The sequence below is a fragment of the Anas platyrhynchos genome, chromosome 1, assembly GCF_047663525.1.
Source record: "Anas platyrhynchos isolate ZD024472 breed Pekin duck chromosome 1, IASCAAS_PekinDuck_T2T, whole genome shotgun sequence".
NCBI classification, from domain to species: domain Eukaryota; kingdom Metazoa; phylum Chordata; class Aves; order Anseriformes; family Anatidae; genus Anas; species Anas platyrhynchos.
Genome location: NC_092587.1, coordinates 147531134 through 147603222, shown reverse-complemented (window position 1 = coordinate 147603222; position 72089 = coordinate 147531134). Strand labels below are relative to the sequence as shown.

Sequence of the window (72089 nt, the reverse complement as noted above, 5' to 3'; positions counted from 1 at the left end):
GATCTACTCTATGCCTTTGCCCACTTCACATACCCAGAGTGGATCCATAATTGCTGGGCAGAGAACTGTGTGATCCTTTTAAGAAGTAGATCAAATACTTCACTTTTTTCCTCAATCCTAGGCTCAGAAGAACAGGGCTTCTTTGTATAAAACAATAAGCATGTCCCAAAGCATGCCTGTCTTTTGCTGAAGGTAGAGCCAGGTGCTGATAACAAGGTGCATCAACAGCCCGTAAAATGGTAAGTGATGAACCAGGTCCAGGGTCCATCTAGGTAGGACCATTTGGAACAAAAGGAGACCAGGCCAGAAAATGGACTGAAGACAACAAGGTGAGAATCTGCCAGGGAGACTGGCCATGCCACCACATGAACCAAGGGGCCCATCCCGCCCAAGAGGGCAGCAGACTACCTGCAGCATATATCTGAGGTCACTCCGGGAGGTAGAACCAGAGCCTGGCACACCTATGACACAGCTCAAGCAGGGACTTAAGGTCCAAGTCTGAGCTGAAATTGGCCCTGGGCCAATGGGCAGGAAGAGGTGGAAGGCCCCAGGGGAGACCAGACAAGGGTTGAAGGGCCTGCTTGTGTCTTCATGTCCCTGACAGCCTTCTATCCAAAAATCTTCCCTATGAAAGAGAAGCAGACTGTGCTGAGCTGCACTCAGAAGCACAGCTCATTTAAATGCATGCTGTTTTAAGATTAAGTGCTGTTTGCTGGTTTAATTGACTGAGTCTGCATCAGTCTTTTTCATCATACTGCTGCTGGGCAATTCTCCAGCTGCAGAGCTGTCTCTGAAAGAATGGTCCCTGCATGTATTGACAAGGGTCCTATTCTCCTCAGGACAAACAAGTCACTTCCCTCTGCAAATGGGTAATTTTGTACAGTTATGCACAAAAGTGAAACAGCTGCCTTGGAGCTGAGCAGATACATTTACAGCAATCACCTGTAAATTGAGCAGGCATTGTAGATATCCTTGAAGGACTAAAGCTGAAGAGGTAGATGGTTTGCTGTTATCCTGTATCTACAATCAGGAGAGACTCTGTATGTAGGTGTGAGAGTCTGCTTTACCTCATATCTGCTCTTAAGCTTTCCTTCTTCATAACAGAGATCAAGAGAGACAGCTGACATGGATTGTGGACAGAAGACAAGGTCAAAACCAGGGTGTCACAGTGTGACAGGAGGGGGCACCCACTGATAACTGATTCTAACTGGTGCAGATGTAAGAAACTGAGAAATCACTTTCAAAACTTGACGATCTTTTCATAGTATGGATCATTAATTTCCATTTCCACTTTCTTTTTAATGTTGTTCAGTTTCTATTTTATGAAACAAGAAACAGCTTGCTTTGATTTCCATATACTATATATTACCTAAGACAAGTGAGACCTACAGGTATAGTTAGCTAAAACACTTCCCTGAATGGTAGGAGAAGAGCAAAAGCCTTGGCCCTCCCTAACAGGTCATCCAACCTCTGGTGCATGCAATTTGCATCCTGGCAGTACATCCAGCTTTCCTCTTTCTGTCTGTACTCCCTTGATCAGATAAGGAGCACCCATGAAAGAAGTAACAATGGCCTAATGGAAGTGACTCCTCCCTGCTCTCTTTCCTGGATGCTCCTGGTACATTATCAGTTAACACTTGGGGTTGGTTCACAGGATTTCACTTAATTTTGTTGATTTCACTCAGCAAACATAATGGGAAGTTTTTATATTTCCGAGTGGCAGAAAGACAGGATAGTTTGGAAAGTAAAATTACTTTTGAGGAAGAACGCTGAAATAGAGTAATTTGCTCCCTGAGTCATGAAATAGAAACATGCTTCCTGGCTCCTAGACAGGAGCAAGAAAATACAGCGGAAGTAAAGCTCTGTGAACAGTAGAAATGCGTTGGTTTTGGAGTAAAACCCAACTGAGAAAATAGGCATGCCAGAAAAATGGTTGCTGCCAGCTGTCCAGGAAATGACAACAGCATGAAAAAGCTTAATATAGGTAGAGATGAATAGGTGACAAAATGAGAACAGGAAAGAGATACTGTCTTCATGAGGAGCTAAGTGGACTAATTGTTTTATTCATTACTGTCTTTCCTTGGTCTTTTAAAGGACGTTGCAGTATTACTTACTTCTTTTGATGTAAGCATCTATTATTCTCTATAGTTAGATATAGGCACTAAAGAAAGACTTTGAATGCAAAAAAAAAAAAAAAAAAAGAGAGAGAGAGAAGGAACCGATGAAGTATGAAGAAAAAGACAGAATAAAAACAAGAAAGACCAGCTTGTTGATCTTTCTGAAGATTTTTATTCAGCTATTTAAGAAAAATAATTCCATGTTAACAGGTGCATATTGTAACAGTTAAGAAGTAATCATCATTTTCATTTGATTATTCATAATTTGGCAGGTCTCTAGTTTCAGAATTTAATTGACAAAACATTGTTTTACTATATATTCAAATCTGAAAGGAATCATCCTCATGATTTTATATAAAATATATAATTAATTTTTCAGGCATTCTTACGTTCTTTCAGAGAAATTACAGTCCTCAAGGGAACCATTTCTAGAGATAGAGAATAGGTCAAGGACAATTTTACTATGGTATTTACATGAACATTTCACAGAAAATCTGTTTCACTGAAAAATCTGACATTTTTTATCAGGTACTTAAAAAACATACGACAAGTAAGCTGAGATCATCTACTTAACACAGACTTGGGTCTGATGGAAGCAAATATTAACAACTGCAGCAAATGAAACCTCATTGTCCCATATCTAATTATGCAGTCACCTAATTACCATTGCTTAGCTAATTCATTCATGTTAGTATATACCCATTTTCTCTTTCTTTCATTCTGAAGTTGGTATGTACAGTCAATTATGCTTTTAATTACATCAATCATTCATTCAAATCTTTAACAGTGATATATAACTTATTAGCATTACTAACTACCCTAAAACCAATTTTTAAAAGGAAGATCTCTGAATTTCAGAGCAATTTAATTCCATATACTTCACAGAATATGTGATTTCCATAATGGATTAATCTAAAGAAAGGTCAGGGTAGCAGAATCAATCTGAACCAGAACATTTGTCATAAACTGGGGCTCCAAACTGAATGTACAAAATACCACCTAGCATGATCCAGTGTAGAGGGGCAGCTGTTGATAGCATCTTCACTGCCACTGTTTCCTCTGCCTCCCCCTCTCCCCCAACACACACACACACATACACACACACAAAATGCAAGATTAATGCTACTAACTCTGGTTTGAATACTTCAAGGTGGCTTTCTAGATGTAACAGAGAAGAGCCTTCTACACCTGTATTACGGGTCAATGTCTGAGGCTGTGATGAATAGTTTGTTTTCTTTCCACAAGGTTTGAGGGCAGTTTGGGTGCTTTCTTGCAAAAGCAGTGCTCAGATCTCTACCTCACTCAGTTTTTGAGGACTTCATAGGCTCTAGTATATTATAAGACTGCATTTTCTTTGCTGTCACATTTATAGATTAATTTTTAAAGCTTAAGTTCTGATTAGGATAGGACTAAGTGAGCAGCCAGTAGTGAAGAGAATCATAAGAGATAATTCACTGAGATTCAAACTTGATCAATTTTAGCCTTTCTGCTTGTGTCCTTTTGTTCTTAGCTAAACAGATTTGCTTCACGAAGGTCAGTTTAATTGTAGTGATGGGTGATAATGAACTTTCTCTCCTGCTATCTCACCCATGCAAGGCACAGGTTTGACAACACAGGCAATAAATGAAGCAGTTTAGAAAAGAAAAATCATTGTCACTTACCAAAAGATCATCTTGACATTTATCTAGTATTTACTGGGTTTTAGTGTTGTTTTGATGTTACAGTGTACATTACACTCACATGTGCCTCTTTCTGTTAAATTTCAGCTTTTCTGCCATATAATATGAAAAATCAAACAGGTAATAGTGTTGCTTCTGTTACCTTTTTGCTGGTATGCTTCTCTATAGCATCATACAATGGGCTTTACTTCACCTCATTTTACAGCAAGAGCCTAAGAGCCAAGTTATCAGTTTTTCCAAGCAATACAGCTTGCTAAATGTGCTTGCCCGGCCACTCCCAGAGGTAGGATCAATATCTCGTTTTTGAAAAGAGTGAATATGGTCCTCCTGTAGGGGAAAAAAAGTAATGGCTGTGGCTTTTGTGCACAGCTGAAGCAGATGTACTGTAGAGAGGCTTTACACTGGCTCTCCTTGACAACTCTGCCAGTATCTTTCAATTCATCTAACAAACCCTATCCTGGTCCGAGCATCTTCAGTACAAGCTAAGAACTATTTATGCATTGTACTTAATATGCATTTAAACATAAACTATGGCACAAGTCTTGATGACAAGAACTTCAGAGCTGCTCTTCTCTCCCTCCGGGCAGGAGGTTTCTGTGCTGGCCATCAGTAAATAGGTTCATGCTGGCTGCTTTTTTAGGGCACAATGAATCGTGAACATGCTACTGTCAAGCGGAATAACTCCAACCAGGTGTGTAAAAGGTATCCTCATCTCTTCTTTATTAGCCTGGGGTCTTGTGAAAGCTACTGGGAAAGAGGATTTCAGTTCCATCCAAGGTAACCAATAAACAGACTGCTGAATGAGTGATTTTATATATATATATATATTTAAAAAAAAAAAAAAAAAAAAAAAAGCAACCATAGATTTTATGGCACTAATGCCTTAAAAAGTGATAAAAAGTGAGAGGTGATTTCTGTTTTCAGAGAAGAATTTTCACCCCAAGTGAAAAGTAGTCTCCCTGCAACCCTGAATAACCATCAAAGTTCTGGATGACACCACGAAGTGAGCATTTCCCATTGCCCATCTCTCTCACTTCTCTACAGATGCCTTGGACAGGACTCTGATTTGCCCTCCAGGATCCAAACATCTGTAAATTACATGTATATACTGTAAGCCACAGCGTAGCTGCACCTATTTGTCTCTTTGGGTACAGCTTTATGAGCTGTATTTTCTACTATCTCAACATCCTGTCCAAAACAGACATAGTTCATGCAGCCCTACATATTTTTTCCTCTATTATAGAAACAGCTGCAGAGATAAAAAAAAAAAAAAAAAACATTTCCTTCTCATTCTGAGAATATGTTACGAAGTATACTGTGACATTTTCACCTTTTTAGACACAGAAACTTCCATTAACATCATCCAAGCATGTTGCCAAAGGACTTGCAGGCTTACAATAGATGTACATTAGAGATATAATGTCTCAGACACAATACCCTCTCTTCCTCTTAGATGATAATAGCAGCACTAAGCACCTATAATTTTCTTTGGTTTGAAGAACTAGATACACTAAAAAGGGTCAAAGAAAGATAACTGAAGAATAAACCAGTGATTGTCAGAAGGCACTCATTTTCTTTATTGAAGCTCATATCTCACTCTATAGGAAAGTGTTTGAAAGCCCACAAATATGAAAAAAAATATTGCCCCAGTGTAACATGTTATCCCATGAGGCATAGCACTTGTCTGTCACTGTCTTTGATGCTGTTAATGGTTGATACTTTTAGCAAGATCAATAAATAGAAAACCTTATCTGTATCACTAGCAAACATTTTTAGTGTACATATGTGTGTATATATGTGCAAATGCCTTGCATGATATCTGGCATAAATTTACATTTATTTGTGGTTTTAAGTCAAAGACTGAGTATCTTAAAAATCAAAAAAAAAAATGATGACTGGAGTTCTGGAAGTCTATTAGTCCATCCTCTAGTTAGAAGCAGGATTATCATGAGTATTATATCAGGTCAGCTGTGATGACTAAGAATTCCCAATATAACTACCTGAAAAAGAGCTTTATGAATCTGTTTCATATCAGTATAATACATTCACTTTTATAAAAAGAAAATGGATTGCATGAAATTACTGCTTAATTCATTCGTGCAAATATGTTCTGAAAAAAAAATTAAAACATTTTACATATTTTCTCAAGCTTATTGTGTTGACAAACTTCTTAGAAAATGAAAATTCAACTCAAAATTGCAAATACTTGTCACATTATTAATAAAAATAATTCATGTTCTTGATCTACTTTCTTCTTAAGATTTGTCAGTTATCATTAATAGCACATTCACTGTTTTATTCTAAGCATCATTTAATCCCCAAATATGTGTTTCCCTAAACTAATTTAAAAATGCTCCAGAAAACAGTGTTATAACTGAGCTAATAATTACCCTGAAGCTTTTTCATAATGTCACATCATTGTTCTAAAATTCTGTTAGCATAATATACATTACAAAAGTGAAAGCAGAAAAGGCTACTTTTTTTTTTTTTTTAATGTGATGGAATGATACAATCAAAATTTTTTTTTCATTGATTTTCATTGCAAGACAACAGCAAAATGAGAAAATTCCCACCAGACAGGCAATAGAGGATTATTCTCTGATGAAGAAGTACATAGCATTTCATTGGTTATGAAGCCACTGTTACATTGCACAAAAGTACTTCTTTCTCCATTGCTCAGTCTATATTCCTTACCTTGATTTGACTTTCCATAATTTGAATAGCATTTCATATCTTCAAAGCACTGTACATGCATTAACTAATTTCACATATTATAATTTGACACTGCTGTCTAACGATAAATTCCCAAATGCAGCAGGTTTGAAAACTTCCTGCTAAGTATGCTGTGATAAGCTTCTTCAAGTGTATAGTTATAAACTGTCTTTTGATGTTGTTTTGATCTGTAACCCTTCACTGGTTATATGTTGTCAGGTAAAAAGGAGTTATAATGGTTACTGTACTTCTAGACAAGGAAGCAGGGAAAAGTAGAAGGAAAGGAGGTAGAAGGAAATGGGAAGCGAGGCAGAAATTCCCTTTTTCAAGGGGAATTTTGCTACCTTGAGCAAGCATTGCTTCATGTCAGCGTTTCAAGTCTCCTTGATAATTTGACCACCAAAATGTATACACTACCTGATATAGATAAAAATGTCTAGATGTTGTTGGTACTGTACTTTGAATGCTGCACGATAAACTTATTCTTACAACCCAAATGCATGAATGAAGGAGACTACACCATGGCACACATTTACTTCTTAGGCCAGAATATTAATAATGTCCTTAGTAGCAGCAACCAACAATACTCTATATCGAGTGCAGTAGTCCCAGGTCAGCTCTGTTTGACCTTTGCATTTATGTCACAGCTGGGACTACTCCTACATTTTTTCACTTTTCAGGGGCAGATCTGAATGTTGTCAATCTATGGGAAAAAAAATAAAAACAATACAAAACAAAAACACTAAAAGAACCTGAAGAATGATTGCAAGGAGGGGGTATCAGGGCCCTGTGTTCTTAATCGCACAAGGCCACTGTTCAGCCTGGATATGGCCTAAGTTAATTCTGGAACTCAAGATAATTCCCAAGTTTTACAAAAGACAGAGATAACCTGTTTGCCAAAGATGGTTGACTGTGAGAGTAAGCCACAAGTCCCAATTGTTTTGCTCTTTCCCACTGTTAGGAAGACATCAGTAAAGCATCTGTTCAAGAGCATAATGGGCTGACAAGGGGTAGGCAGGAATGACCACAGTGAAAGACTTCAAAGATTCAGACAGGGCATCTCAAATCTTTGAGTTTCCTTTTCCAAAGTGTGTTACATGGCCCAGAGGTAAGACCTCTTCAGCAACATCAAGGAATCTTCACTTTGCTTTCCAAACACACTAACCTGAAAATCTTCAAAGGGCAAATCCCCCTTTTAAGCAGTAGCACCCACTGACCATTGATAATATGATCTCACAGTTGCAACGTGACAGAGAGGCTAATTAATCATTAGCAGTAAAGAATAATGTAAATAATGAGTGAATCAGTAGAAATAAAATAGAACACTGTTTAAATATAGAGATGAATTAGGACATTTTACTTCATGTATTAAAAGAATTTCCTTGCAGTACTTCAAACTCACTTGTTTTCGTACCTTCAGATGGGCCTGCTCCTCCCGAGGGTTGCTGTAGTCACTCTACCAAGCTCCTGTTATATAAACAGAGAAGTCATCTCTTTTACCCTGCCCTTTCCAGCTTGTCTCAGCATATGCCGCTAGCTCTCACAGTCGACAGACTCTCTGACAACTGGCAGTCTGTCTATCAAGAAGATCCTAAAAGGCGAAAGCGCTGAACAGAACACTCAGCTCAGGATCATCTCAGTGGCTTCAGGAATGTGTTTGCAACCTAGATATTGTGTCAGGATGCTGAAAATAATTACATACCTCATTTTTCTGTGAATGCAGGATCTACTTTAAAGTGATAATATTTAGTATTTGTGACTCTTATCACTAGAAAATCACATACTCTAAAAGTTAACCTCTCTCCTCCCCTCTCTGGGCCAGGCACAGCCCTGATGAAAGACAGCAAGCCGTGTCCCTTGCTGTGCAGCAAGAAGTGGGTGCTTTGCCTCAAGGTGACCCTCCTAGATTTACTACTTTCTCCCTGTCTCTTGTCCTGGACACTTCGCCAGGCTGCTGTCACCTTCTTGTTGCTTCTTCTCACCTTTTAGAACATTGTCTACTTTCCTTCTGCCCGGCTTATGTCAGGTGAGGAGCTGATCCAACGCTGTCACACCAGGCAACTGGCGCTGGGCCGAGCAATATTGTCCCTGTGCTGCTGGAAGCTGAGAGCACAAGGAGAGGAGGCAGTGACCTGCCTGGCAGCACTGACAGCAGGGGAGGGATGCCAGCGACACGGCTGGTATGGTGCCAGGAGCCATGCTGTGATGTCTCCAGCTCTGCATTGCTAGACCTCTGCAGGAACGGGGTAACTTTACTGATCTTCCTGACAAGCACTTAGATTTTATTCTCTCAAGTGTAGTCCTTGATGAAGTTTAGGAGCCGATGGAGGAAAGCATCTTTGTGCTGCTGTCACTGCTTCTAATTACCAGCTCTAATAAGGCTTCATCCTGATTCCTCCTCCCTGACTTTTAAAATGGTGTTATGACCTCCTGGCTGAGTGGATGATTCTTTAAGAGGAGCCAGAAGCAAGAGCAAATCTACAATGTCTATTTAATACCCATGAACCAAACTGACTTGTAGTAAAATAGAAGTGCAGCATGTTAAGCAAAATATTCATCCCAGAAAAATTCCAACTTAATACAAAGAGGTGATAGGAATACTAACCAATCCTCCTCCTCATAAATGGTTTATTTAAGTCAATTCATTTCATGAATGCAACAAATTTTGATCACAAACAAATCGTGTTGTATACTACCTTCTATTTCAAGGCAACCTTTCTAAAGAAGAATACCTCTACTTATCACAGAATGGCTCAGGTTGGAAGGGACCTTAAAGATTATCTACTTCCAACTCCCTGCCACGGGCAGGGATACCACCAGATATATATATATATGTATACCACCAGGGATACACTCTATACCACTCAGTCAGGTCACCCAGGGCCTCACTCAACCAGGCCATGAACACATACCTCCAGGGCTGCAGCATCTACCACCTCTCTGGGCAACCTGCGCCAGTGCCTCACTACCCTCAGAGTACCTCCTCCTAACCTCTAATCTAAACCTCGCCTCTTTTAGTTTAAAACCATTAACCCTTGCCCTGTCATTATCTGACTAAGCAAAAAGTTGCTCTCCATCTTTTTTATAAGCGCCTTTTAAGTACTAAAAGGCTGCATTGAGGTCTCCCTGGAGCCTTCTCTCCTTTAGGCTGAACAGCCCCAGATCTCTCTGCCTTTCTTCACTGGAGAGGTTCTACAGACAGAGCACCTTGGTGTCTAGGCAGACCATTTGCTGTTGACAGCAATCTGAAGGATTTTTGATGCAAGTCACCTTGTAAGGCTGCAAACTGACAATGTAATGCAAGTCATCTGCAAGCTGTAGTGCACTTGTTTTCAGATAATTCTCCATTTTTTCACCCTTGTTTAGTCTCTGTGCTGTCAGATTTTGGGATTTTTTTCAAAATTTGTTTTCTTCTTTCTCTCTTTCTGAGTGAGTTGGTGCACCAAGTCACATAGTTCACCTCAGCATTTTATACAATAAATTGGAAAGATAATTTAAATTGGCACAGATCCTGTAAGATACGTCAATCAGTGCTAAGTGCCATCTGTCACAGTATGCTCAGAGTGGAGGAGAGAACAAAGCACCCACTGGTTCATCTCCCTGACGCTCCCCAGCAGGTGCCTGACTGCCCGTCAGCAGCCCTGCACCTTCCTGCTTCCTAAACCTTAACAAGACAACCAGTTGTCCTATTTAATCTTGGGGGACTTCATAAAAACTCCATCCAAACCTAACGTTATATTCTTTCTTCTCAAAGGAGGAGTCAGAGCAGCAAAAATCCCGTTTTCCTACCAAATTTAGAGAACAATTCTTCCTTTATCCCTCTTTTCCTTACAAATCTTAACAAATCTTCTAAACAAATAAGACATACATGTATATCTATCTTACAGTTTATACGTGCACAGCTCCTTTGCAGCCTGAGAGTGCCCAAACTTCTCAGCTCCTGTGCACTCAGCTACGCCAAAGATTCATTTACCTTTCTGCTTTGGTTTGCAGCCCACAAGTACCTGAAGAAAGTGGCCTGTGGTTTTCTCTCTCCACATTTAGTTTGGGTCTGCTGGGGTGGGAATGAGGGACTTTTTATTTATTTATTTATTTATTCTAGTAGGGAAAAGTAATGCATTGTGACAATAATGGTCTAAACTCTGAAGTGCTTTACTTTTTTAACTCCGTCCTCTAGTCTGTACAGGCATCAACAGTAAGGGTGATATTTGTGCTATCAGCAGTGCCAAATGCACCAGGGGCAGACTGGATGGCAGAGAACGTCACCCCCATCCCTCTCTATCCATAAACCAGACTGCATTGGATGGGCTACACTACTAAATCTTGTCTTTTTGTTTCTCCCTCTTTGCTGTTATTCATGGTCACAGAAGTGTGAAAGGTGCAGCCAGAATTCTTCAGACAAGAGGGGCTTTTCTTACATTTTCCAGATCTCTCCTTCCGGTTGCCTCTGATAGGTAAGTGGACCTTACCAGCAAGACTGTTGTAGTTTTTTGTTTGTTTGTTTGTTTTGTTTTTGTTTTGTTTTTAATTGTTCATTTGTTTTGTTTTGTTTTGTTTTTCTATTTTCTGACTGTCATTAAAGGAGAAACACCTTATGAAACACCTCCCATTTTTATCCCCAGCTTTCCTCAGACAGCTGTCTTTATTCAGTCTTTCAGTTTATTCCTTTCATTCCCTCATGAAATTAACAACTTGAAAATCTCCCCATCTTCTCTAAACCTTTGTTGAGCAGCAGCCAGGTTGCTGTGATTTTGACAATGGCTGAGAGCTCTGAAATGGCCTTTCTCTAACAGTGAGTACTACTCACAGGGTGAATTGCTCAAAATCTGTTTCCTGTGTGCTGGGCGATTATGTCCTCTGCCTCTGAGAGCAGTTGTAGTGATTGGAAAATAAATTCTTACAAAAGTATTATTTATTTACTAGAAACAACATTATCGCAGCAGAGTCTTCAACTGAAGTCAGAGCTTCACTGTGCTAGGGAAGAGTAAGAATGAGATTTTGTCCTAAAAAATAAATAACACAAACAAATAAGAATGAGGAATGGTTAGGGAAAAAGATATTAGGCTTGTGGGAGTCTGAACACCCTTTTCTTTGAGTATTTATGAGGAAGACTTAGGAGTCTGGATATGTTGTGCCTGTCCTCAACTAGATACTGTTTTCAAATATAATTATAGATGATGGGTACACTGGAAATCAGGACAGCTACAGGTCATTAAACAACATATGTTGAGAATCACTGATGCCATGAAGCACCCACTTAGTGGATGATGTACAACATATAACCTAATTTTATATTTGCAAAGCAGAACGTATGCTAAGAGTGGGCAGGTGGACAACAGCCTATTTTTGAATAATAGTTGTTTTTCCCTAATCATATAATATCTGTCTTTGCTGGAGAAGCAAAACATACAAACCTTAAAAATCATTTATAAAATTTAATTAGACAATTATGAAATATCTTATTATTTTAACCATATTAAATTAGAGGCATAAGTTTTTCTGCCTTATGAGCCTGTAGGTTCATTTAAAATCTATAGGCATTAGCCCACTCTTTATTAAATTCTGTGGGTCTCAAAACATTTGACCAGAACTAACACAGAGCATTATTGCTGTCATTTCTTCTGGAGGACTGCTCAAGAAAAATGCCTCATGACTATACAGTCAGGAGTACAGTTTGTAACTCTGCATGGAGATGATTTTCTTTATGACTTGTCCTCATCCCATATGCTAAACAAATTAACCTAAATTTCTTTCTTTCTTGGGATGAACCTCAGATGAAAAGATGGAATCCAAGTTTCTTGTTCGTGCCCTCTTGATTTCATTTTCCTTACACAAGCATAAAATTGCAACACTGTTTACCTTGTTGAGTGTTCATAATTTTCATTATTTTTGTAATGGGCACCCTCCCATTGCCATTGATAAGGTGTCAACCTCCATCCTCTCCACCCCCTTTTGAGCTAGCCACCACTCTCTCTTCAGCAAAATGCTTCCTGCAGAAAGGAGCACCTATAAAAGCAATCTCCCTTCCCCTGAGTCAGCAGGTTCCTGTACTATTTGTGAGGTGCTCATTCTCAGCAAGGAAATTGCTGGAACAACCACCTATAAATATTTGACAAATGGATTATGATCTCTTTTTAGGATATCCCTTCTTTCAGACACATCTTTTGTTCAATAGTTTAAAAAAAATAATAAAAAAAAAAAAATCTAAATGATCTTTTATTATACCATAACATCCCCTTACTTCTTCTACAGAGTTCCCTCAGAATGTCCAAGAGGTCTAAAGAGGCTAACATCTATCAGCTGCATGCAGACGATTAGGTTGACTGATGCCTGCCATGGCATTACATTAACAGCCAGCTTCCCCGCTCCAGGGCTGCACAGCAAGCTTCTCATCTCCAATCAACTCCAAAAGCTGCCTGTGCTCTTCCGGTGCTCAGAAACTCCACAAGCATGATGTAAAATATATTATCTGTAATCATGTAAATTTGTACAGTTAGAGTCGATTTTTATTTGCTTGGCAGGAGAATCCACAGGCTTGTAACACTCCAAAGCTTTAAAATTGCTAGGTACAACTGCTGTGACATTTCAATTCAGCTGTGCTCATCCCAAATGATAGAACGACCATCTCTGACCTTTCACATGCACGTCTATGCATAAAGCTTGACAGTAAGTAAATGTTTGAAATCTCACTTGGAGTACTGAAAGCAGTTGCTACCCTGCATGTGTATCTGCAAGGATTTAGAAGATTTTCATTAATATTCTGCTAAAGTAAGCCTGTGAAATTTTATTGTTAGCAGTAACACTCAGCCTCAGAGAAATAATAGGTGAAAGACAATACGCGGCATGCACTCATATTAAACCTCAATAGAAAAGCAAAGCAGTATCTATGGCTACATTCCTCACAAAGGTTCATCTCCCTTACTCCCAAACAAAGCTTTCAGGCTGGCATGGAGCTGTCACCTGTGCCCACTCCTCAGCTGTGTTATGCCAGCTAATGTCAGACAGAGATCTGCATCCATACTGTGCCACTTCATTGCTGCTTTCTTCCTTTGGCCAGAGGGCCCAAAGTGCATTCCGCAGAAGAGGAAAGTTGTCAGAAAAAATTATTATGAAAGCATATGGGCATATGGTGTATGGGAAATGAGCTGATTTATATCGCTCCTTAGTAATCTCTTGCAAACACAGCCCCGCAGAGCTTCTGCCTGTTGATCAAAGCTTGTTCCACTACTAAATTGTGGCATCTAAAAAACTACTCATTTCCTCTTTCTGGCAGAAGATTGAAGGGAAGCTTTAAGAGCTGTATCTACTAATGTACATAAATTTTCTGCTTATACACCCTCATGGGATGGGATATAGCAAAAAGTGACAAAAAAATGCTGCCATTCATTCTGCCCTCTATATCAAGAATATTTTTTTTTTTCTCAAATGCAGGGGACTGACTTCCTACTTGAAGAAAACATATGACTGTATGACCCTTGTACTAGACGTGTCTGGTCCAAATCTCTTGGCAATATGCTAAGCTGAGTAACAAATTTGCAGCTTCCTCTGTGTGTGTGGAGACATGATCATTGGATTGTGAGGAGGACTATCACAGATCTCATTGCACCTTATTAGAACCCAGTGAATTTCAATAAAGACTATGTCAGTAAATATATTTGTGATTTATACCAGTGTTACTTGTCCTAGAACCCAGGTTTGTACATACAGTGCCTTGCATGCCAATGGATTTAGAGGGGAATCCTGGTTACTTGCTATTTGCATAATCTGAGAAAAGAGCAAAACAGAAAATATCCCATAACCTGTGGTATAATGTCTCTTGAACACTGACAGGCATGGGGCATCAACCACCTCCCTAGGCAGCCTGTTCCAGTGCTTGACCACCCTCACAGTAAAGACATTTTTCCTAATGTCCAATCTGAACCTTCCCTGGCTCAGCTTTGTGTTGTTCCCATGTGTCATTGGTGACCAGGGACCAGAAACCAGCACCTTCCACTGTGCTTCCCCTCCTCGGGAAGCTGCAGAGAGCAGGGAGGTCACCTCTTCTCTTCTCTTCTCTTCTCTTCTCTTCTCTTCTCTTCTCTTCTCTTCTCTTCTCTTCTCTTCTCTTCTCTTCTCTTCTCTTCTCTTCTCTTCTCTTCTCTTCTCTTCTCTTCTCTTCTCTTCTCTTCTCTTCTCTTCTCTTCTCTTCTCTTCTCTTCTCTTCTCTTCTCTTCTCTTCTCTTCTCTTCTCTTCTCTTCTCTTCTCTTCTCTTCTCTTCTCTTCTCTTCTCTTCTCTTCTCTTCTCTTCTCTTCTCTTCTCTTCTCTTCTCTTCTCTTCTCTTCTCTTCTCGCTTCTCCTCGCTTCTCCTCGCTTCTCTCTTCTCTCTTCTTTTCTGCGGACTGGACAGAGCAGGTGTGCTCAGCCTTTCCTCACAGGACATGCCCTCCAGCCTTTCTACCACCTTTGTTGTGCTCCTCTGAATGCTTTACAGTACCTAACATTTTGAAGAATCTTTAAAAACATCTTTCCCATTCCACATTGACAAAAATCCTAAATGTAAAGGTTTTCACATGGTATACATGTACAAATCAGAGAAGAAAAAAAGATTTTTACCTCAAAATAAGTATTGGCTCAACAGTTAGGAAAAAAAAAAAAAAAAAAAAAAAAAAAGAGATTTAGGACTATTTACCCAGAACCTAGAGGTATCCAAGTCAATTAAATCATCGACTTTCTGGTTAGTAAATGCATTTCTGTCTCTGAATTTTGACTGTATCTTGTGGGGAAAAAAAATACAGCAAAATATATTTTGTTTCTGAGGAGTATTCAGTTTTCTGGCATAAAACCCCTTTTGAAACAAAACTTCTGACAAGATCCACCCGAACAGATCATTAAACCAATATGAATACAGAAAGTGAACTATCAACCAATAAATCTTTTGGCACCTCCATGATATTTTGCAAAAACACAGTGTAATTATCCAAGCAAATGTTATTTGTTGTCCATTTGTTGCCACTTGATATGTGAAAAACATAAACTTTCCTCAAATCATTTTATAGAATTTAGTTGGTTTGTTTGTGGTTTTATTTGTTTGCTTTTTTATCTTAGCTGTCATACTGAAAAATTACCTAACAGTTTGGCTGCCAGAAAGAAGTATGAATGAAATGCAAAAATCTCACTTTAAAATGTGTAAAGACTCCGGGTTCACACTTCAGAAACTATTGGTGAGGTGAGGTCTCTTCCCTTCCACTCATTCTTGCCAAGTAGCTCTTTTTTTGTTCATTGCAGTGGACTTCTAATGAAGGAGGAGTCTCATCAATAACAAGATATCAAAACAACTGCAAAGAACTGGGAAAGCTGTAGAGGTCATCAGAAATGTTGAAGAGACAAATCAGTGGAAATAAGCAGAAGGATTTCAAATGTTTCCTGAAGAGCTCTAAATCCAGAGAGCAGAATCCACCTTTCATTATCCTTTGAACAAAAGCGAGAGGTTGTCTTATTACTCTCCTTCAGCAGTAAAACTCAACAACTGCAAGCAGTATGAGAGAGAATAAATATTGTGTAGGTGTTAAGGCCATTTTGAATCCTGAGGAAAGGGAACCCACATTATTCTTAAAAAAAAAAAAAGAGGTTTAGCATAAACCTTTTATTTTAACTCATGCACATTCAGCTAATAAATGAATTAAACCATTGACAGATACATACATAAGAAGACTAATAAATGCAGCATGTTAAGACATTCATTCTTTTAGATATAGTAACCCAATGCAGATGAAAGTGTTTCCAATCTCTCAATCCATTGAACTAATGGAATAAAGAACAAGAAATTGTAGTGCCCTTCTGAAGTAACATCTTCTATAAAACCAAAGAGAACCACCAAAAAAAAAAAAAAAAAAAAGGCAAAACTAGAACTTCCAAAAAAAAAGAAATGCAAAAATATATTTAAGAAATTAGCTTTAAAGGTGGGTAAACAAATGGAAAAAGATAAAGTAAAAAGTGACTTGTTCCACGTGTTTTTTGAACCTCTGTATATCTTTATTATTACTGTGGGGATTTTGTTTGAAAACTGACTTACAGTTAATGATAATTTTAGAAAAGATACATGCTTTTCATAATTTTTAGACAATTTTTATCAACAATTGTTCATATGAGGCTTTGTATACTCTTTCTAGCTGCTGTGAGACTGCTACAGTGAGGTTTGGCCACTGTAAACCAAACTCCTTTTGCACGTGGACACAAGGTCTGTTTACATGAAGTTCCAAGAAAGATCATTATTGTGCTCTGCCTATTTGTTCCCATATTGAATAATCAAATCTTCACATGTAACGAAGTGGCTAAGAAAGTTACTAGGACTGCAAGTCTCTCGGGAAGGTTTGTGGACACTTCAAGGAGGAAAACAATAATGACTAGTACAGAGGTCAGCACCTTGTCAAGTACTGTATGTGTTTCTTTCCTTAAATTAGAGCCTGAACAAGCTCTGAGGCATCTGAAACATGCCAGCAGTCATCTTACCGGCACCATCTTTCCTCCTCTGGAAAAATAGACAGGACCTTAGAGTTGAGGGCTGCTGACGTTCTTAAATGCCTGAACATAAAATGTCAGACTCCAACTGTTAAAATTTGTCTGCTTCACACCATGGGCACCACAATTATGAATTACTGAGTCTGAATTAGTGCCTTTAAAATATCTGAAATTCTCTCTTGTTGACTTTGCCCTGTAAGAGCAGTTTAATTATGTATAGTGCTACTTTAGAACATGCTAGAAAGAATATGGGAACATAAATGTTCCTATAAGGAAAAGAAAAGAAAATTTGTTTAGAAAATTTCACAACTTAAAACATTTCTCCCTGAGGATGTCTAAAAATTAGAGCTGAAAAGAAGCAAATGGCTGAAAAAAAAGATATTGTAGGGCTGAACCCACACAGTAAAACTTTTTCATTATTTATAAAAGTAATAATATTAATAAATTAAGAATCTGCCTACTTTGAAATCTAATTTCTAGTTTCACATTTTTTAAATGATACATGCATCTTAATACAGCTTTTTAATTTTGCACACAATTAGGGCAAGTTATAATTATGATAAATATTCACATAATACTAACTGAAGTTAAAGGTGAATTTGATTTAATGGTGGGTGTGTGTTGTTATTCTATTTTTATTCATATTTACCTAAGTAGAAATATTACATATGTTACTTTTATCTTCACCTGAAGGGCATGCTATTCTTGAAATAGTTATTATATTTAAATGTTAAGCTGTCAAATAACTTTTATTTTAAAGGAAATGAAATAAGGTCAGATTCTTGCCATTAACTGGACAGTATGTACTCCTGGTTCCTATTCTTCAAAGCTTGTTCAAAATTATTGACTGTTATTCATTCTACTGAGATCCCCACTAAGATAAGGTAGTCCTTTAAATGATGCTAAATTAATATGCTTGGCTAGCTACTTCTGAATTAAGCTAGTAAAATATCATATATCTATAGAAGATAACTTAATTTGACATCTCTACTTGCCTTGAATACTACTGACTAATCTTACATAAATATTAACACATAGTACAAGGACAAGAGCTCAGCCTCCTTCACTGTCATACAGGCTGAGAACTAGATCAGTCTTTCAAGCATCCTTGATAAGCTATAAACAATTCTTCTTCACAATTGTCATTGCACCCAAAGGTGAAAGCTGAATTATTATTTCAGGGCAGGTATGGTGGCAAGATTTTTAAAGTGATGTTATGAACATTCTTCACTTGATTGGAAATGATTGAGAGATTGGCTGATTCAAATTGACTACCTGTGTTGAATTTTATGTGATGGATAGTTCTGTGACTGCTATAGGACAAAGCTGACAGAATAATAACTGCAGGCATTTCAATACATGTATAGTTCTATACAGCTAAATTGTGATCAATATATCTTGTTTATTTCTTGGCAAGAACACAGTTTTACTAGATGAGGCCCTGAGCAACCTGATCTAGTGGGTGGTATCTCTGCCTATGGCAGGGGGGTTGGAACTATATGATCTTTGATCTTTTGATCCTTCCAACCCAAACCATTCTATGACACCTCCCACAACATAGTATACATACCAGAAACATTGGTAGCAAGTAGGGGAGAATGTAAATTAATTAAGTAATTAACAAATAAATAAAAAGGCTGAGAACTTAACAACAAAGGAAAACTTCATAAAATTTTAATATAAGCCTGAAAGAAAAACATGAAATGCAAGCATGAATGACTGACTAATATAAACATAGTAAAATAATATAAACATAGTAAAAACTAGGCTTCTTTATACAGGGATTCTAAAAAGTGCAGTTTTCTTATGGATTTTTTTTCCATTTGTTGCTTTCTATACTTATTAAAAAACTGGTGATACTGTCACTCTAAAAACATCTTTGTTACTGATGTCACATAGCAAAGATTTCATGTCTTCAAAAATAGCAGGGTCCAATACTCTCTAGCCAGGTTATTTTACGTACTCCACACAAGGAAGGTTTACTCTTACCATAAAATTTGTTTATTTGTAACTATTTGGCATTACAGTGGATTTTGATTTAGCAGAGCGATGCCACAATATACTGAAATCACATCACAAACATAACAAAATTGCAACATACAGTTGAGCCATAATACAAACATGATTCCCACTACTGGTCTCTGTATGTTTACCATCGTTGGCTTGCCATCACTGGCTAGGTTGAAGCCAGATAGAGCCTGTTGCTCTCTTCACAGTTAATTTTGTTGGTTGCTCAGTTTTTATACTCTGTGTTAGGCTAAGTCACATATAAGTCCGCTTCTCCATGATGGTCTGGCTGGCTCAGGAAGATATTCCCACCTTTTTGATTAATTCAATGAAGGCAATTTATACAACCAGTAGATCCACTCAACTGACATAGCCATTTATCCAGACTTTAAAAGACAGATAAAAAAGTAGCGTTGCTCGTATGTGAACTGCATAAATGGGCTACACTATTCCGATACTGAATCTTAAGAGATTTGGACTGGGCTTGGAGGAAAGAATGTGCAAGTACCATTTCCTTGGGAGTGATCTATGTATGCCTTTCCAGTACAGGAGAGCAGCCTGCAAGACACCTGTGTTGTCATCATTACCATCACTCAAGTTTGTCTTTGCTCTACTTCAACTTCTGAATCTAAAAGGCTCTTCAGTTCAAGTCTGGAGTGAAAATTCCTCTGTAAGTTGTGTTATTTCTGTGGCTCACTGTCTGTAAAACTACTGGCTACAGTGCATTTTGCTCAGCACCAGGATACATCTAGGCTCAGATCATCAGCAACTTTGCCCTATTTAAATATGTTTCAAATGGTTCCAATCTTAGCATGCCCAGTCACTGGTGTTATTTTTACAAGACGGGTCTTAACATGGAAAACACACATCATAGCAGCAAATCCAAACATGTAGCTGTGATCTAGAGGTCCTAGATACGTCTGCTTGTCTTTAACAGTTGTATGGGCTTAAGTCCTCAGAAGCAAAGGAAGCCTTCTTAATATGCCAAACAGATACTCTGAGATGGAAAACCAGCTTCTTAAATCAACCTTATTAATGTTCACGTGGAATATTGAGTACTATATCCCATGGGAGCAAGTGAAAGCAATTCCACAGGATTTGTTGCTTATCACTTCCCAAATAGAGTTTAAGATTTGCAGTTGATTTATTAAGACACAACTGTAATGGGAGAACCTGTCCCAAGGCAAAGCTTTTCTATATACCTTATTGATAGAGCTGTGATCAGCAAAGGTATGTAAGCTGAAGCCCTCTGCTGAAAAAATAAATTATTCAGACCCCAGCAAGTTAAATTCCCTTCAGTTTAATACTTTATTATTATTATTATTATTTTTATTTTTATTTTTATTATTATTATTTTAACGAACATATTGAATGAGTGGCCCCCAGGACAGGCTACACTTTACACTTATTAACTGCGTTTTCTGGGGTAGAATGGACTGATAAGAATGGTTATTTGGTAGTTCGGTGTGGAATTTGGTATGCACTTCCATGATTAGTTTTTTTTTCAAGTTGAGGAGAAACTGCTATTGCATTTTTTATAAAATTAATTAAAGATCAAAAATGTGCTAAAACTTGTGGAGATCAGTTCCACCCCCAACTTGTTTTTCTTGTACTGTAGTGCTATATCTTCACCCACTTGATACCCACTGTTGGGAATGCCCTTTTGAAAGTGGGGATCTATTTTGAGTGAATAGCCATGGTTACAAAAGCAGACCCTAAATTTTGCATTCAGCACATCAACATGGTCTTACTTGAAAAAGTAAGAGAAAAAAAAGTAAGAGAAAAAAAATAAAAAATAAAAATAAGAGAGAGAGAGGGAGGAAAAAAAAAAAAAAAAGGACCATAGATATTCAAAAGCTGTCAAACTGAGGAGAGCCTGTATCTTATACTACTCATTTGCATATTCATGCTGCAACTGCATTAATTCTGCCAAAAAAACAAGTTTTCCTCTCCCCATTTAGACAAAGATTCATCTTTATGAAATGGGGAGCCTACTGTGAATTTCTGTATCAGGGACCTAATGCTTAGTATAGGAAATACGGAACTATTTCACAGAAATGCTTGGCTCTTTACATAGTGAACAAAAAGTGTCTTGCACAGACATCTGAATGCACTTCTCTCTCTCTACCCCAGCTTTGAAAGCCTAGACACATCACCTTGACTTAGCTTGTTTAAACCCTATCCTTAGTATATTGTCACACCTATTTTGGGGGCCCAAAATAGATTCTGGTCTTTAACATTTTCCTTTAGACTTTCCCCCCCCCCCCCCAGGCAGAAAAAAATAAATAAATGAATAAAAAGCAAGTTCTTGTCTCTGTTGGAGTTAAAATCTTCATTACCCATCTGAACTCCTACAATCTCTTTGAGTCTCTACAGGCTATTTTTTTCCCCTTCTGCTTAATATCTCTAACATTTTCTTATACTCCCTGCTTTTAATTTTGAGGCACTTGGTGCTAAGAGATAAGTATGTGGCAAATGTAATTATCCAGCAGGGTATTAGTCACTTGTTACTGCCACCTACCTGCCTTTGTCATACCAGAGTGTTTTGGCTGGGAAAGGAGAACTTGCAAAGCCTTTCACCTTCCTTATGATTTTATTTTTATTTTTTTCAGAATAAATAGCTGTGTGGAAGCGAGACAGAAAAATCAGAAGTTTAAACCTTAAACCTGAGATTCATCAGTCTTGTAAATCAACAGATCTGATTCTCAGAACCTAATCCATGCATTAGCTCTATTGCTGGCATCACTGTGTTGACTTTTTAAACTGAAAAGAACAAACATGTTTGTCTAGTTTGTTCTTAGGCTTTTACCATTTCCTTCAGGCACAATAACCACCTGGAACTAGACACATCTGTCAGAAAGTCATCCAGTTTGTTGTCAAAGCTTTAAAAAAAAAAAAAAAAAGTATATTGGAATATAAGCTTATTTATCTTTGCTGTTTACTTTTAAAATATTTTTGCATGAATTTGCCTCACTTCAGTTTGCAGTCTTTGTAGTTCTTTAGGACACTTGTTATCATACTGTTATAGGTGAAACTCACTTTAAGTGAGCAGGAGATGCATCTGAGGACAGCTAGCTCTCTCCATCCAGGATAAAGGAGTGGATTGGGACAGATGAGGAAGCAAGCGGGCAATCTAACCCAGGTGATAAGGATGTTAGGTAACACTGACCAGAGGTGTCCAAACAACTCTGTGAGGACTCAGTTCACAATAATGAGTGAATCATTGGCTCAACTTACAATTACTCTCACAGAGGTTTCCTTGCATCAGGCTTCAACACAGGTTTGCTAGTTCAGATGCAACACTGGGTCTGTGTTGGCTACATCCATTTTATTCATTTTTCACTAGAAAATCATTTTACCAACACTGCAGGAAAGTGATTTTGAAGAATTTCCCTTGGATCTCTGTGACCTTATCCTCCCTCCTGCTGCCTCAGCCATGCTGAATCTGAGCTGGTTTTGTGCAGAATCGTTCTGGTGGATCCATGTCACTATCCCCAGAGCTGCCAGTAATGGGAATGAGTGTTGGAAGGTATGGGTTGGTTTTGCATGCAGCAGTTCAGGAGCTCCTGAATGACATTACTTTTACTGACTCAAGGTCCAAACTGTGCAAAAATGACTATTTCTGGACACATACAACCACATTCACATGGCACCGCACTTGAATTTAGAAGCCCAGCTCACAGAACTTGGCTCTGCACAGAGTTAGCTCACTGTCTTTGCAACGATTAATGGAGTGATTAATCAGCAACCGGATAAACCACCCACAGATCATTCACAGATGATTATTGTTTCTTTTATCTAACTGAGCTCCTGGGTTGAATTTTTTTTGTAATGCACAAGCCAAGAGTGTTTCAGCTAAATATCTAGTGGGTATTTGCAATCAAGATGCCACAACACTGCTTGATACAAATGTTAAGTTTTGCTCAAGGGAATATGGGAATGATGGGGTTATTTTAGGTCAATACAAAATGAAACCTATCAGAGTAACAGCCCAGATTCAGACAAAGCTGGTACTGAAATTCTTAAAATGTCACTCAGTGAAGGGAAGTCTTGCTCTTTTTACAAACCCATCTCACTGAGGTTTTCTTTGCCTTGGTTTGTCTTGGTTTTATAAATTAGCCCTTAAGGTAGCAGAAGACAAAAATGCTCCTCCACATTGCAATGGGTATCTAGGCTGCCAGCTGCAGAAGCACATTGTCTAAGGAAAAATGTTTCATTTGTACAAAACCAGAGACATAAGGACAGAGATGGCTTTTAAAGAAACTTTGCTCTCAGGTGCTGCTGCAACTCTTAGTATTTGAAACAATGACATTAACTCAGACAAAGGTCCTGTGGGTCCTATCTATGACACGTTTGAGCTGTTAGCAGAACTGGTAGCCAAAATATTACTCTGAGAATAATCAGAATCTTAAATGCTTTTGTGACAAGAAAAATTACCTTCTCAAATTAACTGCTGTTTTGTGTATCTGTAAACGAATACACAGACTTGAAGAAGATGGCTCAGTTAAAGGCCATGCTGAGTTAAATTAATATCACGAGGGGAACAACCTTTAGACATATTGTATTAATGCAGTAAATGAGGGCAAAAGGCCTTTAGAGACTGAAGGCTAACCTACAAAAATTCACAAAAGGACTCAGGTTCCTAGCTGTGTCTTTGAGCTGCTTGACAACTATCTTTATTGCTTTATGACTCTTGTAAGCATTTCAAATGCCATGGTAACTATAATTTTATGGGTAAATGTACCCTAAATATCTGCTGCCAGCTTCACCCTGAACTAGCTGCAGCCTGGAAGCAAGTAAACATCTCACTAATTCCTGTTACTCATTAATCATATGTCCTCTTATCTCACCTCTGGACTTCCAGTCTAGAAGATGCTGTCAGAATTCCCCCACCCAACAGAAAATACGGAGGAGCTGGGCCAGGGATGCTGCTTCTGATCACAGCATCTCACTCCACATGTAAATATGGGGTCAAAAGTGGGTTCAACAAAAGAAGTGGATATTGCAGTCCCTATTTTTCACATTAGATCCTCATGACAGGAATCCAGGGTCCTCTGGGGATTTACTCAGGGAAAATCAGGGAAAGAAGGATCTGAATCAGACATCATGCTAAGCAGAGGACTGTCTAAAGTTGTCAGATTCTTAGTGAGATAATGGAGACATGTTGAGTATACCCTGAAACACCACAGGAACAAATTATTTCTACCAAGGATCCAGGCATTTTCCTTTTCAAGGAGCCTCATCTTGTCAGCAGTATGCATGATGCATACATACATAGTGGTTCAGGGATATAAGTGTAGGAACACCTAGTCCCTAGACCCAATAATTTTTGGATCAGACTCAGCTGAGCTTTGGGCAGCTGTATGCAAAGCTCCACGTGTAGAAAGAGCACCCATGCATCTGGTGGACTCTGTGGCAGAGATCCCAGAGATTTGGCTCACCCCAGTATCAGGGAGCAACTAAAAGAGGATTACCAGAATTACAGCTTTGGCTTTACCAGACTAAATTTAATTTAAATCTTGTTATAAAGTGTTTTATATGAGTCTTTTATAAAATAATGTGGGATTAATGGATGAAAACCACCCTGTAAGAGTTAAGCTATTTGGGTTAATTTTGGTACCATGTTTATGGCTTGTCTATAACTGTCCAAATGTTAGACCTGTGTTCATATAGCACAAGAGCAGGAAGCTTTAAAAATAAAAGTAATAAATACTCATTTTTTGAATCCACAAGTTTCCAACACATCTATAGTATTTTCTTGCCCATTCTACTCATGTTCTTATTAAGTAAGCAACAGTCTTTCTTGGAAGCAAATATTTTATTCTAATAGCACATACCACCACCTGCTGTAAGAAACTGAAATTGCGTTTGCAATTGCAGGGCTTTTAAACCTGAATAAAGCAGCCTGCCTTATGTTTTAAATAGAGCTAGATTGTTGATCTCTCTCTCTGATACTAATTAAATTATCTATTCATCCAAATATTTTCTGACATGATTGATATATAATATATATTTATATGTAATATCAGAAGCTTGACCCTAAGATGCGTGGAAATTTAGGAAATGTTTCTATTCTGGGTACTTTGATACCTTTTCCTCTCATCATCTAGGCAGTCCCACATGACAGGATTAAGATATTACTTCCCTCCCAACCCCATGCAGCTATCCCATTTGCCAAAAACATCAAAAAGCTTGATCACCCTAGTGCAACCTACCACTCAGGCCATTGTGCACTTTTCTACCATTTATCCATGTTAAAGATAGGAACAATTTGTTTAATTTAAAGTGCTATTAGTAACAACAGCAATAAGAGTACAAGATTATTCCTTTTCCTTGCTGCTTATGTAGTTTTTATGATCACCTGTCTTGTCCCTCTACTTTTTCTTTGTTTTACCAAATGACCTCACCAAAGTTTCTCTCTAACCCTTTGCTCCCTTCATCCAGGTCTACATTTAAGGCAGCCTCTAGACACTTTTTTCTTGGCACTTTCAGGTGTCACTTCAAAAGCCTCTTCAAAACTGAATCTTCTCTTCTTTTTTTTTTTTTTTTCTTTCCTAGTATGTCTTCTCTGCTTTCCTTTCTTTCCCCCCCAATATATTTATAATCTCTAAATCTTTCACTCATAACCATTATCTCGCTAGACTTGATTGATTTCCTTGCATTTTAACAACTCTCAGAGCTCCCTTTTTCTACCTGTTACAATGTCAAAACATTTTGCCATATGTTCTTGTGTTGCCTTCACAAGCCCTATTGCATCCTTACTCAGAGCAGAGCTTCCTGAATCTTTTCTGAGCATCACCATTAGCAGCAGTAATGCCAGTTGGTGTGTTCCCTGAAAGCAGTGGAACACACTTCAATTGTGACTTGTACATGGTGACCACTGCAGAGAAATATATGTGCTGCCTGGGATCCACTGAACCAGGAAATCCAGAGCTCTTTCCTTCCACCTGTTGGTGAAGAGGGGAAAAAAAAAAAAGAAGAAAAAAAGGCAATTTCAGTTGGAGTTGGTTTTACTTGAATATCCTCATTATTCATGATCCCTTCAGTGTCACACCATCAGTCATGATAACTACTCCTTGAGTCTGAATTAGCTTAGTAAACTGAAGTAAGGTAAGAAACAAGAAAAAAATTTTGGGAGGGAGAGGGGAAGGGAAGGGAAGGGAAGGGAAGGGAAGGGAAGGGAAGGGAAGGGAAGGGAAGGGAAGGGAAGGGAAGGGAAGGGAAGGGAAGGGAAGGGAAGGGAAGGGAAGGGAAGGGAAGGGAAGGGAAGGGAAGGGAAGGGAAGGGAAGGGAAGGGAAGGGAAGGGAAGGGAAGGGAAGGGAAGGGAAGGGAAAAAGATTACTGGTCCAGAAATTACATCAGGTGATGGATGTTAAGTAAACTTCATTTCTGTTTTAGTGATCACCTCTGTCTTACTGTAAAAAATCCCTGCTTCTCTGGAGAGATGCCATGCCTCTTTGAGTATCTAGGCCATTTCCTGTCATCTTGTTGTTGCTTAACAGCTATAATGTTTGTTCAGACATGTCTCATCTTGCAACATTTTCCTTTTCTTTCTGCTTCTTATTGTAGGCAACATAAATTATGAAGCATTTTTATGTAGGTGTCTCATAAATTAAATATTTTGATAATCAGAGCAACCTGCTGTATATATGGGTACATGCATTTGTGACTGCCTCAGTGGCAGTACATCTTTTAGAGCAAATACACCTTATTTCATTGTCAGAAAAATACATTAGTCAAGAGAATCTCTCTTAGTAACATTTTTTTTTCTGTCCAAACGTTTTTATTTTTCCTTTTATTTTGCTTTGAGTTAGTCAAAACAGAGTAGAGAAGAGATTACCTATGTCTCAGCTATAGTGCTGCTGTTTCTGTTCTGCTGAACCCTGCAGGATGTTTCCAGAAATACTATCTGACAAGGAAATTGTTTCCAGACTGCTTTGTGCTTTCACCTGCCAGAATCTCTCAACCAAATACACCAAAAAATTGACTATGCTCTAGACTAAATAAAACAGTTTGTTTGCAACTAGTGTAAACTAGTACTGAAGTCAAAGGCTGCATGATGGTTGAGTTTCATATATTGAAAGCTTGGCCTAAATGTTACTTGTGTGTAAAGATATCTGGAATAATTTCTGCACATCTTATGAGAAAACTAAATTTTAAATTTAAATCCAAACCTACACATGCTTAAATACATGCCCTTTAAAAGTGAATTTAAGAATACATGAATCAGTAGAACAGCTTCCATGCTTTAAAATTAACTATATGCTTAAGCAGTTGGCAGGATGAAAGCAATACAAATGTTACAAGCCAAAGCACTGAACTCCTTTGCATTTTTCTGATAGCCTCTGATCTTTCATCTGTTACAGGGATGGCACATGAATGAAATCATTTGCTGTTGCTGCACTAGACTTAGGGGTTTTTGCATGTGTTGATTTTATTTAGCATTAACAGCAAATGCATTTTCAACAATGAAACAGCAATGTATCTTCAGGCTCTTTCAAATGCAGGAAAAGAAAAAAGAAAAAAAAAGGTCAATTATTATTGTAGATGAAATACTGCTTCACTGACAATACCATCAGAATAAAAGAGATGCTCTTCTCAAAAGTCAGCATTTTGATACAAACTAATGTCATTCCTACTTTGAAAGAAATACTTATGCAGATGTACTAAACCATGAAGAAGATGAGTATCTAGATGTTTGTCTCTCTCTTTTTTTTTTCTCCTTTTATTAAAATGTCATTTCTATAATCACCATTATTTGGTTTTCTCTATAACAGCAAGGTTAATTTATTTTTTAACTCTTAATTTATACCACAAATATTCTGCAATTCTTTCTACAGATTAGTAGCTCACGTGGCTCATCTCACTTCTTGAGTACATACAAAAGGAAACTCTGAATAGCTCTAATTCTTCTCTAGGTATGTATAAAGGCATAAGGAAACAAAATTATACACAAGTGCATATAGAAAAAGGTTTACTTTTCCTCTTAGTTTCTAAGGAGGCATGACCAATAAGTAAGAACATGGATACACTTGAAAGCTCACCTGTCTCCAAGGCTTAGACACAAAACTCCAGGCTACTCAGATACATTTTTTTCCATTTAGTTAAAATACACAGCTGAGACCTTTTCTGTAGGAGGACAACTGTTTTATATGTGTGTGTGTGCATGTATATGCACAAAGTTAATATGGATGTATAAAGCTATACATATATCTGTACAAACCTAATATATTAAACTGTAAATGAAAACATGGCTGTGATGTTTTGGGATGTAAAAGCTGTAAACTTGAATCCATTTGTGAAGGATTGTTTACTCATTCTGTATTAAGCTCATGCAGGATAAAATCTGTGTACACCTCTTGAAGCAGTGTCAGCAATGCAGCACTCCTCTATAGCTTCCACAGAAAAGGCAGAATGCCCACAGTAACATGCAGCCTTGAACCTGCTTGCCTGGGTTTCCTGGCACAAGTCAGCCTGTAGCCACTTCACCACAGGATGTTCAGCATAAGTCACCCACATCCTGCATGAAATGACAACCAGCATCATTTTAAAGAAACGGTGAATTTCAATGCATGTTAGGCTGAATCCACACCAGTAGGCATGCTTTGAAGTGCTGACTGGATTGAGTCCCTGCAGAGAGACGGATGGATAAATTGTGGATTATCATCAGCCTTCACCACCAACAACACAGAGTTGCTCAGTGCTGTGAAAACTGAGATGTTGCTCTACATACCCAGTAGCAGAAGAGAAAATGTTTTTTAAGATAAGGTACCAAAGAATGTATAAAGGTTTAGTAGCAATTCAACAGGACTCCCAGGATTTTGGTGCTAATTAGAAGTCCCTGAACTCTGCCTAAGGTGAGCGTTTAATGGCTAAATCCCATTTTGCAGCTTTAACAAAATGAGGATAACGATGTGCTCATATGTTAAAGGACTTAGATGGATGATCTAAGGAGCAAATCATTACATTTTCTGCATTATTAGAACTACTACTAATTACAAGTTAAAGGCCAGCTGGTAAAAGCTGATGGGTGTTTTTCAAACATAGATTTTCTGATTAAATGTTTAATTCCTGTAATATTGTAGTTCATACACTGGCCTTGTTCACTGATGCACTTGGGAATACTGACTGATGACTCAAGAACTGTGGATTCAATACTCCATTCATTCAATATTTACAAACTCTAGGTAATCAATTTCTAAAACATAAAAAGCAGCAGCTTTGTTTTATTCTTTGTGCTCAGGAAGTTAAAGGTACATTGCTCTGGTTGATTTTACACAATTATATGTTAGCTGAATTTTTAACCTACACATGTATTCCCTAAACCGATTTATCAGAAGACTTCAAATGTCAACTCAGTATTCATAAGAAACCTTTTGTCTGCATTAAGAGCTGGTTGCTGTCAGTGATATTGGGTTACAGAGAACAAGAACCATCCAAAAAAAAAAAAAAACATAGTCATTGCTTGATTTGATTGTTATTCATTTTTAAGTACTTTCATTCCCCTCTGATTGCTTCAGAATTTGTCTGCTTTATAAGTGTCTTTAAAAGGAGACATTGATGTTTTATGCTGTCTTAAGTGCTAACAATCATCACTGTTGATGAACATGGACTCATTAATGTCTAAATCATTTACAACACAAGGATGTTTCTTTGTCTCTTGAGTTTGCTTTTCCTGGGACAATTAATTTTTATATAAGCTACTGCATCTGCTTCCAATATCAAGCATGAATTTTAGTTTATCCTTTGGATCATAAGAAATAAGTTTTGCACAGACGACATTTTTAAATCAGTAGAAGAGTTTTCAGAACTCCCCTTCTATCCACAGAAATACACATTTATTTTTGTTTTTTATTTCTTAAATTTATGACCTATAAATCTCTTAGCTATTCCTTAAGCTGTTGTTATTCATGTAAATAGCATTACACTGTGATCCATGGAGAAAACAGATATACCTCTTCAGCACGGAATTATTAAAACTGACAGTATGACATGAGACCTTACCAAACCATTTTCTTGAGGAAAATGTATGCTCTGAATCTGCATTACCAAAAAATCTATAAAATTAACAGTTTTCCTATAGGTTTGGATGGTACAGCTTTCCATCATCCAGCAGAATGCCCAGTAACTTCTGTGAAGCACTGAAACACCTCATGATACAAAACAAAATTGAATCACATGATTTTGAAGTGAAAGTCTGTTATTGATCAAACACTTTATATGCTGTAGGAATGGTGATCATTTGGTTTATGGAACTAAAAGCACCAATCTGGAACGGTTTTCAGTCTACTGGTCCATTTACCTTATCTTTGTCTTTCTGTTCTTCTGTTGCTTTCCAAGTTGAAACTACTTTATGATATGAGTACGCTCTCCTTTTATTTTTTGTAGGATTTTGATTCATTGAATATTCATTAAAAAAAAAAAACAAAAAAAAAAAAAAACAAAAAAAAAAAAACACTGTAATAGCATTGCTAGCCAAAGAAACTTGTCTTCATACTGCTGTGACTTGGGTTGAATGATTCTATGTGATGAGAATACAGTGGGGGACTCATTCCAGTATCTGGAAGGTTTTTATAATTTCTTCTTTCAAAGATGGGTTCACACAGCCTCTCCCTCAAAGAGGCCATTAATGGCTTCTCCCTCTTCTTCTCAGTCACCTACTTCATTAGAGCCAGGGAAGAAGAGTGGGCAGAGAGAGGAATATCACTGTTCCTTTGAGAAATTTAGTTAGAATCAGCTCTTTGGTTCACAAGTTATTAGATATGAATAAACACAAACACTGTCATTTACACTTTGATTGCTCAATGCCCATTCTTTTAGGAAAACATAAATGTGAGGTGAGGCAGAGGGATCAAGCAGATAATACTGATTTCTGCATGAAGAGGTCCCACTCTCAAAAAGTTGCATTTCTCTTCAGTTTGGCTCTAATTTTCCCACATTATGATTAACATAGAAATTTCCAAGTGAGAGAAGAAAGAAAAGATGCAAGACCCTGGGAAGCTGATATCACTATACACAGCACTTGATGCACGTAGCTTTTCTCTGAATCTATTCCAAAAATGAGGATGCCTTTCAAGTTCAATTAAAAATATGTATGTTTTATGAGTGTAGCCCATTTTTAATCTCCCCCTTTCAGCTTTTCCTCCCTCCTTGTAGGGTTCTGTTGTATGCATTTCAAGAATCTACGACATAGCTCCAGTAGGGAAACTTGGCTCACACTTCTGAGCAAATTGCTAATTTGTGAGAAAGAGCTGTAAGAAAGTCTGCAGAATGGAGCCTTGTGAGATAAGAAAGGTGAAAATGTAGATGCAGGTAGGTTTGTTGAAACTGAGACTGTTAGCAGCTGGAGGAATCAAGAGGAAAAAAAAAGATGCAAAAGGAAAAAAAATCATAAAGGATGAATAGAGAGGTGAAATTTAACAGTGCAGGAAGAGCTAAGATCCAGGGAGCAGCAGACGCAAGCTCTGTGGCCTGACGAAGCTGGGAATCCTCTTGGCTCAGCCTCATTCCTGGCTCCCCTCTGGTTAGCAAAATCAGTGGGTGTCACATAGGAAGGGGAAAAGACTGAGAGCACTAGCATTTCACCTCTTTCTTTAAGAAAATCCTTCATATGTGCCAATTAACAAATAATTGCTATGCACTTTAAAGGTGTGTATGTGATGCTGATGTAGTCTCCTTGTAAATGGATAAAGTTGTCCAGGACAAAATCAATTGGTTGTAGAGCTTGAAGGGGGAGAAAGTTTTGAGGTGTGTTTCATGGTTACCTACAGAAAAGTATATGTGTAAAATGATCTCTGCTATCCATTGTATGGCCCAGACTTTGAAATATGGCTGTATGTGTTCCCCTCTCAAACTGGACCACAGTACCTTCTAACATTTTGTTCAGTCAGAAGCAGTACAGTAGTTGACAAGTAAACTGTTTTCTCAGACAGAATCTCTGAGCTGATGCTTAGGAAAATGTATGCATGTCTTCAACCAGAACAAGAGCTGTGATGTCTGAACTCTCTCTTCTCTACGTGAGAACTCTGGAAATAGTCTTCCCTGTATCATCAGCAGACCCCTCACTAGAACCTGTGGGCCAGTGGCTAGGGCATTTATCTGGATTACCGTCTCCATTCTCATCACGATTTCTCATTTTATATACAGACTGGGTTCACATGTAAAATGAATAAATAGGTTTGACAGCAGGGACTGAAACTTGCCACAGCAAGTACTTCAGCTCCAGATCCAGTTTATAAAGCCATTTTAAAAGCAAAATCTGGACCTTGACCAGTGCTTTTCAAAAGGTAGTTTAAGTGCACTTAACTTCAGGAAGAATCTATGCTGTGTGAGTCCTATCTGAGATATCTAAATCTGAGGGAGGGGTGGGGGGGAAGGGTTAAAATTTCTCTGCAAAACAACATTTTTCTCAGTTCTCGACAGAATTCCACTCAGATTATGGGGTTTCTAGAAAAAGACCTCTTTTGGTACAACAGTACATTTGTCAGAGTACCTACTCAGGCAGTAAGAAGTCACCAGATACCAGACTGTAAACACAGCAGGTAAGTATATAGGAGGGAAGAATATACTGGATGAAAGCTCTCTGAACTGATCTCCCAAAGCTTGGATCCATACTGGGTTGTAGAAGTCATGAAGCAGGAGATGTCAAGAGCCAAAGGGAATCAGATTTCACTTTGTTAGGTTCTTTGGGACAGATCGAAAGTGTGTTTCTACTTCTGGCTTCCTGGGATCTGAGCATATGCCATAGCAGATGACCATTTTACTAGGAAGCAGCCCTTGGAAGAGGGCCCACTCTATGTTAGGAAGTGTTCAAAAAGCCTTAAGTTTACAGGTCCAGTAGACAAGCTAGACACCCAAACCAACAGTGGCAAGGCACTGTGGAAATGCTTAAGTTTTCCATACAAATAATGGGAAAAGGGTATAACTGTTTTCTCTCTGCAGCTCCCCAGAGGCTGCTTAGCAACTTTAAGCATTTCTGTTAAGTAGCCTGATCACTGTTTGGAGTTAGATGCACATAATGCTGAAGGGTCAACATCTAAGTTAGGAAGCTATGCTAAGGGAAATTATTTCATCCTTGGAAATGATGGTCTTGAAACCACTCACGGTATATTCATGGCTGTAACACTGACAACCTACCCTGAAATCCTTGTACACAGAAATTATTTCACACCATTACTGCCCATACTGCTAAATGTCAGTGACTGAAGTCCTTTTCTGCGTTTAACTAACTTCCAAGCTGCCCTGCCAAATATATGTTAATTAAAATAGCCTGTATCCCTCTTTTATCAGCATTTAAATCCAGACCTAGCACAGGATTCTGCAGGGTTTAACCCCACATAAAATGAGTAAGTAGGAGATAAAAGATAGAGAAAAAAAATGTAGTGGTTAGGCTGACTAACAAAGCCAAGACTATTTCTGCTCAATACTAATGAGTCAAGTTATCTATGCTGGCCACCTGCCTGACTATTTGGTTCCTGCCTGTTTTATATTGCTTGTGATGATCTTCAGGGAACTATTATTGTATGAACACTGCTGAATGATTTTAATCTCTACTTTTATTCTTGTTAGCTTTTAATATAATTGTAAAAGATAAATTGTGAGTTGCATGCTTTTTGATCACTAAAACCTTTGTGAGATGATAAAAGAATATTAAAATTATTTTCAGGAATTTGGGAATTTAGTCAAAGGGCAGACAGCTGTGGATGAAGATTATGGAACAGATGAGCCAAGCCCTGTCATTTTTGTCATTCTGCTGGACATTCACACCAGGCTGTTTTTTGTTGGCTCAACATAGTGGTCTTCATCTCTCCTCAGTCAGTGTAAGTGGTCGTTATGGTCTTTCTTCTCAGCCTCTGGGTGCTCATTCTGTTTCAGTGTTGCCTCTGATGAAAATATTCTCCAACAGTAAATATTTACAAGACTTCCCATGAGCTTAAATTCCCATAGCAGAACTTAGGGACCATGAAACACAGTTCATGGTGCTTCCCATGCTTCCTCTCTGCTCCTGAGCACAATCTGAGATTTAGCATGGATTTTTCATTGTCCCAGGGCTTCTTTCTGCTTTGCTCCTTCATCCCAGGCTTAGTTTTGGTTCTGGCCAGCGAACCTGCCCTGAGCAGAGCCAGGACACAGGCCTACCACTATCATGCTGTTGTTCATAACAGTAAATTGTAGCATAGTCTAATCTCTGGTAGTTTTGGCCTGGACCAAATAGCATTTTCCACTGACCAAGCACAGGCTAGAAGGACTTGGTCCGAGCCACAGGTGCAGCTGTAAACATAGCCAGCCTATTGCAAGAAATGAAAAAATTAACTATCATGAGAAATGTGGCATCCCTTATCATGTGGTTTGCTGCTTAGTAACCTTCCACCTGGCATTCAGATATGAAAAAAACAATTTCCCTGTGTTCCAGTCACTTTGTGGTTCTCTGAGGGCAGACCACAATTAGCTGGTGACTGACATTACAAACTAAGGAGCCATAATTGGGAACTACTCATTCTGTTTAGCAGGCATCAATATGCATGAAGTGATTATGCACCTTAAACCGAGTCCTGACAACTTTTTATTTCTGTTAACCAAGCAAAATTGCCATGGTGTCTTTTTCTGGCTGGAAAAGAGGTCCATATGTAAGTCACATCCAGACAGCAACAGCAAGCATGGTTAGCTTGGGGGATGAGCAAGGTGAGTGTGAGGTAGTCTGTGTGCACCAATACTAAGACACCTTAACACAGATTCTTGTCATCTTGCCTTCCCATTCACTGCTGGGATCTCTAAATGTATTTCTCGGTGTTGGCAGTGGAGAGGGAAGAAAAAGAGGTGAAGGCAGAAGGGAGTGGTCAGAAACACCACATATATCTATATATCTATATATCTATATATTGGGTGTGTATATATAGAGAGAGAGGGAAGCATGTAGATAGTATGCACATTTACACATACTCTAGCAGGTTGTGGATACTTTATTCCAGGAAATAAAATAGATTTAGTAATCCCTGTCCCTGCCCTGCAGTCCCTAGAGCTCACTGATGCACTGGACAGACCAGTGAGCAGCAGCAGAAATCCTGAGCAGGGCCATGACTGAGCCACGGTCTGACCCTGGACAGCCTCCAAGGGTTCAGCACCCAACATAACCACAGAACTGTGTAAGCCAGACCAGAATTCATAAACAAAGACAGACCTTCCACATGCCATGTGCATTCATGCATTTAAAGACAAATATCATGTAGTTCTAAATGCATTTTACATGAAAAGGTAATGCACTATAAGACAAAACACAAGTATGATTTTGGAAAGGTTGAGAATCGGCCATGTCTACCAAAACTATAGGTCAGGAAGGCAGATCATCCAAAACATATGCAACGGAATATTTATCCTATGCCATTATTTTGTTAAGAGCCAGGGCTCTCTTCTTCACAAGGGGAGCAGAGGGGTAGGTGCTGAGCTCTGCTCTCTGAGGACAGCGACAGGACCCGAGGGAACGGCATGGAGCTGGGACAGAGGAGGGTCAGGCTGGGGGTTAGGGAAAGGGTCTGCACCCAGAGGGTGGTCGAGCACTGGGACAGACTTCCCAGGGCAGTGGTCATGGCACCAAGCCTGCCGGAATTCAAGGAGTGTTTGGACAACACTCTCAGACACATGGTCTGCCCATGGTCTGTTTTATTATTAGTATTTTGTTTGTTTGTTTGTTTGGTTGGTTGGTCCTTTGGGGACCCAGGAGTTGGACTTGATGATCCTTGTGGGTCCCTTCCAATTTGAATATTCTGTGATTCTTTCCAGTGGAAAGATGTTGCTTTATGTCCTCCATTTACTAAAAAATAAAATACTTGAATGTTCAGGTACTTTAATGTTACCTGTACTACAACTCAGATGTCATACAGAGTGTCTGCCAGGAATTTTCATGAGATCTCTGTACAACAGTTGGTTATAAAACACTTCATCAAACATAAGAATTTATGTATATATATATATATATATAAAAAAAAAAAAAAAAAAAAAAAAGTGCTTCTAGACTTACCACATAAGACAGAGGGGAAAAAAATAATAATAAAAAAAAAAAGTTAAAAAAAAAAAAAGTGGGGGCAAAATTATTTTTTTCTTTCTCTTATAACTTTAATTTATGAAATCTGTTAATGCACATGATTTCACTTTTCTGTTCTGGTTGCTCTTACACCGCTGTCACACAGTTTTACCGAGTACCTGCTATCCTTCTCTTACAGTTAAATGGAATCAACAAAACAAGCCATCCTGCTTATTTGTATTCTGTTCAGGCAACCCTGTTCAGGGGTTTTACTGTGAGATCTGTCATATTCATATTAATTTTTGCCTTACATAAGCTTCAATTTGTTGGCAGCAGCCACTGTTTAAATCTTTCTTATTACCCCAATAGCACTCAGGGATTTTAACTAAAAAAGTAATAATTCTGAGACACATTTAACTACATCTGGTATAATCATATAGAGCATGTTCGTATGAATAACTGAAGTGTAACACGGGTACTCAAGTTAGCTTCAGACTAACTTGATGAACAAACTGATTCTGCTCTGGCAGCACACAAGCCTGGTATTTAAAATCTATAACATGCCAGTTAGAAGAGGCTAAGGCTGGGGAGAAGCTGTGGGAGAGAAGGCAAGAAAAAAGAAACCACAAAATGTAAAATGAGACACATGTTTGTTACTGTCTGTTTCTTCACTACAGGTATCTATGCAGACACACAATATCTATCCACCTGCCTTTGACCACACTGTTACATGTTTTGGCTTCTCAGTGGTTAACCCTCCACCAGAAGATCATTAACTGCAGGTGTGAGAACCGGAGGCTGAAAACACAGCCTTGAAAGCGCAAACTGCACCTCAATGCTGCTGGAGTAATGCCTGCAGGGGCAACGTTTAGCACATGGGCTGTGGGAAAAGTTGCCATATGCAAGAACTTGGAGGAAACTTACCTCTTGCCTTGATCCCACCAGCCTGCAGAGTCTGACCCTGGGGTCTAGGGCTGTGCTCATGATTTTGAAGTCTTCCAGCACAAGAAAGCAACTTTTACTTAAGCACCTCTGGATCAAGGCTAGGCAACCAGATGAAAGCAGTTCAGTTACTGAACCTGTTTTCACTTTCAAAACTGATACAGCTGTGAATCACCTCAAAATGAAATAAAGCTCTTCTGTTCTCACACAGTTGGCTATTATTTAAACATGTATACTTAATTGGCTGGTGAGTTCTTTTCCACTGTTCAGGAGATTTTAAAAAATACTTATAGCACCTTGGTGTTCATGTTCACTGTAACTCAACGTCTGACTTTTAGAAACAAACTTTTATATTTTGGGTTTTGTTTTGTTGGTGGTGGGTTTTTTGTTTGTTTTGTTTCCCAGGGACTTGTTTATTGATTTTACAGTACAGAACTACATAAATTCTATGATTTTACTCTTGCTTAATATATGGCTGGACCTCATGCTGCTGATCACAACTCTGAGGCTGGCAGTTCAGCCAGTTTTCAGCCCACTTTCCTGTTTATTTCTCTAGCCCATACTTCATCAGCTGTCTATGAGAATGTAATGGAAGACAGTGTCAAGGACCTTCTTAAGGCTTGTATCTGAATCTATCCCAAAAGGCCAATGTGAACTTTACAAAAAGTAATAGCAATATCATATCTAAAAGAAAATAATTTCAGGATAGATAACTCTTAATTTTCATACTTCTAGAATGTAACATGGAAAAACATTTTATCTTTACATACAAGCTCCACCTTTACCATTAGGTTGGTATTATAATTCAAACTTACAGACTGTTCCCTCATTCCTATCCACTCATAGCAAAAAGCAGTACAATAAAATTTTATAGGCCCATCCACTGTACTGTGGTATGACAGCTGTTACCAGCTGCACAAGTTTTATGCTCAATTTAACTACGTTACCAGGCATTTCCCAAGTCACCTTCAAATGAACATTTTTTTCTCCTTCACAGGAAATTTTATAACTAGCAACTTCAAGTCCCTCTTCTGAAGAATTCAAACTGAAATTACCTATGAATTTGAAAGATTAAATGCCGTGGCTTGTTGTTTTTTTTTTTTTTTTTTTTTTTTTGTTTTGTTTTGTTTTTATTATTATTATTATTATATGTTTGTTTGTTTTCAAAAAGACTGAAACTGAACATTATAAAAAAATTGTGTCAATCTCACTAGCAAATTAAAGAGCTTTTTAAAATCTGTCACCATCATTAAATCGGGGTGCCATCAAAGGAATTTTATACCTAATCTGTCATTTGCCATAGCTGACAAAACTGAGAGATTTTGTCTGATCGCTTTTCACCTGAATAAATGGACCTGTGCTTTACAAAGACATTCATGCAGAATCAAGACATGCAGATGTACTATTTTAGTGAAGTGTGAGTGAAAATTGACCAACAGGTGCCACACAGGTGGGTTTTGTTTGGTTTGGTTTTAGTGTTTCTCCAAAAGGATGTATTATGGCAAAATTTTATAAGATTTCCACAATTTTCAAATTTCACCCCAGAAAGCAATCCACATCCAAACTAAATATCGGATGAATATCAGGGAAAGGGGTTCTGTGGGGGGTGAGGTACGCCTAAAGAAGAGAAGCAAGGAATCCTGGTTCCCCTTGTGCAATTCCCTGTAAGATCAAGAGGTGCAAGCGGGCTGCTCCAGGAAGGGCAGAGTGCTGGGAGCCGAGAGGACAGCAATGGCATGAGGCAGTGTCCTCAACAGCAAATGGCACAGTCCCACTACGTGAGTCCCATGAGAGATGAGCAAAACTGCCCAGTGGCAGTAGCCACGGTCAGCCTGTGATAGGTAAGTGTATGGTGATGAGGTGGGCGCAACATCAAGACAGCAAGTCCACTCAGTAGGTCAGGATTGCTATCAGTGAGGTATATGGTCAAGCACAGCTGGAAGATCATGACAGCAAAGACTGCAACCAAGGACTTGAACTTAAACACAGTTTCCAAATACATGTAAATTGAGACAGGTTCCCAACAAGGCTTGTTGCACCTCTTTTCACAGCTCTCTGAGCAAGGTAACACAGCTACACCACATAAGAGCTAGCCTTTTGCACAGGCAGCCATAGCCCCAGGAGGAGGTGGCTGCAGTGAGGGATCTGACAGCTCCTTCCCTTCCTATGAAGTTCTGGTACATCAGAAATCATTCTTCTGTGTGTTTGAAATCATTTTCCTTGGAAGTTATCATTGTGTGCCAAGTACCAAAATAAAATGACAATACAATTTAGCTACACAGGTTAAATACATTAATCATCCTTGTTCTTCAGAAGCAAAGAAAATAAAAATTGATTAATTCAACTAAGAGGGGATGGTTTTCATTAACTGTTTGAATAATAATGATTTTTCATCATATTTTATGCAAAACACTCTTTATAGCTGCCTGCTTACTTAAAGCATTCATTTAGCTATGACTATGCACCAAAGCAAAGTGTATGTGAAAATAGTGTCTTGTGTTGATTCACCACAGCTAGCTACCTTTTCTTTCTCCAGCAATTTACCTTCCTAAGAGCAGGAGGGAAATGGAGGAATTTGGTTCTGATATTTACTACACTTAGAGTTGCATAAACAGTCCCAAAGCTGCCGCAATACTACAGCCCAGCTGTAGCACAAAGAGACGGAAGTGTTTTTTTCATCCATGCAGTTGAGTTTCTCCAGTGTTACTACTTCCAGTATTTCAAATGTGAAGTTACTAAGATAATATGTCTTCAACAGCATGCGGCTTGCAATCTATGGCATGCACACTGTTAATTTCAGTGCTATTTGAAACTTTCAGGTCTTCAACAGATAACTAAACAGTTAATAGTACAGTATTTCACAAGACTATATTCTAAAATTTATCTGCAGATGGAATAATTATATTTCTTAAGCCCCTTAAATAGCAGGAATGTCATTTAGTTATTTTCAGTGTACACGCACAAGCAGATGAAATGTGAAATAAAGAAGACCGAGAAAAGTTGTGCTGATGTGTAAACATCTAACAACTGGTCAAGGCTTTCTCACTTTGCCATTGGTGCAGAAACTACCCACAGAAAACAGCTTGCCCCTCCCCCAAAAAATTGAAACAATTTTCTTCATATTTTTCATTTTTAGCTTATTCAAACACTAGTGGTTTGCTTGACAAGTCAGATACGTTCCAAGTATTCATGGAATTAGAATAATTCAGTAAATTATCCTAGGAATAAATAGATATTGCCAGTACCACATTCCAATGCCTTCTGAATGACACTTAAGATTTTAGCTTCTTACTTTTTCCTGTAATGGTGCAAGAGCTCCTGTGTGAAGGGGAAGCAATTCTATGTTGACTTTCAACAGCCATGTTTACTTACATTTGCATGATAGAAGTATACAAAAGAGCAGTAACAGCTTTATACCTGGCATAATCCCTGTTTACAACACCGGCAATCATTTTTACATCATGGATGTGAAACTGAGGAACATTCTCTGAAGTGCAAGCACAGCTGAGATTTCACTAGCACTGAAGTCAATACATGCTGCGTTTCCACCGATAAAGGCAGAGAAATCGTATGAAGGAAAAAAAAAAAAAAAAAAAAGAATTCCTCCCAGAGCCCCTGACAAGATTTCTGGTACTGCATATAAGCTGCCCACAAGCTTTTGCTACAAAAATGCACTACACCAGTTATATGTACTGGAAAGTAGGAAAAAAAAAGTAAAAAAAAAAGTTTGATGTGAGTCTGTTTTATTGAATTGCTTCATAAACTAAGAGAACATTGGAACCTTCTCCCAGGGATTGTGAAGTTCTGGATTGTGCAGACGTGCCTTGGCAACTGCTCACTGAAATCAGACCATCATTCATCAACCTGCTGCTGCAGACAGGACAGGTACGTACCAGGTGTTCTGCTCCAGCAAGTCCTAAAAGTTGCTCTCTTCTTTCTCCTTTCTCTGACAGCATTTTCAAAAAGTAACAGAGAATAGGAATTATACCAAACTTTTCCCTGAAAGTGCGAGGTCTATACAGTCCTTTTTTTCTGTTAACTATTATTCCTGAAACTCCTACACAAACATCATCATCTTAAAATAAATTTCATGTTACAGTGTAAATTAGGTTTGCTTTCAAAACAAGTGGCTATTAAAAAAAATTAAAAATAAATAAAAAACAGCTTTACACAGAATGTAAATAAGCCAAGAAATCTTCACCTACAAAATCCCCATTTTTAGACATATAAATGTTATTAAGAAAACAAGAGTATTTGCTGCAATAAAAAGTACAAGAGTACAATACTCTGTAATCAGAGGAGGTCCTCTGAAAGTTCAAACATCAGGCAAATGTTTCAGCATTTTCACTCCAGCTTTTCCTTTTTGTTGAATGCTGTTTTTAATGTATGTTGATTACCTAATCAGCTTTATATGCTTTAAAAAAAATGTATATATACATATACACCTATCCAAACAGATAGACTTTTTGTTACTGAAACCCTTTACTAGTCTACATCAGCTCATACATCTACCTACAAACCTTGTCTTCTATTACTCCTTAGACATCATGCCTGAAATTCTCTGCACACCTCCTGAATTACTTTTTACCTGTTTATAATATTTTGAGTAAGGGACCTCCAAATGCTTACACTAACTATAAGAGATAAGAATAAACTCCCTCTCAATTAGCCTAACATTTCCCAATTCTTTTTACAGCAATTTTTAAATGAACGCAACCACAAAAAGCATTGAACAAATAGCTCAGACAGAAACTGGTTCTGTGGGATCAGCCCCAAACCAGTTCTGTTTGATACCTTGTATAACAAGAACTGACGTCTGAACTTCTCTCCCTATGCAAATTTAATTCAGTTATCTAGGTGTAAAATCAGAAACTGTTTCATGCTTTTCAAGAGTTAGTTCTCACAACAACAAAAAAAAAAACATACCAGGCACATTTGAAAAATATATTTATTTAATAATTTAATATATGTATATATATATATATATTGAAATAGACATTTGGAAACTCATCTCATTACTGAAATAGCTTATGGAACTAATTTTTGAAAGGTAAACCAAAGAGTAAAAGCCTCACTCTAATGCTTGATGATTTAACTGCAACTATAATGGGTAAAGGACATCGTTACAGTTAAGTAAACAATTTGTAGTTTAGATATATTAGTAAATATTAGTTCATTAGCACCTCAATATGAAGTTTAGGTTTCATTGTACATTTACTTATAAAAAGAAATATAAGATCAATGCAATATCCTAAAACCAATGTGCTACTGAGGCTACATGGAGCTTAAAGCTAAAAACAGTGTAAACAAGTTAAAACACTACAAAGAAGGTTTATAAATTACTGAATTATGTAGCGTATGTAATATATACAATATCACTTTTACAAAAGCATGAAAGTGATTGCAAATCAATAAATAAACATATTAAACAGTAGAATTTCCATAAAATACTGAATCATTGGCTCCATTCTGAACCATAGAGAAAAACACTATCAGTAGTTAGGAATTCTCTTAGAAGAGATTAGATCTCTTCTGAGACCAGTACGTGAAGTAAAAGGCTTACATTATTTATCTTGTGGCTTCTTACTCCCCCAGCAGCATAGCTTAGCATCCTCTTGCTTCCACAACAGTATAACAAATCTTCCTCTAATTTCAAAACAATCATTGTGTAACCACAGGTTTAATAAGACATGAAAACACACAGAAAAAATTAAGAAAACACATTATACCCAAGTCCAATCAAGTCAACAAGAATGCTTTACTCTAAGATTAAAAACTATTTTAAATCAAGTACTGATTTTCATTCTTTGGGACTCCCTCCTTCACCGACTCTGTTACCCACAGCTCAGATACAATCTTAAATTTTTTCCCCAATGTTCTCCTGAGTGCTTTCATTTCTTCTACCCGAGAATGATCTTCTCCTATAATGACATGGGAGACACCTTCTTCAAGGCAAGAGACTACTTTTGCCCCATAAAAACGGAGCTCCAAAGCTCTAATTGATAGTCTTGTTCCGTGGATTTTGGTTCTGGGTTCATTAACAACAGCATAACAGTCCACATAAATAGTGTTTCCTCTGAATATACTGAGTTGACAGCTGTTCCATGAGTAACGTTCTTCTAACTCAGCAATCACGTCCAAGGGCATTATTTTATTATCCTTCATTCTTGAGAATACTTCCTTGAGTTGTGCAACATCTGTATCTGCTGTGTAGCTGTCTCCATAGCAATCATACTCACGAGCAAAATGTTCTTTAGTGTCAGGAGACATGTGAATCATAACGGCTGGCTGCCAAGGCACAAGCATTTTGGACTGAAAACACTGCAGAAGCCACTCTGCCTTCACCACATCATATTTGTTGGAAGCAATGATGTTTTTCACTCTGACATTCTCAGCTCCCGCGATGACACAGTAAGTGTCTGGTCCAGGGTTCTGTACCACACTCCCACCACATTCGGCTATTCGGCTTTCCAGTTCAGATTTGGAGTGTTTTCCTGTACCTGTCATAACACAAAACTCTACATCTTCAAACACATTTGAAACCTTGTTTACATTAGAAAGATCAGGAGCTTTAAATTGCTCGGCTATTCCGATTACCTTCTTCACCTTCGATACAGTTTTCCTTTTCTTCTCTTGCGGCTCATCATATTCGTCAATATGAAGGTGCTTGGACGCCAGCTTCCCTTCTGCTCTACTTCTGAGATCTGTGAGCATGTCCAAAGTCATGCATTCATACCATTCTTTGTCCTCTCTTATTTTCTCAATTCGGGGGAATCTCAAGGTACAGTCAGTTTTGTACATATCGCTGTTAACAATCTCAGCTGCCTTGACCTGAACGATGACGGAGTTACAAGGTTCAATGTACACTTCAGGTTTTTCAATGCCACACAAAATGTTACAGGGAGGGTTCCTCCTATGGTAGGGCTTCCAGTGTTTAGCCAGTTTCAAACCCAGATCATGCAATTCCTTCATAGTGTAGCCAGAGCCAATGCGACAAATAGAGTGGAAAACAGTAGGTTTTTCGTTTGGAGCGGGAGTCTCTGCAATCGCACACAGAAAATGAGACATCATTCCACCACGTAAGCCCTTTCCCCAGTAACCACCAACTATCAGAAGGTCGAGCTCGTCCATCAGCCCATTGACGTATTCCGGCTTGATCTTTAACCAGCCTTCCCCACGTTTGTCAGGCTTGTAGGTGGACATGGGATCTTTGACCATAATCCCTTCCTCTCTGTTATCAATTGCTTCATTTAAAGCATCAATTACTTCTTTTCTCGTTCTGGCAGTTTTTTTATGTACGACATGTATCCTGCCTGCTACTGGGGTAAATACATTGCTTAAGATCTCGTACCTTTTGCTCAGTGCTTCATGACCCAACTTCTGATCATTAACCATCAGCACATCAAACACACAGAAGCAGGTCTGCAGATCAGAGTCCTCCACCATTCGTTTTATGTCAAATTTGTTTCCTTTTTGCATGAAGGTTTGTGTCTCAGGATTGTAAGCCATCATTTCGCCATCAAGAATGCAATTTTGTATGTTGTCTTTAAATACTTTATGAATAAATGGTGTTAATGAGCCATCAAGGGGGGAAGCACCAAACTGCTGAGTATAGTCAAACCCATTTCTGGAAAAATATTTATACACATCACCATCTTTGTGCATCTGTATACGTTCACCGTCCAGTTTAGTTTCTATGTAGAATGTCTGGTTATTCATTTGTTTCTCAATTTGCTGGACATCGGCAATAGCAGCAAGCATAGGCTTAAAGGCAGAAAATAACGTGATAGAAACATCGCTAAGTGAGACAGTGGGATCATGCAGTTGTCTACAAACTTTTTCCAAATCTGTCGTGACATTGTGCAATTCAACAGCATCGGGATGAAAAATGGAAAATATAGTTTGTTGACTAATACCCAGTTTTAGATCCTTTATAATCATCCGGATGAGCCACTTTTGCTCAAGCGCTGTGCTCTGGGTAATTAACTGAAGAAGGCTTTTCTTTAACTGCCCCTTGTTTCTAGCAGCATTATTGTTAGCTATGGCATCTAACAGTTCGTTGACCTGTTCCACTGTCAGCCTGCCTCGTTTGGGGCTCCTAGGTTTTAAGACAAAGTATGCAATCATGGCAAAGTCTCCAGCATCCCCACGCGAACCGGCAGGCGTCCTGTAGTTTAAAAGTTTCGCAGCGTCCTTCCCATCTTTGGGCAAATTGAGCAGCTCGATGTACAGCTTGGCGAGCATGGTTTCCTTAATCCCGTACGCCATCCTCTCCCTCTCCAGCTGCGGGAGAATGAGCCGCATGGCCGGATAAAACGAATCGGTGACGTCCTTCTCCTTCTGGTGAAGAGCGTGGTGGAACTTTCTCCACGAGTCCAGGAAGTCCTTGAAGTACTTGGTTTTCTCCGGACGGGTCTTGCAGGCCTGCATCCGCTCCAGGGTGGCGCACAGGTCCGCGAAGGGCACGTGCGAGGCGACCGTCCTGTGAGGAGGCGGCTGCGGGGAAGCCATCCGAGACCCTTCCTCGCTGAAACGGGAAAATGTATATATATATATATATATATAAATATAAAATATAAACATAAATGTATCAATATAGTTGTGGAGGAACGAAAATTTAAGGTGTTTTCCGTGAGGGTTCTCTGGGTTCCTGCGGTTCCTGGTTACGGCGCAGCGGCCCCCTCACCTCGACGCCCTCCCTCCCCCCCCCCCGAGTGCCGTTGCCATGGCAACGCAACGGCCCCGCAGCGGAGCGCGTGAAGGCGTCGCCGGGGGGTGGGGGGGGAAGGGCGTGAAATAGGGAAGGGAGAAAGAAAAGGCCCGCCACCCCCGTAGGGGACCTACGTGGAGCCGGTGAAGCGCCGGTGAAACCTGCAGCCGCGGCGGCCGCCCCTCGGCCCTTTGCTCCGGAAGGGGAGGAGCGCGGCGGCGGTGTCGGCCGGGGGCTCCCCCCCCCCCCCTCCACACACGCAGTGGTTCGGTCCGACGCGGAGGGGAGGGGGGAGAGGGGGAGCGCGGCGGCCGCGCATGCGCAGTGAGCGCTGCCGCGGGGACGGCGGCGGGGCCCCGGGGCGGCCGGGCCCCGTGAGGAGAGGAGAGGAGGAAGCGGAAGCGGAAGCAAAGGCAGAGCCTGAGCCGGAAGCGGAAGCGGTGGCGGGCGGCTTCCTGCCTGGGCAGCGGCGGAGGTCGGAGCTGGGGCCGCGCTCGCCCGGGGCTGCGGCGGCGGCCGCGGGAGGATGAGGCGGGTGCGAAGCCGGGGCGCCGCCAGCGGGGCGGGGGGGCCCTGGGGAGCCGCCGGGGGATGGGGGGGGAGGCTGTGGGAGGCTGTGGGCCGTGCCCGCTGCTCGGCTCGGGAGGTGCCGCGGTGACTGAGGGTGCGCTTGGGGGAATCGCTGGAGATCCGCGGTAGGGTGAGGGGGAGAAGCATAGCGAGAGTTCCGCGGGCTGCGTTTTCAGTTATGGGTGGGCACCGCTCGGTGTGGAGCTGTGGCAGTGCGTGTGGTGGGAGAGGTGGCGTTCTGCTTTCAACAAGCGGCCTGCGAGGTTCTGAGGCTGGGTTGTCCATGCTCTGTTTTTTCAGTAGGCATAGATACTTAATAAGGGGTAGCTACTTTGTTGGAACTTTCCTATAAGAGTTTTTCTTGAGATCAGCAATTACCTAAAAGGAGGCTTTAGCGATGCGGGGATTGGTCCTAAGCACCAAGTGTTAAGGTGAGAAGAGTTGGCCTTAAGTTGCACTAGGGGAGGTTTGGGTTGGATATCAGGAAGGATTTCTTTACTGAAAGGGTTGTGAGGTACTGGAACAGGCTGCCCCAGGAACTGGTTGAATCACCATCCCCAGAGGACTGGAGGACTTCAGAAAATGCGTAGATGACATGCTCAGTGACATGGTTTAACGGTGGGCTTGGCAGTGCTAGGGTAAAGGTTGGAGCAGATGATCCTGGAGGTCTTTTCCAAGCTAAGTGATTCTAGGGTTTTAGTACTAAGAAAGTGTAGTTTTCCTGTCCTTATTAAATATCTTGTAGGTTTTCTTTAAGACAAGTGTCTCCTGCGAATCTCACTTTTGATAGCTGAGGACTGTTGCTACTTAAGAAAGTCTTCTGATGTATGAGTAAATGTAAAATTCGTGTAAACCTAATCTATGTTTAGAGAAGGTGGTGGAATGTGGCGTGCACAAATCTCTCAATTTTTTTTCTTCTGTATTCTTAAAACCACCACATTTGTTTCAAAACTGTAATGAAATCTTAAGGGCTGCAGTGACTGCTAAAACTTTTTCAAAGCTATTGAAAGAGAGCAGCCTTAAACATCTGAATGCTTTTCTTAAATGTAACTTTAAGCATGCAAATACGCAGACTAAAAGTTAGCTCTAAGGAGGCAGCGTAAATCTAACATAACTTGATTATTATGTGCTATGTATATTTTATATGTTATATTTGTAGTCCAGGATACTTCAGCGTGGTTCTCGAACTTCATTACCAGCTGGTATTTTCAAGTTTAACAGCTCTTTCAAGGAAGAGTTGAGCTTGACAGGAAGAGCTTGAATATGGTATGCATGGCTTCATCCTTAAAGCAGGTGCATAACTTCTAAGGGTACTGGCTGCTAGCACTTCTTAAGCTTCTGTAAAATAATTGAAGACAAACAGTGATTGCGTGTTTAATTGAAAAAGCAATTTTACTCAAAGTTCCCAAATGGAATTGTCTTTCAGGCAGAAATGAAGCACGGGAAATCATCACGTCCAAAGGTAAATTTTTTATAATGTGATTAGTGTGTGAAATTAACAGTTTTAATATTAAAATGTAGACAAAGGCAAAAAATTCAACTAGATCTGTGGCAGATACAAACGTAATTTCTAGTGCTGTTCAAAATGAGTGGGTGATTGTTCCCATGCACTTAAGTTTAAACTTAATGTCCTTATCAACTGAAAACCATAAAAATTTAAGTGTTTAAAATTAGCATTAGGGCACAGCAGAATGATATTAAAACATCTAGATCATGAACACTTTTTTTTTTTCTCAGAGTTTTTGTTGTCCTGAGTGATTTATATTCTGAGTAGTTGCATTAAGTACGGACTGTGTAGCTCATCTGATAGAGCACAGAGATCTGGCTGTGGTGATATATCCTGATCCCGGACTGTGGGTTCAGCAGTGGAGATAGATACAAGGATGTATGCGTGTTCCAGAGATTGAGGCTCAAGATTGTCGAATTTCTCTTCTGCTTTGAGATGCAGCACAGTTCTGAAGCTTTATAAACAGAATTTGTCGTTAATGGTCTTTAAGGAAGGTGGGTTGTTTGAGGCACAGCAGCACTCTGGCAGAGTCTTACTTTCAGTTAATTCTGAACATTGACTTCCATCTAGTTGCTGTTCTTCTGTGTTAAAGGTTTCTGTCATAGAACTTTGCATTTCAATTCTTGTCGTCTCATAAATTTACAAGCATCATCAATAAGCTTGGAGGAATTACTGTCATTCACAAAGGCTAGCATCCCTAATATAGCTATACCAAAGGGATAGGAAGAAGCATGAAGCAGTTAGATGCTAGACAAAATACTTCTGATTATGCTTGTGGCTAAGAAAGCACCATCTGTGAGGGGAGAGCAGAAGACCTGGGTTTATATAGTCTGGAGAAACTGAAGGTAGGTTACATGGAGGTTAATATACACTGAACTAGAAGTAGTGAGTACGGTACTCAATCTTTCTTGCTGTTTAGTATTGGGAAATATTTTCCAGTAGCTAAGAGCAAGTAGCAGCTTATGTTTAAGTTTCCATTAATATAAAAGTTATCTATGGAAACATCTACCAGATAAAACACTGACTTACTGACTTACATGCCAAATTAAATAAAAAAAAAAAAAAAAAAGAAAGGAAAACCACCTTCCTTATACTTTTTTGTATCCTTAGCTATGAACGGGATTATGCACTTGACTCATAAGAGAGAAGCAGCAATATATTTATTGATGCAAATAGTGATTTAGTAAAGCTAAACGAGGTCACTTCATTGTTTCCTGCATACAGGCATACAGGACAGGGTCAGACTACAAGCTTCAGGGAAGCCCTCACGTTGAGTCATGAGGTTCAGAGAAGAGGCCCTTTTGCTGTCCAAACTCCAAAGAGTCTAGATACAACCAGATGCTATCCCAATCCCAGACTTAATGGTTTCTGCCTAAAGGATTATATGCGTAATCAATCCTTTTTATCACTTAGCTAAGGCTGCAAAGTTTCAGCATGCTTAACAAGTTACTTGCAAAGTTTTAACTAGCTCTTAATGAGTATCTGTTGCAGGTAAGGAATCTCTTGATCTCAAGGAGTAACCTTGAGAACCATCCCTGTTCAGGGGGGAGATCATGGCATGCAGTCTGCTGCAATACAGGAAGGTCAGCAGGCTCTGGGCTGTCCCCTGTTTATGGGGTAAGACGATTGACTGCTAGCCATATTTGCACACCAGCCATATGTGGTTGGTGCACGCTTCATTAGCTCTTGGATCTATCTCCTGCAAGGCCACCTTGAGCCCAGACGCGTTCATCACGGCTGCCACCAATGGTTATCCCTCAAGAAGGCTTACAGGTGAAAAGATCAGGTTAAGGGGACAGGGCAGAGTGCACCACCACAGCCCCTAGCTTAGTTTAAATAATCAGCAGTAATAAAATACTGTTACTATGTGTGCTGTAAAAGGGGATCAACCTTAAGAAAGAATGCTTTTTGAGAGGTTAATGTTTTATCTGGCAAATCAGAAAAGGAAACTCGTGGAGAAACCTAGTTTCTCTAGCTGAAACAGAAGGCCTGGCATTGGCCAGCTTGCTGACTTCCCTTGGTTTCAGTATCTCCATCTGTAATACAGGGATGATGTTTCATGCCATCTGTCTGCAGAGCTGTGATACTGCTAAACTTCTAATAGTAGAAGGCATTAAAAGTGAGATTATCCTTTTAAACAGTTGGCTGTTCAATATTAACTAGTCATATTTGCAGGTGACATAGAAAATAACTTTAAAAGGTCTTATTTTTGAAGAGGTAAAGGGTACCTGCTTCTTGCCATAGCTGGGACATCTTAAGGATGGCTTATAGACTTCTTCATGTAGTCTAGGAACAGTCTAGTCATGGCTAGAAAAAGAAATGTGCTTTTCCAGGTCTCAGGTGCACTGTTTTTCAGGTTGACTAGCTCAGACATTGAAGACCAAATATGTTCTCTTTCGCTCACTTTCTGGCATCCAACTAGTCACAGAATATAGAGATACAAGAGAATTGCAACATAATTCAATATGGAATTTTTGCATCAGAAGATGTTATTCTATAAAGTGTTTGAAAGATAACCTTACTGAATTAAAACACAGATATCACTCCCTGTATACAAAAAGGATGTGCGTATGCTTTAAATGGAAGTCTCTGTATTCTACTATTCAGGTCAGAGAAGGTGTATTTAGAAGGCTTGCTACCTTGGACTCCCCAGAAAGCATGGCTTGTAGCTTTCTTGAGAATGAAATTGTGTTCCCTTAGTCTTTTCCAGATCTGTGTGCATGTTTGAGAAACCATAATTTTCCATGCTGGTGATCCTTTAATTGCTGTTGGAAGGAGGCAGGCAAGAACCTGGAAGAAACTTGCATCTTTGTTCTCTCACACAAAAAAGCCTCACATCAGGGTGTGAGGTAGACATGATTCAGGCCTGGTAGCAGATGAAACTAGTGAAGTTTCACGTAGCTGGGAAGAAAAGCTGAATGGTCAAGCAGTTGTTCATTAGTGCGGGGTAGTCAGCCTTACTGAAATATGTTAGGTGAGTGTGAAACAATTAAGCATAAACTACACCACCCCATAACATGTTGAACACAAGCTATATTTCTACTGAAAGCTGGCTGAAATACCCTGAGTATGTGTTGGATTTGGGTTTTGTTAGAAAAGAATTGAGTTTGATCTATGAAGTCCTGAGTTTTATTTTCACTACATATTTGTAGTCTGGGTTGAATTCTAGTTGTAGGATACATTGGCTTTTCTCTCTGGTAGAAAAGCGTTTATATATACACACATAGCAGCAGTATGTCAGAGTTGTATAATACTCAGTAGTATTGCCCTAGAAAATGGGAAGCTGTGCACAAGGGAAGCTAACGTGGCTTATAAAGCCATCAGAGGATGTCTCCAAATACAATCCATAGTGTATGTGGGATAGCCATCTGCAAGACTTGTAATCATCTTACGTAAGATTTTTTTACGAGTCATTTTTAATGATGGGTCTATTTCTCTTCTGTGAACTGCTTGTTGAGAGGTTTTTTGGACTTTTCATTTTGTAATGAAGTAATAGAAATTGAATAAGGGCGTAAGAGAAGTGTTTTTATTGTGGTTATCAATGTTAGCATTCTTGGTCTTCAGTGTAGGAAATGTTTGTCTACGTCATTAGGGAATTCTGTTGGAAATTGAAATACCTACTTCACATCTGTCCTAAATGGTTCACAAGAATTAAATTTCTATACAGACAATATTTGTGCACACTTGGATTTGGATATTGAACATGAATTCCTCATACAAAAAAAACCAAACTTGGGATAATTGATCCTTAAGCTACTTTAAATTTCAATGGTTCTGTATTTTGAATAGATAGACTGTATAAAAACATAATTTCACGTTGCATTTGGTGAATATCTGAGTCTTAAGGTGTAACAGATTTACTTATATATTTGTAATTGTGTAAAGCAGAGATGGCAGTTTTTCGTGGTATTTTTGCTTAATTGACATATTTGGGGAGTGCAAAGGCTGTGACTACAGTGGTGGCCTTTTATATCGTGATCCACAGAGATTTAATCTGTTATCATTGAGCACCACTCTCCTCATTTAATGGTGCACATGTTTGTCATAAGTCTCTTCAGTTTTGGACTATGTAGCAGTTGTGCTTTCACTGATCAGAGAATAATGCAGGTAGCTGACTGTTCTCAGTCAGCTGTGTGATGACAGTTTTGTCATTCAGCTTACTGATCTGTTATTCTAAAACTTGTAAGTCAGAACTAATCAAAATATAGCAAAACTTCTGTTATAAATGTAAGTACAGTGTGGGATCTTGGTGTCTCTTCTGATTGTTTTGCATGTCGCTCTATAATCACAGTTGATTGGGGTTTTGAAACACTCAAAAACACTCAGTTTTGAAACTACTGAATGATAGCTGACCCTGTGTGCCTTGTTAGCCTTGAGTGGTTGCGGAGTGAAGTGCATAGGCTTATTGAATATTCCTCTTGGCCTTAATCGAGCTACTTTTGTTTGTGCTCTCTGAATTATAGATTTACTTTTGAGAAGCTTGAACAAACTAATCTGTATGTTTGCTGCCTGGGTCAGTAGGGATGACTGAGGGAAAACACTTCATGGTTACACTCAACCGATTTTTTAGAGCCACTGTTGGATATTACCCATTTGAAATAATGCAAATGTGATTTTGGAAAGTTTCAAAGACTTGTCTTTACTTTTCTACCTGTTTTACAGAACTGTATGTTTTCCAAATTCCAAAGGAGTTTCACTCCAAGTTTGACACTTATGCTTTTTTGTAATGTTGACTTTTATGTAATAAAATATCACTTCATTTTTTCCCTCCATATTTATATGTCTTTTTTTTTTTTAACAGGATTTACTCGGAGTAAAAGATTACTGACTACTACAATGGAAAAGTCATGGATGCTTTGGACCTTTGTTGAAAGATGGCTACTAGCATTGGCTTCCTGGTCTTGGGGTCTCTGCCGTATTTCTCTTTTACCTTTAATAGTAACTTTTCACTTGTATGGAGGCATTATACTACTCGTACTAATATTTGTGTCAATAGCAGGTATATTATATAAATTCCAGGATGTGCTGCTTTACTTTCCTGAACAGCCCTCTTCATCACGTCTTTATGTTCCCATGCCTACTGGTATACCACATGAAAATATCTTCATCAAAACCAAAGATGGAGTTCTTCTCAATCTTATTCTGCTGAGATATACAGGGGACAATGCAGCATATTCTCCAACCATCATTTACTTTCACGGCAATGCAGGCAACATTGGCCACAGGTTGCCAAATGCTTTGTTAATGCTGGTGAACCTGAAAGTAAACTTAATCCTTGTTGATTATAGAGGGTACGGAAAAAGTGAAGGAGAAGCAAGTGAAGAAGGTTTGTACTTAGATTCTGAGGCTGTGTTAGACTATGTGATGACTCGGTCCGATCTTGATAAAACAAAAATTTTTCTCTTTGGCCGTTCCTTGGGGGGAGCAGTAGCTATTCATTTAGCTTCTGAAAATTCCCATAGGATTTCTGCCATCATGGTTGAGAACACCTTTCTTAGCATCCCACACATGGCCAGCACTTTATTTTCTTTCTTTCCAATGAGATACCTTCCTTTATGGTGCTACAAAAATAAATTTCTGTCCTACAGAAAAATATCTCAGTGCAGAATGCCTTCACTCTTCATCTCTGGGTTGTCTGACCAGTTAATTCCACCAGTCATGATGAAGCAACTTTATGAATTATCCCCAGCTCGGACTAAGAGATTGGCAATTTTTCCTGACGGAACTCATAATGACACTTGGCAGTGCCAGGGATATTTCACTGCACTTGAACAGTTCATCAAAGAAGTAATAAAGAGTCACTCCCCTGAAGAAATGGCGAAAACATCATCCAATGTTACAATAATATAACTGATACTCTTCTTTGGGGTCGGGGGAGTACCTGCACTGTACCTTGGTTTGTGAAAAGTGGTGAAAGAATGTTAATTTTTACATGTGTGTCATGTCTGTACTTGCTTAAAGAGTGAAATTAAAGTTGGAAAGGTCTGATGCTTTATTAAGAAGTTCCAGATAACTTTTACATTTGCAGCATTGTAAATGAACCATTTTGTCTTTCTCATACTTTTTTGATATGTCCATATAATCCATTTGTTTGATATGTACAACAGATGCTATTAAACGAAAAAAAATGCTACAAGAGTAGTACAGAACATATTAGTTTAGAACAGTGGGAGGCTTCAATGCTGTATGTGAGCTTTTTGGACAATCATGGTTAGCACAATGATTTGTTGTTTCTCTTAGAGTTTATTTAAAGTGTGCCATGCATGAGATAGTGTTTTATTCCTTGAAACTTTATATTATGCAAGATGGGAAGTCTTTAATGTGCTAAATAATATAAAATAACATTAATGTTAGAGTATACTTACAGGTATACTATCCTCAGTTATTACTTTTTTTAATGGTTATGCATACATATATAGTTCAAACTGCAACTGAGGAGGAAAAGACACTTTCCCTGTTTTCATTTTACTGTTTGCATTTTAGCGTTGCCCATAAAGTTGTATGTGCCTAAACATGGCTGGTGGATTTTGCCCAGACGATTTCTTCACAGAAAATAGAAGTAACCCTCAAAAAAAAAAATGTAATTTAACTTCTAAAGCTCTTGTCCACCCCAAGCTCACATCATTAACTTACAGTCAAACTATTTATTGCTGTTTCTAGCCCGTGCACTTGAGGTGAGATTTCCCAGGCAGGATGGTGAGTGTGATAGAGGGAAGTATCACACAAGGTAAAAGTATCCAATTTGTGTTTGGGTTTAGGCTGGTTTAGTTATAAGTCTGTGCCCTTTGATTTATTTATGCTACTTAAAGAAACAAATAATTACCAATGATCACATGATTATAGAGTAACCTACAGAGCTGTTATAGTGAGGATAATATTTGGCAGACATAAGTTTTTTCATACTTTTATCCATCTGCTTACAAATCTTTTACAGTGAAAGTAGCCTATGCGTTAGCAGTAGAACTGAGTTTTCTTATACTGAGACTTTTGAAGGTAGCATCACACCATTTCAAACCAGCAATACTTAAATTGAGAGCTTGATTGTGACTGAATGGGATTTTTTTTGGCTTCAAAGGGACCTAATTCTGGGTAGTTATATCAAAGTTACATGGTATTAGTTCAGTTTATTGGAGTGTGTTGTGTAAATCTCTTCTACAGGTTTAATTGCTTATCTGCTGCAGCTGATAATTTGCCTCTTCAAAATCCTTTTATGGGAAGGAACTGTGGAAAATCTTCCACAAAACCTGTACAATTCCCCTTCAGAATGAAATTTTTAAATGATTTTTTTTTTTTTTTTTTGCAATGATGCCCTGATTCAGAAAAGCATCTCAGCACACGCTTAAAATCTGTTTCCTTATGGGGACAGTAGTATTTTAAGCTTGTGCTGAAGTTCTCTTATTGAATAAAACTGCTTTCCTGAACTGGTGCTTTTATAGTTATGCCTCCAATTTACAGGTTTACTTTCACTTATGTATTGTCAGAGTTGAAGGTAGGGTGATAAATCTTTTACTACAAAAACTTAAATGTGGTCTTTTTATTTTCTTTTCATAAACACAAACACACCAGAAGTTGCTGCTATCTCTGGTAAGTATCTTTCATCATCCTACTACTAAGGTTTGTTTACAAACAATTGAAAAAGGTATAGGAAAAAAAAAAAACACTTTTGGACCTGTAGACTTAAACCATGGTAGACAGAGCATAGTTTTGAATCTGAGTGAAACTGAAACCATTTCTGATGTTTAGTGGTGATATTGGGTGGGGACAAGGTATTGGTGTAGTTTGGATTGGGAAGGTTGGAGAGAGGTGTCTATATAGCAAGAAGTTGTTAATAGACATAGCATTTCCTTTCTGTGATGTATCCTAAAACAGTACTAAGTTCTTCCATCATCTCTAATCCATTGTTTCAGCTGTTTCATATTGCTTTAGAATTGAGGTGGAGGGATAAAGGAGAGACAAGGAAGGCCGAGGGCAACCATTGCTTTTTCTGAAAGCAAGTTAACAAAGCCAAAAAGTAATTACTTGTTGGAAGCTGTGTGCAGATAAATAGTTGTTTCAGAAATTGTCATAGTTTGCCATTAAACACCATTGTCTTTCATTAAATGTGGATTTCCAAAATAACAGAGGACGTTTTACCCTGCTCCGCACTAATCAAATACATTCAAGAACCTCACACAAAATCACTGCCAGTACCCTTCCAACCTTCTGTATTATGTGGCACTTCTGTACAAATAAAGTATTCACATTTGGGTCCACAGTTAAGTCAATGTCAAATGTGTGGCCTTGGATTATGGAAATCAAGAGCTTTTCATAGTGCACTGTGTCTAAACATTACTTTTGATTATCAAGCCATATCTTTTCACTGTAGTGTCTGCAGGACCTAAAAATGCCTGGTTTTGCAAAGTATCAGGTATGCTCTCATCATATATGCATACTTAATGTGGTTTCTTCCAGCTTCCACATAAGCACGTTTTTGCTTCTCCCTTAATACATTGGACACACACATTTGTGGCTGAATACCTACTCTGTTTTTTCATTGCTTTGGCTGTGGAATCCAGTGAAAGAAAAGAGGAAGGAAATAATTATGCAAATTTTCCAATGCTGTAAATATGATCTGAAGGAGGGAGAAGGGGGAAGAAGCTTGTTGCTGACAAGACTTATTTTTGTTTTGTGGTCTGTGATGGCAACCTACGGTTTGCTGCTGAAAGCCATTTTCAGACTGTACATTACAAGAATCAGTAGTAACAGCTTTAAATTGCCAAAAACGTTATGATTGCATTGCATTTACTCCAATTAATGCTGTTATATATTTTCCCATACCAGTTCTCCATTTGTGTATAGATGTTTCCTAAGTGTTTGTCCTGTGTATACATACATTTCTAGTTTGCAAAGAGGAAGTTGACGTATTTTTACAGGTTTGTAAGAAAGCCTCTTGGCTTGAATATATTCTTTAAAGGAATTGTCTCTTTTATAAGAGGAACTTGCTTAAGGATTTTTTTTTTTTTTTAAAGTTGGAGGGAAGGGTCAGGAGTTGAACTAGAACAGCTGTAGCTGTAGAGTCCTTGTGAGGAATTATCTAGTATGAGACCTTGTGTGCGTGGTTTTAATTAGTTGAAATACTTGAGGCTTCCTACTGACCCAAGTTTACATTCCCAGTGTTTGCTTCTGAACTGTGAAACGTAGAGTGATTAACTGTTTTCAGATGGGGAGAAAAAAAAAAAAATTAACTGAAACAACTGCCCTCATGTCCATTTCTCAGGTAAAATTAGACATATAGCACAAATGCATTTGGTCAGCTATGGACAATCTCTCAGTTGAAGGGCAAATGGATTAACTATTTATATCAGATATGCATATCAGCGAGTCTTAGCTAATCACTTGTGTCACGTTGGATGTTCATAGTGAAGAATGCAAGGCTGAATTGAGATTCCAAGGTATGGTCTCCTAATAGCAAAGCAATGCTGGCATACCTCCATTTGTATTTCATAATTTAATTCTTGAGAAGTATATTTTTATTTTTGTTAATGACAGGTGATTTTGCTAAGGGCACTCCTGCCAAATACAAAATCAGTGCCTCCTGCATGTAGTGGGATCAGCCTGGTGTATCCAGACCAGTCTGGATCCACTAACCTGATCCACTGTCAATTAAGAATAATTTACAATACCATCCTGCTTGTATAACTTAGAGTAGAATTCACAAGAGTGTAGATAGAGAAAGTATATATTCAAGTTCTAAATGACATATTTTGAATTCAGAAACACTCGCTGAATAAATGATGCAAGCTTTCTATTTGATTTTTCTTTAGTGTATAGTTGAAGGAAAAATGTCTTTTAAAGTATTCTTAAGTTTTGTAGACAAAGCATAAATGTAACTGTATATGTGCTAATTGTGGCAAAGTTTTACATTCCCATCCTAGTCTGGTTTTTACAATAAAATTAATTTTACAAAAAAACACACTTTTCTATTTTTATGTACTGACATATGCAATAAATTGATACATTAAAAGTGCTGTTAATGTCTTATTCTAGTTTGTGGAATGTCTTTGGTATGAGTACAGGGGTATTCTTGTGTGCATGGTATCTTGTCAACCTCAAGCTATCAATTTCAGACGCTTACAAAACAAACCAGAGCACATGGAATAGACATCTGCATTGTTAGAGGTGGCATTTGTGGAAAGCTATTACAACAGGGGAAAAAAGCTGAATTAGAGCTATCCATCTCTAAGCTTTGTCATACATCCCTTAGTTCACCAAGCGTTGGTAAGTAAAACTGATGCTCAGTAACTCTCCATCACTTTCTATCACCTTCTGCATTTTAAAACTTTGATCTAGGGGACTGAGAGGTGGTCTGAGCAAGTAGCTTAGGAAGTATTTCTAAATGTGCTACTGGTCCTCCATCAGACTTAGTTAACGCACATAGCTGTAGTGGGATACCCAGACTGAGGTGGTTTCTGCTTCCTTAAAGAGAAATGTGTGATTAATCTTATATCACCTCTGCTGCTATCCCACATTGTTAATGTGAAATACCTGGAAAATAAGGACTTACTGCTGCTTTTTCTGAAGCTGCAAAATGTGTCCTCTCCTGGTTTACTGAAAGGCTTCTAGTTCAATTTCAGACTAATACATAGGAGGTAGGGAAATTCTAGATGATCTCTTGAAGCTTCATTCAAAATACCTATTGATTTTGAGTGAAGTCAAGGTATTTCTAATCCTTAAAAAGGAGACAAAACTAGAGTAGCAACTCTACTGGTGGATTTGGGTACTTCATGTGAATAATAGCCTTCCTGAATTAAAAGCAGTTTGATGTCTTGTGAACAATGTCACTAAACCTTATTTGAGAAATGCTACTCTGAAGAATACAAGTCAAGTAATACAAGTCATTTGCTTTTTGTTACATGAAAATTGTAAAGCAGCTGTTCTATGAAAAGCAACATACACTGTGGTCTGAACACTTCAAAAAGTTCCATGTGATGCTATATTCATTTTCTTAGAATATTATGTGTAGGCCCATATTGACGGAAGTATGGCATATGAATTTCTCAGAATTTGCAAGGACTGCCTAAATCACAGTAAAAATTTCTAAATGCGTATGAACATCTAAACAAATGCTAGAAATGAAACCTAAACCAAGGGCGGCAGGTCTGCTATCCATGGAAAAGATCATAGGTAAGATCATGGGAAAACACTGAACCACTGGCTAAACAAAAATGGTTTGCCCCCAAGATATTAAATAGGCCTGAACTTTAAATCCTTTGGACCCTTTTCAGGTTCTTAACTTTTGACTTTTTACAGAGTTCTCTCTCTGTAAGTAGATAAGGAAGATAAACTGAATATTTCTGGAATTGTGCTGAAAACATCAATGTGATTAATTTGTTATGCTTCAGCTTGAGTGGGTACAGAATAACTCTCCTCTGTCTTGAACAACAAATTTCCTTTCTCTGAAAAATAATGCAGTGTAAGGGCAGGCATGTTTTTAATGCATTACAGAGCTTGGTTTTACCCATCTACTGACAGATACATCTTTATTAGTCTTAAGCAGTGAGCTGAATAATACTGTACTGCAAGGGTATAGTTGCTGGCATAAAACCTAATTGTGTTAATTTTCCAAGTTCCAGAGAGATGTTGCTGCTAGTTTTGACAAGCAGCTAGGGAGCAGATTCTGCTGCTTGAAGATGGAAAGAAAGGAAGTTCTACAGCTGTTCTGCATTATGCTTACGTCTGGTGTGGGGTAATTATTTACAAAAATGCAAAGTAAAAGGTCAGTTAGAGTACCGTTCCCTTTCTGCCCTCGAGAAGTCAGGAACAGTGTAGCAAATAGCATTATTTCTCCATAGCTGCATCTTTGGAATTTCATATTTCTCCATAGCTGCAATTTGGATCCCCACCCTGTACCCTCTGTTAGAGATCCACAAACTTTAGCAGTAGAAGAGCAGCCGCTCCCACACGAAAGGCCATGACTTCTTGTTTATTTTGCTGCCATACAAATGCATTTTAAGCCCATCTGTGTAAAATCTGTCAAGTTGCATAGTATCGAAGAGGTGGAGAAATACTCCGTGTTGCTGGATAGACAAACCAGTGAGGCTGTAAGACAAGTGAGAGCTCCTTTTCCACTGTGCAGTAAGAAGGAATTGCTATAATGTCGTGGGAGGGGGGTGGAGGGAGGAGGCTGGCGTTAAGGTGCTGTAGTATATAAATCTCGTGTTATCTTGTTGTTTTTTTTTTGGTTTATATATTTTATTATATTTCTTGTTGGTTCTGCTGCATACTTTGAGAGACACTCATAAGAATTGCTTTTCTTTCTTGTGCCATTTCCTATCCTCTTTCAAAGCACTGTAATATCTATCTAAATAGTAATGATGGCTGCAAGGCAGCTGTATGCCTTCTTTGTGTAGTATGCATGCCAGATTTGGACTTATATTGTCTAGATGTGTAGAAAAATAAAACCTTAGGTGAGACATAAATCAAGCATGGCATCATTACAAGGCATACAGATACTTGCATTGTCCTAGGCAATTTTGAGTTAAAAGGCAAAGAGAAAAGAAGATCACTTATTTCAGAAAAATCTCATGTGACTTCTTTTTCTTTTAACAAGTTAATATATCAAACAAGATTTAAACTGTTTGTATGACACATCCTCTATTTGCACTGCACCCACCAGTTTCCTAAGCTTTAAGATAATAGGTTGTAAATACTCAGCCACTGTACACAGAATCCACAGAGTGATTTTGGATGCATATGTGAGGTGGTAACTTCCCTGGGTTTGTTGCTGTGTAGTCCTGGCTAATGGCTGAAGGAAACTTTTAAGTGTCCTTGAAGGGAATGTGCACTGCTTCAGAAGGCTATCTCTGAATGCTGTGAATGCAGTTATCTGTAATAGCAGAAAACTGTCATATAGGATTTAATCTGACCTCCTCCACAAGAGTTTGTCCAACTTGTCCACCATCAGAAAAGACTTTGAAATGTATTTAAGATGGATACTTTGCTTGCTCTGAGCTCCTCTATCTGCTCTGTGCGTTGTTGCGTAGTACAGTAAGCTATGATGGCTTCTTTCTTTTTGTAGTAACCACAGGGACCAGTTCCATTTTGTGGCCACTTCAGAAGCATGTGAAGTTGGACTTTTGCCACTGGATATGTACTTTTAATATGACCATTGATGTTGGCCTGAATTTCTGTGTTGCAGAATCTGCAAGATGCTGCAACCTCTGTTTTAAAAACAGAACAGTTTTAAGTAAACTTCTACATTTCTTCACTAAGCTGGGTTTTTATCCAAGTCTTCTTATTCAAATCATCTGCTTCTCTTTTGTACAATAAACTTTATTATCAGATTTTCCTCCCCCTCAAAGATGATGCTTTTGTGGTTAAAGCAGTGTGCTGGATTTCAGGAAATCAAGGGTTCATTTTCTGGTTCAACCACAAATTTCCTGTGTGATTGCTTACTACTCTGCTTCAGTTCCCCACAGATGTAGTGATGAAGTTTTATACATTTGCAGATTATCAGGGCCCATCTTGATTATTTAATCAGATATTCTGCGTAACGGAAATGAAAGAATTTATCTGCTAGCAGAAATTACAGGGTTTGTTTCATCTGTAATATCTTAGAAGACTAATCAGTCTTGATTTTATTCAAGAATCCACCATTTCCCCCAGTGACCATTCTCACCGTTAATAGTCTCCAGTGGTGGTGGGTTTCGTTTGTTTGTTTGTTTTCTGTTTTTTGTATTCTTCTTAGTTTGACTTTTACCTAGCTCATGCTCTTTTTCCCAAAAGTAGAAGTTTGACTTAAGTAGAATTCTTAGACCAGCCAACCCATTTCTTAATAATTTTCCTTGGTAAAATTAAGAAGGTTCCCTATCCAGTCAACCCAAGTGTTTACCATAGCTCACTATCTAGACTAAGGTGGCACTAAATGGTTGGATTTACTGTGTGCACATAGATCAGCTGTACCATGCATGCAGGATAGACCATATTTTCAGAATAACTTTATTATAAAGATTTACTTCTACTTGCTTCTAGTGTTAGATGCCCTAGTCTACACTTCTGCAATTTAATGTAGCGGCATTTGATTTTCTAGGAATAGTTTGAAAAAAGCTGCTTTGAACTGAGCTTGAGGTGGTCACTTGTTGCCCTAAGGTTTTGCTGCATGCATCTGTAGCATAGTGTACATAGCCTGAGTCAAACGACTTAATATGGCACAAACTTTTGCAGAAGAGTTTTCAGGAAAGATAGGCACTACAAACAGGGTGTTAACCACAAACTGAATACATTTTTCATGATGAGTTCTTCATACCCTGTATAGTCATTCTGGGTTTTTGTTCTGAACCATCTTCACCAGCCCTCTCAAAGTTAAAGCATGATTACCAGTGACTTTTACTTTAGCACAGTGTTTTGCCCCAGTATATATCTGCAAATGCTACGCTTCTGTTTCAACGAAGAGCTATTCTTCAGTGGGAGTCAACACCCTCTTTTGTCTCCAAATGGCAGGCCTAACCTGAGCAAGCCTTCCTTAGTGCTCTTTAGTCATACCTTAGTCTAAAGCAGAGAAGTGTTAACCTTACTGATACTGCTTTAAGCAGGTTAAGGGCTGCTTTGTCATTTTGCTAACAGAAGGAGTAATAGAGACCTTATATTCTGACAAGGCAGAGAGTCAAGCATTGAGGCATCACCTTCACACAAATCCATATAGTAGGCTTTACAACTAGCATGTGTTGTTGTTGTTGTTTGTTTGTTTTTGTTGTTAATCGTCAGCTCTCGTTACTTTAACGTGGTTAGTAATCTAATTTATGGAAACTTCACTTGATTGTGATAAAATGTAATTTGTACAAGTATATTTCTAGGCACTTTGTGTTGTTTTTTGTTTGTTTGTTTCCCCCATGACTGATCTCTCACTGTCAATTTTTATTTTCCCACTATGTTTCTGTTGTTGCAAAATTTGTCCAGATTACATTCTTTCAAATCATTTAAATGTTTATGAAACTAGAACAATATGAGATTGAAACCAGACCAATCCCTTTGATACTTGAATAGAAACACCTGTTGAATTAACAATTTGCCATGTGTGGGTTGTTCTGATTTTCCTCCTCTTTCCTTTGAAGTTTTCATTTGTCAGAATGATAAGCAAGACAAAGCCAGATGTCTTACAGAAGTCCTCTGTGTCACCACAATTATTTTGTCAGGTCATATACAGACCCCATTTAAAGAAGGTGTGGGGGCTGGGAACAACCTATTTTCTGTAGAAGTAACTGGAGTGATGCTAATTATATGTCAGCTTTTTTTTTTTTTTTTTTTTTTAATATGATAATGACCAGAGAGACCTCAGTGGCCAGTTGTTTCTCAGTATTCCTGGATAGCTAGTTATAACTTTCATTCTTTGTTTCAGCTAGTTATAACTTTCATTCTTTGTTTCATTTTCTTATATAGCACTTCTTTTCCAGCTGTCATATTATTTTATTTTTTATCACAGTACTAGGATGATAATGTTCTGATTACTGGTGATACTTCAAGACACCTCTGTGTAGTACTAATAACTGCTTATCATGTTCCAAAAAAAAAAAAAATAATACTTTAATGCATCTTAAATTTCCTTCAAAACGCAGTCCCATTTACACCTTAAATTAACCTTGAAAACAGATGCTGCTCTTATTCCTCCATATACTGGTTTCTGTATCACTTTTCATGTAGTATGTAGGTGCCTTCTAGAGGCATGAGTTAAATACACAGTATTAAATACCGTGTGTTAAAATACATGCTATATTTTTTTTCTCTCCTTTTAGGAAAAGAATGATTTGTCCATGCAGGATATTGAATAGTTGTTAGAGGTGGCAAAGGAATGAGAAGAATGCCTTGAATTGCAATGAAAGATGATAAAAATTTTAATGACCCCAATTTCTCACAGTCTTAGGAAATAAATGTGGAAGAGGCAACAGAATTGCTTGCGCTCTCTCTGTTCCTTCCTTCTGCTTCCCAATAGTATCACCTTGTTCTGAACTAACTACTCTGACAGGTATTGTCATGAGCATGCAATTCACATGCCACTACACAGTGATTTGGACAGACCTTTAAAAGTTCTCTCTCTTGTGCAAAGACAAGTTTACTTATGCAGTAAAAATGATTAGTTTGCAGTGGGGGGTTGACCTGTTGATTTTAGTCCTAGTTGCAATGCTCTTTATCTTTATCTTTTTTTTTTTTTTTTTTTTTTCATCTGGTCCAGATCACTGAAACTCTTAATAAAAGGAGTAAAATGTTATTTTTGTGTGAGAAGACAATACAAAAAGCTTTTGAACATGTTTTGGATATTTGGTTAAAAGAAAGGAATTTCTGATGTGGCTTTTAAAATTAAAGGATTAGTAACAATTTAAAGAGATGAGCTTAGGACAGATATAAAGGATTCACCTCAAAAACTTCAGCATGTATGTTTAAAATTTCCTTTTTGAAATTCTCTAAATGTTTATTTTCTTTCTTTACCCCTCTATTCTTTCCCTGTTTTTCTTTCTCCTCTCTTGTCCTTTCCCATCCTCTAGATTTCCCCTTCCTTCTAGGTTGGCTCTCCCCATTCTGTGGGTCCTCTTGTGCAGCAACACAGGTCCTTGAATTCTACAGAGAAGTCGTATTTATCAAATGAGTCTGATAAAAAGTCATCCCTTGCCACGTTCATATGACAAATTGAACTGCAGACTCTGCCACTTCATACACTTGAGAGACCAATAATTTTTTACTCATACCTGAGAATACTTTTCACTCTTGTGTTCAGGAAACAACAAAATTTGATATTTGAATAGGCTACCCACTCTGCAGGCATATAGTCACTTTGGATATATATGCATATACATTTATATATATATATATATAAAATGTATACACATTGTATACATATATATGTATATACCTACAAGAACACACATTGCTATATGTTTATCTCTTTTAATTGGAACTGGATGATACACTACCAGGAAACCTTACATTGTTTCTGCAATTCTAGATAAGGCTCTAAATACCAGCGGTACCAGTTGTGCCTAAATTTCAAGATAATGGGAAATGGTAAAAGCAAGTTGCCACAAAAATAAATAGCTGAAAGTGAAAGGAGGAAGGCAGGTTGAGCAAGCAGTTCATGAGAAAGTATTCATTGCCAAAATGCAGCACAGAAAGAAGAAAACTAAACGGAGACTGAATGTTAAACTTTCACTCTGTACATTAAGTTTAATGGTTGTATCAACGGCTTCATATGACAGGAAATGATCTGGGCGTTTTGTTCACTTATTCTGGATGCCCTTAGTTTCACAGAGCAACTGGTAACATGGATTGCACCTCGGAAGGGGACAGCTGAACTCTCCCTCTGGCTTTAGTGAGGAAAGAGCAGCGATGAAATCCGTGGACTGTGTGCACGTCATCCAACAGAAGGATACCGCCTCCTCTCCCTCTGCCCCCCCTGGTGCTGCTTCAGGCACCACGGGACTTTTTTCTGTCACATTCCTGTGGCTTGCAATGCTCCTGTCCTCTTGTCTTGCAGCAGTGTCTCTTTACCATGTTCTCACCCTGAAAACAGAGCTAGAAGCTCTGCGCCACGAGCTGATCTACAGGGTCCAGGCAAGGTCTCCACTAGAGCGGCGAGCCGTCTCCCCTGATGACGAGAAAGCAGGTGCCCCTGTTTCTTCCTTCCTGCAAGCCTCTGCAGCTGGTGCCAGGCAGGTAAGCTGGAGTGGTGGCTGTGGCTCGCAGGGCTCGAGCTTGCAGGGAACGAGGCCGCTCTCACCAACTGTTGCCTGTCCCCGTTAGGAGAACGAGCTTCCTGGCCCTAGCCCAGCTGAAAGTTTCCAAAAGGAAATCTCGAATGGGAGCAGAAACAGGGGGAGAAGGTCTGCCGTCCACACAGAAGAAACAGGTAAATAGCACCTTGCAAAGTGGGTTGGGATGCTGCAGGTGGATGCTTTTGGGAGACTAGCAGCAGTTCTTGGGACATATCTCCTCCTGTAGGCTGACGAATGCTCCCAGAGCCTATTACGATTTTTGCAGCTGAATACAATTATTATCAAATGAATGTTGTGAACTGCATTTGTTTGATGATTACCGCACTGTTTAAGGTACCAGATATTTCTGCTATCTGCAGGTTGAATTTTGAATATTAGCTCCCAATTCTTTATCTTGTAGCTATGTTACTTCTCGATGATGAGCTGTAGAGCTGAGTAAGGCAACTTGAAATTGTTCAGATTGGAAATCGATCAATTCTAAATCCATCATTCTCAATTCAGGGTAATATCTAATTTGTTTCTCTCTGATAAATATTAAGGAGGGAAAACCATTATTAAAAAATAAAAATAAAAAAAAAAGTCAAGTCATTTTTCTGGGAAAACATAGTCATCCTAAAAGAGAGAAGTAGCAAGAAAGCTCCCTCACTTTAAGGAAGTAGGAGCTTTCAAAGAGAAAAGCTAGCTTGTACCTGTCTGAAGAGGCAGACTACAAGAAATTCAAAAAAATAGCATTACTTCCACATAAAACCAGCTATTAATATAATTATCAAAATTAATAAAGGCATTCCTATGCAGTAAGTTTTTTTTTTTACTGTAGCCTTTTAAAAAGATGCTGCAGAAAGCACTATTGACTGCTCTGTAAAAACACCTCTGATGTGTGTTATAATGTCAATATATTAATGGGATATACTTGTTTCCTTTAGGGATAAAATACTCAATTTCTTTTAGTTATTTTCTTTCCAAATACATTGGTGTTTGATAGGATGAAATACAGCATTTAAACATAACAATATGTACGTTATAATTACACTGAGTAACTAGAAATATTCCTAAATTGCTAAATCTATTAAACCTCCTTATAGATAATTTTAGATTGTTTTGACTGATGGGAGCTGATATATTGAATTACTGATTAAGTTAAAATGTGTTAAGTTAACAATGAGTAGATAAAGTCTAAATCAGAGATCACTTAAAATGTGCTTTTGATTAAATAATTAATGTGAAATGTATTTCACTTAAGCTTCAGCAAGCTAAATGAAATTTAAGTTCTACGGTATCATTCTGCTTACCTCCAAGTCTCTAAAAAGAGAATATTCATATAGGACGCGACCCAAAATCCATAGGTTTAAATGAGATTTATTGTATTTCATTAAATTTTTGGTTCAGGGTCTTGGCTAAGAGTGATTTCACAACCAGGATGTAAGACAAAATTACTTAAATTGTATTTCTTGTAGCCTGTTTCCTATAGTGGGAGTCACAGAACTTCACTGCTCTCCCCACCCCAATGTCTCCCAAATAAAAACTAGTGATCCGTTATACCTAAACCACAGCTATCACCAAAATGAGGAGGCATGTCTTTTTTTTTTTTTTTTTTTTAATGGATATTATAGCATCAGTATTTTGCAAGTTATTCACTTCCCTTCACTGTAGTTTTCAACTTTATTCTTATTGTTCTTTGAGGGTTCATGGGGCAGAGTAGGGTTTTGAGCTCCTCAGCTTTCTTCTGGCAGACTTAAGACTCTTCTCATCAGGTAGCTACCTCTGATTGTATCTATATGTATTTCTTCACCTGAACTTCTAATTAAGCTGCTTCATGTTTTTGTAGGCTTTTTTTTTTAAATATTTTTTTTTGTTAAATTGTTTTGAATAGATAACAGAAGGCATAGAATAGGAACATTCATTTGAACAGGAAAACCTATATAGGCTGACCTACTACAAAAAAAAATAATAATCTAACACAGCCATTGTATTTTGTATGTATATATTTTTTAAATATATATATATTATATATCTTTTCCCTACATAAAAGGTCATCTGTTACACTGAGTTACCTTTCTACCTGCTGTAATAACAGCAAAGTAAGCTCTTTAGAGCTTAATTTTCTCAGACCAGACTTCTCTCCACTGATGACCGTGAACCTGGTATGTTAAATAGTTAAATAAAGTCAATGTTAAATTTTGTTATAGTAGAGTGACTGAAAAAAAATAACATGGTTTTGTGCCTGGTCCTGAATTCTGTCAGTTCATCAGTCATAAACATAAAATTACTACCCCTGTGTTTTTATCTTCCTGCATCCATTGCTGAGTATTGAAATTCTGGCAGCCTCTAAAGTATCCCACAGATTCACTGCATTCAGTCCAGTATGATGGCAGATAAATTAGGGTATTGAGTGAGGTGCTTTGTTCTTGTGCTATTTCTGTTTGCTTCAACAAGCTCTCAAAGCAGAGTCTAGTCTCAGAATTAATTGTTGAGCCATAATTTCAATTCAACACATACCAGTTCCTTAGAAAGTGAATATTTGAGAATGTCACTGATATAGAATTGCTTCTCTTATGTCTCTTCAGAGAACAGAAGTAAAAGAGAACCTTTTGTTGTTGTTCATAAATAAAGTTGTGATTATTTTTTTTTAACATTGATAATTAAATTCTGGTAACGGATGCCCTTGATTCTTTTCAGACCTAGCTCAACTCTTCTTGAATATATGGAATTTTCCTTTTTAATATATTTGTAATATACATTTGCTTGATATTGTGTGCATAAAAGTGGCCACAAATTGTAATTTTAATTAAAATGACAGTTGAATGAAAATAGATCTAATACAATGCTTTCTTTAATATTTTTATAGGCTAGGCATTTTTCTATGTTCATGTGTAAAAGTATTAGTCATCAGAATTTGTACATCTCATGTCCTGAGAAAAGTTTCTAGCACAAGTGGGCTGAAGAGATGGGTTTTAAGCATCAATTGCAGAGAAAGCTGCACAGTTAACAGTCAGAAACAGAGTTCTTGATACAATGAGTAGGAGTTAATGGGTGATTTTGAAAGATGCATATTAATATGCAGGCAGATATAGATCATCTAACCACTTCTAGCAGGTGTCATATCAGGACACTTAAGAGCAGAAATACTTTTCTTTTAATTTGTCATTCTTTTTATAAATTTTGCCTGTAGAGGAAAACTTGCTACACAACAGAAACACACCCACATGAGCGCACACACACATTACCCTGATCCCAATTATTGACTGCCTTGCCAGCATGCTTCTCTATAAGATGTATATATCCTTCAGTCCAGGAACAAGATACAGCTTTATTACTTGAGACAGTTCAGAGTACAAATGCCAAGTTTCATTTGCACGCTCTCTAGGTGCCTTGTTCCAATCATCTCTGTGTGATTCTGATTCCCATGGTTGGCTAGCAAGGTGAGCATCAGGTCTTCTGTAAGCTCAAATTTGCAAAGTTCTGGTGCGATCAAACTGGGGCACCTGTGGACATTATTTACTTCAGTATATTGAGGTTATCCATTTCAACCAGGTGTGTGTATGAAAGGCACAGAAGAGAAATTCAAAGTCCACAAAGCAGTGAAATAGGCTAACTTAGCCTGGCAATTTCTTACTAGCTGTTTCCAGGTTCTTTTGCCATGTCATTTGCATCCGCAGGAAACAACTGGTGTCATGCAAGCACTAAGTAGTGCGAAGGCATCCCCTTTGCCATTACTCTTGATATATTTGCTTTTTTGGCATATTGGTACATTTGCTGATTAGAAGTGTTTTGACTCCATATGCTATTGTTTTAGATATCCATGTCAGACAGACAGTATGAACTTTTATGGGTGGAACTTGACTTCAGAGATCTTTAAGTCAAGAAAGCTGACCTTTTCTTACTGGTCTAAGCAAATGCTGCATATAAAATTCCCTCACTAAATACTTCTTATTTTATTGTTTGAAGAGGAGAAATATAAGAGTGCTAAAAAAAAAAAAATCTCAAAAGAGATGTTATTCTTTTTTGTTTCTGCTGACAACAGGCTAACTCTAAAGGAAGTGAACATTTCTATGTGAGAGAGTAGAAAAAGACTTCATCCAGTGCTTACAATTTTACATGAAGAATTTCACCTACTGGACGAACGAATCAGTGTTGCATATTATACAGACCTCTGTGCAATAAAAGATACACAAAATAGGCTCTAATTTAAAAAAAAAAAATGCTTTATGCTGCATAATAGAAGTCTATATAAACTATTCTTAATTCTTAGTAAATTATTCCTGATTATACTAATTGTAACACATTACTTCTAATTCCATTAAGATTAAAATGATGCCAGCAATACTTCAAAGATACTTGTTAGATCTGAATCGTATGTGTAATGATGACTAAGCCATTTTAATGCAGTGACTGATTTAATCCATGATTAATGCACCATAAAGACTTCTTAATTAAAAAGTGCCAAATTAGTCAGTCTATAAACCTGCACAAGCAAAAAGTAAAGGAAGATATTCTGTGGTAATAAATTAAAAAGTTAAAAGGAAAAAAAAAAAAAGCTGCAAATTGTTCAAGAACATACATATCAATTATAAATTAAATTACCTAGTGTTTAAGTGTGTTTCAGGAAATCTACAGTGTATACATCAAGACCAAAGAAGGAACCCAAGCAAACAGGTCTCTTTTTAAAGCTCAGAGTTCATCTTTTTTGTTTGTTTCAGCAAAAGTTGAGATAGATGTCTTGGGCCGCAGATACTCAGAAACCAAAATGTAGCAATTTATGCACAAGTTCATAGATAATAAATTTGCAATTTTCTTTGAATGGATTACAAAGTTATATTACAAGGTATTAAAATGATTATGCATGTTAAAACAAGAAGAAGGAGGGGGAATTTGATATTACTGATATGCAGAAGAGAACTACATGGATATGCAGAAGACAAAGTTCTTATCCTTCTGCAAAAGCTAGATGTGTTTGTTTTTGAGGTGTTTTTTGTTGTTTTTGTTGTTGTTTTGGGGGTTTTTGGTTGTGTTTTTTTTTTTGAAATTGTGGTTACATTTCTCAACTGGTAAAGAACACATTCTTTCAAGTGCTGGCTGTGGTTTGTAAAGACATCTGTAATCATTAACTTCTTCAGAATTGTCTGTTCTCTTCATGGAAAAGTCTGAAATGTTCTTCTCACTCACACCCCACAGCGTGGTTTATATCAGAAGAGTAAAAAAAAAAAAAAAATTCTCATCAAAGCAAAGCTATCATCTGAAGTCACAAGAGGTCGGGGCACACATTATTGTTCTAGGTACACGTTGTTTTGTACAGCAAGTCCTCATGGTGGTGCACACTTCAGATATTTTTACATGTTTTAGAGAAGTATTTTACCAATCCTGTGTTCTGCTCACATTATTAAATATTCAAAAATCCTTTATACTACAAAGCTGATAGGCAGGTTTGATTTACAGTGAATGAAGCATACTTGGGTAGAGCTTTTGACTTTTTCTGCTCTCTACTGATAGTAAATAGTCAAGCCGTATTTGGTAATGCATATATTCTTCATATTGCAATTCAGATTTGTGTTCTTCTTGGAATAGAATTGCTAACATTTAACAATGTTAGCATTTTACTTAACATCTCTATTACTTTCCCTAGAAAATATACTCTGTATATCCTTTCTTTCTCTTTAATAACTAATTATGTTGTTTGCTTTGAATTTGTTTCAGTGAATTAGTTGATTTTAAGCATATGTGTTTTTCACAGGTCAAAGTGAAGTATTTGTATATACTGGAAATAGTTATTTGATGGTATTGGCTTCTGAACTTTTTTTTTTTTTTTTTTTTTTTTTTTTTTTTTTTTTTTTTTTTTTTTTTAAGTATCTTGTGGTTAAATTCCCCAAATAGTTCTTAGGAAATTATTTTTCCTTTTTGTGGCTTTAGGTAAAAGGGCCACTGTGCTGGTTTCTGTTCTCTGTATTGTCACGAATGACACTTCTGTATCCATATTTCTCCCTGAAAGGCAAACTCACTACATTCTGCGCAGCCTTAAAGACTTCAGAGTCTGCATACATGAAAGGAAAAGACAGATTTTTGTAGAGAGTGTGTGTAGATTTGATACCATAGAATCACAGAATATCCAGAGTTGGAAGGGACCTACAGGAATCACTGAGTCAAACTCCTGGCTCCACACAGGACCACCCAAAAACGAAACTCTGAGAGTGTTGTCCAAACACTCCTTGAACTCCAGCAGCTCGGTGCTGTGACCACTGCCCTGGGGAGCCTGTCCCAGTGCCCGACCACCCTCTGGGTGCAGAACCTCCCCTTAACACCCAGCCTGACCCTCCCCTGTCCCAGCTCCATGCCATTCCCTCAGGTCCTGTCGCTGTCCCCAGAGAGAAGAGAGCAGATATTTGTAAACTGCTGCAGAACTGTGTTTTTAAAGTGTTTTTAAAATATTAAAAAGTTCTCAGATTGTACCTAGCTTGCTGATTTTAATTACTGTGTGGCAGTTCTGATGAATGATGAATAGCTTTTCAGTGCTGCTAAGAATCAAATCACAAATCCAGAGCTACAAACTGTGAATGAGGGCAGTTTCCTCTCTTGTTCGGACAGTGGAAATTCCAATG

General features: G+C 38.3%; 3 protein-coding genes and 1 long non-coding RNA gene across 7 annotated transcripts in view; 3 read left to right on the top strand and 1 right to left on the bottom strand.

Moving 5' to 3' along the window:
• The first annotated feature begins 25903 nt into the window (after positions 1-25903).
• On the top strand, positions 25904-37439 carry LOC119715461 (uncharacterized). The gene is made up of 4 exons (XR_011806711.1): positions 25904-26124; positions 27856-27933; positions 33681-33834; positions 36710-37439. It is a non-coding gene; the product is annotated as an uncharacterized lncRNA (long non-coding RNA).
• A 4465-nt stretch (positions 37440-41904) lies between these two features.
• On the bottom strand, positions 41905-46024 carry LIG4 (DNA ligase 4). The gene is made up of 2 exons (XM_027444054.3): positions 45819-46024; positions 41905-45501 (listed from the first exon to the last, which is right to left on the bottom strand). The coding sequence occupies exons 1-2, from the start codon at positions 46001-46003 to the stop codon at positions 42756-42758; spliced, it is 2931 nt and encodes a 976-aa protein (XP_027299855.3). The 5' UTR covers positions 46004-46024; the 3' UTR covers positions 41905-42755.
• ABHD13 (abhydrolase domain containing 13) lies at positions 46021-56985 on the top strand. Of its 4 annotated transcripts, none has more exons than XM_027444073.3 (3): positions 46021-46159; positions 47681-47716; positions 52563-56985. In XM_027444073.3, the coding sequence occupies exon 3, from the start codon at positions 52598-52600 to the stop codon at positions 53609-53611; it is 1014 nt and encodes a 337-aa protein (XP_027299874.1). In that variant the 5' UTR covers positions 46021-46159; positions 47681-47716; positions 52563-52597; the 3' UTR covers positions 53612-56985. The 4 variants fall into 4 exon arrangements, with proteins under 4 accessions (XP_027299874.1, XP_071888194.1, XP_027299866.1 ...); XM_072032093.1 differs by having other exon boundaries at positions 46038-46219; positions 47685-47716; XM_027444065.3 differs by having other exon boundaries at positions 46038-46219.
• An 8113-nt stretch (positions 56986-65098) lies between these two features.
• TNFSF13B (TNF superfamily member 13b) overlaps positions 65099-72089 on the top strand; it is an 11765-nt gene continuing 4774 nt past the window's right edge. Inside the window, 2 exon segments of the mRNA NM_001310341.1 lie at positions 65099-65440; positions 65528-65633. Of these exon segments, the coding sequence (NP_001297270.1) occupies positions 65114-65440; positions 65528-65633 (433 nt within the window). The 5' untranslated portion in view covers positions 65099-65113.

Bases quoted from the DNA above. Each gene is read 5' to 3' on its own strand.
- LIG4 (XM_027444054.3), bottom strand. From the start codon at position 46,003: ATGCGCGGCCGCCGCGCTCCCCCTCTCCCCCCTCCCCTCCGCGTCGGA. The intron at 45,502-45,818 runs GTAGGTCCCCTA...TTCCCGTTTCAG, and splicing joins CGGCGCTTCACCGGCTCCAC to CGAGGAAGGGTCTCGGATGG.
- ABHD13 (XM_027444073.3), top strand. From the start codon at position 52,598: ATGGAAAAGTCATGGATGCTTTGGACCTTTGTTGAAAGATGGCTACTA.